A 71,268-nucleotide genomic window follows, 5' to 3' on the forward strand; every position below is an offset into this window, starting at 1 on the left:
GTTTCAGTGTCTTCCATCTTAAATAACCGTTTAAGATTTCATCCCTCATCATATCATGACACTTACTTTTATAAAAATGCATCAAAAAAAGAAAAAATAATTTTATATGCCTATCACTGGAGGGAAGGGAGGAGAACTGATGCAGCTATCTGTTCCAAGCTCTGAATTTAATATCCTTCCCAACACCGCTTAGTTTGGCTGCAAATAAAATAATTTTTGAAATTAAAGTAACATTTGACAATTAAGAAAAGGACAACTATATCCTTTACATTAAGAAATCTATCAAATATAGTTTTTACTGACTTGATAGAATTATGCTGTTCAGCAACTTTCTGAATTTCACGAGGATTTGAATCGGTTATCTATGAAGGCTGAATACTTCTATTAACCAGAAACTGTAACTTCTGCTATAATGAACTTCTCTTTTACAGACCCGAGAATCCCTCAGTGCAGAATTAACTAGGTCGGACATACTAGCAGTTTATACTTTTACGTCAGAGATAAAAGTAGCTCTATATATTGCATTTAGAAAAACAGGTTACTGAAAGATTGCTGCAAGCTTTTAATAACAAAAATCAGGTATACAGTCTAACGACACTTCCTTCAAGTGTTCAAGGCCCCACGAGCCATCAAAAGCAATTCAAACAGTCAGTTAACCTAAGCAGAAAGGTTAGTAATAGAAGAATAAATATCAGAGATGCAGTCAAATATAAGGTTATGTTAAAGAAACCAGTTATGTTAAAAACAAATAAAATTTGCGCTCAGGGTAGAGCTACCTAAGTTGTAATCAAAGATAAACAGTAGCAGCAAAGTTGTTGGAATTTTCTGATAAACTGATGAAGTTTAGCAAATCTATTCACACCATCACTTATCAAATATTGGTGGTGAATGGTGGCATAAATTATCAAATATTGGTGCATCAGTGTATACAGCTGCTTTCCTCTATTCTCGACTTTCTCATCAAGTGTATTGCACAGCTGCATGTTTTTGTACCAGGAAAACCGCATATTTTAATAGTTCCTTCTCCAACAACTATTTTATAAATAAAAACAAGACTTACTCTACAATAACACTCCAGAGCTCTGCAGTTCTTCACAGAACTTTTTTTTTTTTTTTTTTTTTTTTGCATGCAGTAATAAACGTGCTTTCTACCGTTTCCCAGGAGTCTTTCACCCTGACTTTAATACGCAATTCAAGCGCTTAAGACTAAAAATAATAATAATCCTGTCTTTGAACATAACGCTCTAAAGCTTGCGGCAACCAACAGCCCCAAAGGTTTCGCCAGCTTCGCCCCCAGCTCAGCATCCTCCGGGCGAGGGAGGAGGACCCAGCGCGCCCGCTCCCCCGCACAGCTCTCCCGACACGCGCGCTCACCGCTCGCGGGCCACAGCGAAAACCACAACGCTGTTTTCCCCCGAGGCTCGCTGGAAACGTCCGAGTCGCGTAAATCAGGGCACCAGATCGGCGCGCGTTAAACCCTTCTCACGGCAGCGCCCGCCGATGCGCGCAGCGCCTTTAAGCTCATTAGCCCCAAACGCTCCGCACAGAGTGCGCGGCGCTCCAGGAAGACGTTTACCCCAACTTGCCAGGGCGGCAAGGGGGAAGGCGATGCCCCCTCCCCGGCCGCTCCCCAGGCCGAGCAGGGCGCGCACGTACGCGGCAGGGAGCCGCCGCTCTCGGCCCACACGCCCGTCCCGGGCCGCCGCCGGCCCCGCGGCCTCCTCCTCCACCCCGACCCCGCTCCGCTCTCCACACGCCCGCCCCGGGCCGCCACCGCCGCCGCCGCTCACCGCCGCCGCGAGGCTCCCCGGCACGGGCAGGGTCGAGGCGAGCCCCAGCCGCCGCCCGGCCCAGCCGCAGCCCGCCGGCAGGGGAGGAGCCCCCGGGCCCAGCGCCGCCACCGCGCAGGCGCCATGGGCTCCCCCGCCCCGCCCGGCGGGAAAGCGCCGGCAGCGGCACGTGACGCCGGGCGCCATTTCGCGGCGAGGCGAGCCGGGCCGGCGCGGCGTGGCTAAGATGGGCGGGCGGAGGTGCCGCCCCGCTGATCGCTGTGCTGGAGGGCTCCGGTCCCTCACCCTCCGTTGCCTCCTGCTCCCCCCACCATACTTCAAGTGTGTGTGGGGGGGGGCTCTTAGCCCTTATTGCAGGCTCGGTATCATCCACCCTTTTTTTAAAAAAATCCCTTGAATTTTCAGTCATTTCCTGCCTAGGGGCCTCCTCCAGTCTAGAGAGTTGGGGATCCCCTCAGGAGTGGCCAGGGGAGCCAAGCCTGTGCCAAGGAGGCGAGGGGTCATTTAAGCTGCAGCTGGCTGAGGCCAAAAGTCAGCATGAAGCACATTGCTCCATATCTTAGTTTAGCTACACAGTCCTGGACTTGAGCTGCTACTGAGGTCCCTGGAACATTGTCAGGGTGTTACTCTACCCAGATGGGATTTTTTTTTTTCTTCCTTGCTTCTCCCATTCCAGTTGGGATATCTGGGAAACAACATTAATGACACTGCAGAAAAGGAGTTTGGTACTTTCGGCCTGTAGCCCCCAAACCTGTATGACAGCAATCACCACCCTTTGGGTGCCAAACATTTCTGCCTTCCCCCAGCATCTGGCTGTCATTTGGCCTGCTCATTTCCAACTTGAATGAAGATTGAGTATGAACAAGTTTTACCACTGCTTTTCAGCTAGGTATTGCCCCAAAAGGTGCCAAGGTCATGTGTCTAAATTGGAGCTGCCAAAAAATCACACCTCTATTTTGCTACCTAGAAGCATAATAAAAATTTATGCAGACATACTGCATGAAATAGTGTTAACACTGTTTTATACTTCTGTGTGATGGTATTTATATTAAAATAATCCATTTCATTAGTGACTGCTACAAAAGGCACTAGCAACTACAGATTTCCTGGATCTTGCATATATAATTAACCAATAACAAAATTTTAGTGTCCTGTTATAAACAGATAAGACTAAACAGTAAGTGAAACATTTAAGTGGTAGATTGTCTTCTTTTACGAGACTAGCTGCATTTTGCCAGCTTTCTGTATGATGTTAAAATAAGATTTCCTCCATCAGATCTGGGAATTTTAAAAAGCATATTAAAGGGCTAGTAAAATAGAAACTGAAAAGACTATTCATCATAAAATGGCTCTTTTATTCTTTAAAAGATACAAGAATTTCCTCAAACACAGTAACATAACAAAACCACTGTGCATTTAAAAGCCAATTTATCACTAAAAACTTACGAAAAATGCTCTTAGCTATAAAGTCCTTAGCCCATATTATAATCAGAGTCTCAAGAAAGTAGGAGATTAAGTTCTGGATAATTTTCTTCTACCCATTTCATTCCAAGTACATTTTTACAGACTAATTTTTCATTAATTTGTTACCAGAAGCACATTTAGCATTGCAGTAACTCTGCAGAGAGCAATAGGTGGTAGATCATAAACAGATTAATAGGGATTTGTAGCTCGTTTCTAAATCAGCTCATCATAGGTTTATCTTCAGTGCCTTGCCAATAACCTTTGGGCTGTTGTAAAGAAACAGGTTCCTACTTAAGAGTATTCAGCTAGACTGATCTTTCTGAGGCTATGTAGAAAAAGTTTCCTCTGTTGATCTTAATCTTGCAGATATTTGTCTAACCTAAAAGGAAAACATCAGATAGAGCAATCATACCCTGCAAAAACAAGCTAAAATGCTTGCAGGTATATATGAACAAAAAAAAAGATACGATTCTACCGATGATAGGAGAAAATAATCAGAGATACACAAACCAGCAGTTTGTCTTCTACTCATCTTCCATGTATCAGGTCAGTGCCCAGTACAGAGCTGCTGCTTTGTCTCCACATTCTTCATGTTGCACACAAGATGCAGAGAGCTGAAGGCAAACTGCATCACTGAATGCATGCCCTACTCAGCTAAAACTCTTTTCTGCAGACTGCCCATCTCTTGATGGCCATGAGAAGTCAAGCTTAGCCCCTCTACCACTTGCCCTCTGGTTGCGTACCCTGGAAACAAGTTTACAGAAAGGAATATTCAACTTGTTCCTCACGTTTATCATAACACAAATATCACACTAGTTTTATAGTGTAGTTTTGATCAACAGTGATATTCACATTTTATCATTAGGCTTTAAAATAGTAATTAAGAAAAGCAACCAATATGAGTAAACCAGCAAGTTAATCAGTATAGGAAAGCTTTCAGGAAATTGAAATTTTCAGGGGACTGAGGAAGGATGTCTCTCACAGCTTATGAGCAGTACACCATGCATTTCAAATAGACTAAAAACTGTGCAAAGTTAAGGGAGGATTATTGGCTGTTTCTTCACCTAGTTTTAATAAAAGGACTCCAGAAGAAAGAGAATACAATTGGAAAAAAATGAAGGGGAAAAGTCATGGATGCTGGTTGTCAGATCAACTAAATATAAGTGCACTATACTATATAACAATAAACCATACCAATAGTTTTCAGAAGAAACAAACCCCTCCACCAGCACTTTTTAAAAGACAGACTGACCTCAGTAGAATTAATTTTCACAGCAAGACTTACATTTTCATACCATCATTGCCTCATTTTGCCACAAAATTTCAAGGAGACAGTATCATTGCCATACTGAATGACATTCCAAATCAATCTGCTTTTTGAAGGCAGTTGCATTCGTACATTCACTTGTACGTGTTTGTGCTAGGCCAAATAAAGATTACATCCTTACTCCTACTTTTAAAAGCTAGTTTTATAAGGAGCCCTGTATTTCAGAAACTATTGCAAACTCAGTAGCTTACTGTCATTCCTAACGTAAAGCCTGAACACTCGAACTCTACATGATCAAAACTGCAGCCTCAATCATCTAAAACACATGAAGACTAACCTAGCAAATGGCAGTCATGCCCAGAAAGTAGGTTAGTATGTCAAGTTTGCTGGAGACTTGTTAGCTACTGCATTAAACACCAGCTGCTTCACAAGCATGTGACCAGTAACCTGCCTTCAGAATAGAAATCACCCAAGTTCTTTTACAAAAAGTTTCTACAATCCACATTATATTTGCAATTAAAAAAAAAAAGTAAATGATTGCTTATTTACATACCTGTATACAAATGCCTTCCTTTCTTATAAAGTTGTAGGACACAGTTTTGTACAAACAGATCTTTATAAAAACTGCAATGAAGCTTTTAAAAATATACTCTCATTCTAAAATTGTCTTCAAAAATAAAGCAAGTCACCAAAAGTAGTTCCAACTATGTATTTTTCCTCATTTGATGGCTTGTGTAAGATAGTGTATTACAAAATGATTTTTGTATACTACCTAGACATAGTCTTCTGGAATATACTAATAATTGATGAAATTAACACTCTATCAGTTAAGATGCAAAACAAATGAGGAAACTATTGATACAGATGCTGTTTGTCCTTTCCCTCACAACACAGTTTTTAATTTATCTGAAGATACTAAGCGTAGCACAGATTCTCTATCCCATTGGTATGCTATAGGCAGGTTATTAAAAATCCTCCAGGAGCAGTGTGTTTTAATCTCTAAACTAAGTTTTGGGTCATTTCTTCTAACTAGTATAGCTCAATTTTTCAGTCATTAGCATGGGCTGGCTGCTCCCCAAAAGATGGGGAGACAGGGTAGTACCACAGCCAGCAGGGCAGCATCTCACCAGCCAGGGCTCCATCCCATCGCTCCCAAACAAGGCAACTGGAACAGTCCCAGAGATGGTAGGCAGGTTCAACCAGGAGCCCAGATCATCAGGCAAGCTCACAGTGCTGAGACAAGTCTGAGGTCAAGCAGGAAAGTCAGTACATAGGTCAGGGTCCAGATCAACAAGGCCCATGGCCAGGCTTGGCCACAACTGACCTGGGGAGCAGCATTCCTCCAGTGCAGCTTGAGGAGGGAGTGAAAGCCACAGGCTGAGCTTAAATGCTCAGTCCTGGCCCATGGGTAGGTGGGTGGGGGAAGAGGTCCCAGGTGACTCCAGTCAGGACCATTAAGGCCTGTTAGTGCACTCAGGGCCCTGACACTTTTGATAGGCAACTCTGCCCACCAATTATTCATAGAATACATGCTGAACATCCTCAGACTGGACAGTATCCAAGCAGCATTAAAAATAAACCATCAACCCAGTTCAGCTTTTGTTTTCCTCTGGGAAAACAAAGTGTGCTGATACATAGATTTACATTCTTGAAAAGTAGTTATATTCTCTGATTCACAATTTTGAAATCATTTTTTATTAGATAAATACTGTAGTGTGATTGCCTTGAGTACTGGAAACCAGAGAAAAGGCTATTTCCACATACATTCTGATAAATGTGTTTGAACTGAACATGTAATAGTCTATAACAAAGATAAAGCTTATAAAGGAGTTTTCACCAGTTTCCTCCACACTCTGTTGACTTTAGGGCTTAGGATTCTTGCAACAATATTTTTGCTTTAGTAGTTTTATCTTCCTTTCTGATTCATACTTGTGACAGTCTTCCACAGACATAGTCCTGTTAATTCATTTTCTATACTGTGCATAGTTGCTATAAAAGTTTCGAAATAGAGAGTTGTCTAGTGGACACAAAATGTGTAACTAGCCTACTCTCTGCAGTTTGAATAGTTTCTTTGCTCGTCAAAAGTGTAATTTTTTCAAGATGTATTTCTGTGGTTTTGGCATTACTTTAAGGAGTTGCTATAGCTTCACTTGGACACAAGAGGGAACTCGTGTATCTCTTGCTATGATTCAGTTTTTGAAACCAGAGGTCTGTGCAGCCTGGTGGAGACGCTATTGGGATATGTATGTGTATAAGAGAGATACATATGTGTGTATATATAAATATATCTACATTTAAATACATATGTCATCTAGTTAGCAAAGAAGGAAAGTCTTTCATAGAAATAGGAACAATAACCTAGAGGGTAGGACAGCAGATACTGCCCTCACGCTCATGGGTTTGCACGTTTGCATCTTGTCCTTGTTCCCACACTTTAATTCTGTAAATCTCAAAGGTAATATTAGCTTACAGTAGCAGGGCATAGGCTGAGCAGAACACACTGCATCCCAGCAATCCCTGACCAGCAGGGGATACTCTAACCATTAGTTTTGAGCAGCCCAGAGTTTTAACTTTCTGGTTCGAGCCTAGGATTGCCGTTCACCTTTGCAGAGAATCCTTTGCCAGCCAAAACTTGATTCCAGTTGGAATCTGTCCCAGAATTCGTAGGAATAAGTATGCATGCATTTTCTTTGATCCTTGTTAACTGTGTTCATTAAAGGAGAAAACTCAGATATAAATTAGTTACTAATTTCTGCTAAATGTCAGTGGCAGCAACAGGGATTGTATCCAGTCTGCTCACAGTCCTTGTTCTAAAATAAATAAACCTGTAAATCCAGATCTTTCTAACATGAAAACGTCCATTGTGCTCAGAATCTTTTGTCACATATGTTGCCCTGGTGTCCCCCTTCCCAAATGAGTCCCATTTGTCAATCCTGCAGAAAGCCTGCTAATATATGTGCAAGTTCCTTTGTGAACATACGTAATATACATCATTAATCTACACAGTGTGGAAACTTGTATTGAAAACCTAGCTACTGTTTCTGGCCCCTTGCTAGTGAAGACAGGCCATGGACAGCTTGCAGGATACCCCTTAGCAACTTGGTAACTGGTTTTGGATCTGGGTTAGTTATTTAAGTTGTAGCAGTTCAGGATAGCCGGTTTCCCAGGAATCAGTAGCAATCTTCCTGTGTGAGCTACTCTGGCTTGCCCCTGGGGTGAGTCAGATTCCTCATACAGCTTCATTAAGCTCTGTTGTCTCAAGTGCAGCTTCTAGCGGCTCTTCAGATCACCATCTATCTGTGAACTTGTAAGAAACTACTGTGCTGTGCCAGTATGTATTGGGTGATGGAGTAATAGTCGTAGTATGCAGTCCTGATTGGTTTGTCTTTCAGCTGTATCACATCTATTTTTCACTCTTTTTTGCTAGCTAACCTTGTGAGTTTCTGAGTTCCCTTAAGGGTTTCTTCTTTCTGTACAACTGCTACACTTCAAAGATAGCTGGGTTGCATCACGAAGAACATCCCCAACCTATGGTTCATGGTACTGTACAAATACATTAGCAGTCGCCAACATATTGCTAGTATGTTGCAATGAGTTTGGGGCCCTTGAGGAAAGAGAAGGTATCCTGCATCAAAGGGCTGATTCCCAGAAGAACTCTAGTATGGATTTTGCTTGGAAAATGGAAATAGATGTTTGGAGACATATACCAGTTTCAAGAAGCACACTGTGGATTCCGCTAAGTTGATAGTAAAACCATTGTAACAGGAGAAGTCAGCTCTCCTAACTTGAGTTTGCATCCTGAACCACAAATCACATGGATATCTGTCAGTTTTGATATATGGTAAGGCTATGATCTGCATGTCTGATTTATTAAACAATCCAATTCTTAATTTCTTTGCACCACACCTGCATACCGTTGTTCTGTTTGTTTAACCTGATGGGACAAATATGTTTGCACAATCAAACTTTGAAGATCTTAAAAGTCTGGGATTAGTCCAAGAAAACAACAAATAATAAGGTTAGACCTCAAGCCAGGTGTACAGTCATGAGCATGTCTCATGCTGTTAGGACTTACCACACAGTACAGCAATGTGGATGTCAGAATAAACACATTATCAGAGGTGAAGACCCTCTTAAGGCTGTATCTTTTAACTGATATAATTGTTTTGTGTGCTGTTGCTCGTTTGTTACTCAGTTTGTGTCTTGATACACTTTTAGATGGCCTTTACTAGTGTTATTTGCCTTTTTGTAATAAGTATAGCAAAATTATTTTCCCAGAACCATCTGTACAGGGCTGAGTGGTCTTTCTTGGGAAGGAGTATGTGCTAGGGCATTCTCATGGCATGCCTTTTGCTCCTGCATTACCCACAGTGCTCCACACTGCTGGTAGTTTCCCCTCAAGCAAGGGGATTTCTCAGTTTACTCCCTGGGAAACTCTGTTTTGCATTGCCAGCTTGTTCCAAAGCCCAAGTGTTTCCCAGCTGTTGGACCACCTCCTGGAGACAATTAGCAGATAGCAAAATTTTCAGCATTTGTCAAGATCTCCTGATCTCGTAGATCGTTCCAAGGGTTGACCAGAAGCTAAGTTGGTGAAAGGTGGCAAGAACAGCTACAAAGAGCAACGCTATGGCCCCCACTTAACCCAAGAAGTCTACTAGATTCTTACTTTTTTTCCCCACATCTTTGTTCTCGAAGAACCACATTGAGTGCATTATATTGAAGTATGCAGAATCTGTGCTATGTATATGTGTGTGCGTATCTATATAATATATATAATCTTAATTGCATATAGATTAGGAAAGGATTATTGTGCAAGCTGCAGAAAATTATCTTTCTTTGCCTGCCCATCTTGTCCTTCTTGGCACACCAATATCATAAAGCCTGCAAGAAGCAGGACAACTACAATTTAAAATGCCTAATATCCCTCCCTGTTCCCCCAAACAGTTCCACAGCCTTCTGCTGCTTCAGCTGACATCAGATTAAAGGAATGATTAAGTCCTAAATGCCTTTCTTAAAACATTATGAGATGTATCAAAGAACCTAATCCTTTAGGTTTAGGGTGCTTGCCTCTAAATAGGCAATAAAAATCAATTACGCTTTTGCACTTTTCCTTCCCTGTGAACACCATAGCATTTATTTCTAGTTGCCCTATGCTGCCAAAAATACCTTGTGGTTTCCAGGAATATTTAAGTCTTCGTGCTTTTCTCTTCATTGCATTTTCCTTAATAGTATGAAGTCAAAGGTATGGGAGCACAGGAAAATCACAGAGTGAGAAGCTTTTTCTGCCACCGTGGAACATTCTGAAAACAAAGTGGCTGATTTATATCCTGCCTGAAGTCAGACAGAACATCTCTCTTCTCTCCCACAGGCTGCTTGCAAAGTCAGAAATAGACTGATCATTATCTGCTTCTCTTAAGTCATGATTTCCCTGTTATTTTGCTCTTTTACAATTCCAATTTTGTGGGGCAGCAGGGGAAACTCCCCTCACTCCTGGGCTTTTTGTTGACCTATTACTCCTGGAAACTTATTTGTTTAGTCTGAAAGCTATCAAATTAAAAATAACAAATATGAACACAACAGACAGATCTATGATACCTATTTTCTTGTGAAACCTGTTGCTGATGCTTTTTCTGACATGAGTAAAAAGAACTTCATGAATATTTTACATGGGAAAATAGTTTTTAACATAGTTTCCTACTTACTGTCACTTTTTTTAGATTACAGCCTGATATAAACTTAGCATTATTTCATGTGTTTCTACAATACCAGATTTAAGACAGCAGAAACGATGAGATACATTGTTCATTTGTAAGTGGTTTTGGTTCTTACAGCCAGCATATGAACCAGAGAAGAATGCCCTCATGGCAATACAAATGCTGTTTGGTGGTTAGGGAAATAGCTTGCAAGTCAGACATTTTGCCATCTCTTTCCAGCCCTTTCACTGATCTGGTTGCTGAGCTGTGATGATGATGACCTGCATTCCAGTCTGCGGCCCAGCAGGGAGAAGACAACAGTTATCCTTAGAATAGCGCCTTATAACAGTAGTATGAACATTCAGGATTATTGGCAGTAGCTCTGATAAGATGGCAAAGGTTTGTTGTATGAACTGGTGTGTGGTGTACAGGTTACACTGTGGAACTTACACTTGCATGAAAAAACAGCCATTCGGTAATGCATAGATCATCGCTGTGGTTGCCTCCATAAGAAAAAGCCCATAAACGTAATGTAGATTTTCAGTTCTAACTTTTGGAGATTTTTTTTATTTGATTGGATCAAAAGTTGGAGATGAAGAGAGAAGATGGGCTCATCTGGCAGGAGGTAGAGGGTCGTTACTTTGGGTTTAGTCTTCCCAGTAGCACGACATGATATCATAACTGCTGTCATTTATGTCCAGCTGAGTTAAACGCTGGTGTGGGTTGAGATCTGCAAGCAAATCTTACAGTCTTCAGACAAGTGTCAAATGCTGGCTGTTAGGGAGAAATGAGTTCTCCCTCTCCCCAAATTCTTCTTTCCTTACTTTACTGTAAAACTAAAAGCGTGAGGCTTGTCTACATGCCTCGGAAGGGTGTTGTGAGTATTAGTTAGATAAGATCAGCTTTCTTATACAAATATGTAAATCTACTTCTAAATACTGAGTATGATTTATGACAGCGAAGCACTTGAATGGCAGCCCAGTGCCTCTCCTTATAGTACAGCATATACCAGACTTGTTCCTACAGGGGTGCAAGAGGCTCGGAAAAAAACAAGCTGAAAAGCAAAAACCAAGAATATACGAGAGGAAGTAGGGCAATCATAGCCTGTCCAAAAATGCCTTCTGAACCAGTAGTCTCCTATCATTCCCCAGGAGACCGCATCTTTCTTATTAGATCCTTGACACTGTTTACGGCTTGGGCTTGTCCTGCAGCAGGTCATGGAGCTGCGAGGAGCCAAGCCTGCTAGACTGGAGCACAACAGTTTTGGTTCTGCAATCATGTCTCTGCCCTGATGGGTATCGTAGCAGAGATACGAGCATATAAAACTGTCCTGCCCTGTTAGGTTTTTGAAGACAACACTAGAAGTTTTAAGATAACTATGGTCCTAACTGGATGCCTGACCTAAGTTGCAAAAAGCTACTGTGGAACAACAGAGCTTGTTAATGGTTTTCCAGCTGACTACAGTCACCAGTGAAACCTTTCAAAGGAAGGGGTATGCTCTGGCTGATGTAATAGGGTTCAAGAAACTTCCTTTCAAGCGCCTTTGGTTCACTCATAACATACAATTTAGCATCACTTGTTACTAATGTGAAAAAAAAACATATCATTGTGGTGATTTGTATCATGGAATTGGCCAAAAATCTTGTGAGATACATGTTCTAGAAGAAAGCAGGTACTGTTTACCTCTGTGTTTACCACCTACTGAGGTGCACAGTTGGAGGAAGGGCTCTTCCTAAAATTATGGCTGATCGTCAAATCCCTTTTGCAAATCTATTCCACAATATAATGCATGTGTGCAAGCAAGTCATCTTGTATAACAGATATCTGGTCTTCTTTACCTCCTCTGTCCCCCCACCCCATGCCACTTCCTCTCCTTCAGACATAGCATGACACACTGTGCTAAAGAAAGATAATTGAGATAACAGAAAATGGTACTTGTTACAGTAATTAAGTATCTCAATGGATTACTGTCTCCTTTTGTTTTCTTCTGGCAGTTTCACAATACTAGCATGAGCCAAACTAAGAGAGAAAGTGCGCCCAGGCATTAGAAGGGTCCCACATCTGCTCCAGGGCTGGCCCAAGAACCACAGAGGAATGAGTTCAGCCCCCACCTGGACAAATCCAGCCTTTCCCATTGGGCTGCCAAGGGGCTTGAAGAGTATTTGAGTCCCACTGAGCAGGTATGACTGTGCCTGCAGGGAGGCAGAGGGCAAAATCAGAGGAGGGCAAAGGAGTATCGTATTTTCTGGGGTCTAGATTGCTGGGGTCGGAGGAGAGCGTGCAGATATAATTGAACCCCTCATGTCAGCCTTTTCCATAACTTCTACAGTGTTTGAGAATTACTGGAGTAACTACTATTACCCGAAAGTGCCACAGTAGTAATACTTCCCTAATAGTCCTCCTGTCCCCCTTTGCAGTCTTCTTCCTGGCAGCCCCCAGGCTGCAAACCCTATGAGGTTGCAGCATGCAATACACCGTACACAGTTGCGGGGGTGTTTTACATGCATCTGTGTTGGTGTGCATGAGGCTGGGGAGCAGCACAAGTGAATGTGATATGGCACCTCTTTCTCCAAAGCCCCTACACAGCCCAGGAGTGGCAGCGAAGGCTTGGGACACCCAGAGCGGGGGGATTCCACCCAAGGAAAAGCGCTATGCTTGAGCCAGCTGATATTTGCACGTAGCTGTCCCACTGCACAGGCATTTGTAGACTTTCCTCAGCCTTATTTGAAAAACAGATGCAGCAACTATTGAGCCATAGGTCATAATTCTGGGAGAAATGACCACAAATCCTGAACATGATCCAAATTTAAGATGAGATTTGTAACCACGCTGCTGGAAAGCCCAGACTCACAGAGGTGAGGGGCATGTGCACAGGGGCAGAGGGCGGGGGGGGGGACACTTACATCAGATTGTGCAGTTCGGCACTGAATGTTTTAAGCACATGATGATCATTTCTCTCATACATTGCAAACTGAGGTATCAGATGAGCAGATGTTTTGCGGCTGTATCTTCTGCAGTTTAGTAAGTGTGTTTGGCCTCTAGCATTCTGCACAAGAGTTTCATACTGCTGTGTTGCAGAAGTGATTTAACTGGAAGGCGACTACATTTATTTGGTGCCAGTCATGATGGTTAGAACTAAATTGATTTTGTCACTTTTCACAATTATTGTATCTTTCTCTTAGTTTTAATGAAATTCTTTTGGGAGTCAAAGTATTAGATACAGAATTTTCTTTTCTCTTGCAAACTGCTGTAAACATGTTCTAGAATAGCTATCTGCAGCCTTGGGACCTTGGAGCTCTTTTTCTCGTTTATAAAAATGAATCATCATTCTTCAGCTTTTACACTTACTATACCTTGTGTCCAGACACACTGCTGGTGAAATACATGCACAAAGATATGAAAATAAAAGCATCACAGAAATACTAAAATCACTTGGATTTTGCACTTGACAAGACTAATACCATTATTTGCTCAACAGATACTTGGAAATCTGTCTAAAATCAGACACCGTACTGAGCCCCAAATTCATTAAGGTCTGTGGATGTTAATGAGACCTTTTTGCCTGCTTAAGTCAGTAGCATGCCTGAGTATTTTACTGATTTATGAGTCAAATCCTCATAAAAAATGCTGGTGATTTTTTGTTCAGACTAGAATCCAAAGTATACAGTTAGGGGAAACTGTCTGATCTGAATCTGGAATACAACATGTAGGAAGATATGAAAATATGAGAAAGATAAAGCAGTTACTTATTTTCTGGGTTTCATCTATGTAGGGATTAGCATGGAAATGGTCTTTTGTATTTTAATATTTATTATCTTATTTTACCTCAACCAGGTGACAAATAAAGAAATGCATTTGTCTAATATGTATGGTAATTTTAACTGCCTTTATATAATTATATAAAAATGCATTTCCTGTAATCTCAGTCTTGTTTCATCATTATTAAACATGATCTAGATCTCCGGAAGTCCTTTCCAGTCTATATGCTTCTGTCATTACTGGTACGTCTCTCTTTTCCCCCACAACCATATTAATGAAAACCTTAAGAAGAGGAGTGTCATTGATGCCTGTTTCCATGCTTCTTTAGTTCCTAGAGCCATGTCCCTTCCATCAATACCACATTTCATGGTGAAAGAAGAAAGGGTATTACATAACCTATATCTGTCCTTGAAGTCTGAGAATCTAACATACTCCAATGGAGGTGGTGGAGAAATCACCTGCTTGGGTTTTTCCTTTGTGTGAAAAAGTCTAAGAAACTATTAGTAAGGCTGGAATACGTGGCTGATGATACAGTCTTGTCCTCTGACATGTTTTCTCCCCAGCAAGGTTCCCTTTTTGCCTGTTTTGTTTCTGTTGAGATGATCGGAGAGACAATATTGAAGCATACCCAAGCTCATTGCAATATAGAAATATCGCAAAGACAAGATGAAATACGTCCTGAGAAAGAAATGGGAGCCACAAGATGTTCCAAATAAATAAGCCCATTAAGAACTTCTGATTAACCTTGGGTATGTTCTTGTTTTTGTATATTAAGATATTCATGAGCTCTCCACTAATTAAAATTTGGAGGGAGAAGAAGAAAAGTGGCTTGGAGCAGGAAAATCTGCAGCCTTGCAGGAAAGAAGCTAGCAATTTACTAAGGGTGCACAGATTGTCAAAAAGTAAACCTAATGTAGAAAGAAAACACAGAGTTATTGTTTGAATCTGCAGTACACACATCTTTCTGTTATTACCCAGTGGTCAGAGTGAAACAAAAAGATGTTGTGAAAACATTCACATCTGCGAACAGAAGCCTTCTGTATCTTTACCAGCAAAACACTCGCCCACTCTGCTCTTTGAAAGCACATGTGCATTTTGCTGTAACATCTTTCAAGAGGGAAATTCATTGACTGGAGCTTTGCAGACACAGAAATGTTCTCGCGCGCGAATAGAGGATGTGCAAATCTTTCAGAGCGCTTCGATGCTACAGTGTCAGGAGCGTTTACAACCATAACTAATGCCAATGGCTGAATAAGTCCCAGGAGTTGGAAATACAATTTCAGCGCTACTATTTTTACCTTCTCCTTGCCTGGGCTCCTTCCTCCCAAATCTTAGCTGAAAAATCGGTCAAGCTTTGGTTTTGACCAATTTTTAATTATTTTGTACAGCTATGAAATAAGAACGTATATAATGTAAAGCATATACAATAAACTCTTGAATACTGTTGGAGTTCATGTAAATTATTTTTATTGATTTTTAGCAATTGTTAATTCTACCTTTTATATTTCATGTGCATAATAAATACAATAAATAATTTTCCCCTTTCCTGTTCTCATCTCAGAGTTTTGGGTTGGTAAAGCTTTTAGTTTTTCAAGCTGTATTTTTTTTGATCGCTTGATAGGTTTTCAGGATTTCAGTCAAGAACTGCTTCACATTTCCCTTGGTTTTGGACTGGCACTGATTACTGTGTGACAGGTGCTGTGATGGAAGAAAGCAGAAAGTTTGGGTTACTAAACATTTTATAAGGAACAAAGCATAGCACGTAGGGTTTAAAATATACGTTCCTTGGAGGTAATCAAGGATTTCAAATATGATTCCTAAAGAGCTGTTCCTTGAGTGGCAAGCGTGAGAGGGGCTGGCGGATGCGCGCGCTGTGAAACTGGATTGCAGCGCAGTCATAGCTCACGTCGCTTCGACTAGGCTGCTTCACTCAATTACACAACAGTTTTGCTCCGTGTAAAAATAAAAGGTGTTTCACTGCTTCAGAAGAGGCAACAGGGTGTAGAGGAGTTTTTGCCTTCCGAGCAGTGTCGCTAGGCTGAGGATGCTACCGGCGGCAGCGGTGTTTAGTGCCTAGGCATCCTTGAGGAAGCTGGAGCTCACGTGGGTCTAATGCTCTGTGGAAGGACATAAGCTGACTGCAGCCTGTGCCGAGCCCTGCCGCTGCTGCGCGCCTCCCCCGTGGTTTTACAGCAGCATTATTTAGTGTAGCAGCACCTTCTGAAAAAGGAAAATAGCAAAGCAATCTAAATGAAGCTCCTTTCCCAGCGTGCTGCTTGGAGACGGCAAAGGGCGCAGGGTGGGACAAGGCATCTCCCCGTTTCCTCGGGCAAGTTCAATAGCTTTCCACCTCCCCACGTGTGCTCCAATGTCCAGTCTGGCCTCTGCATATAAGAGGCATTAAAACACACCTGAACTTAATCAAACAACTACAAGTATTTAAGCTATGAAAAAGCCTCTCTTTTGTAAAAGATAAATATCTATAGAAAAATAAGAAATTTCTTACACCACAGAACTTTCTGTCCAGCTGGGTCTGGAAGGATTGATGAAGCCACTGAAGGATTTCCTTTGACTTGGTGTTGGTTTTCATCATGCGTTCAGTCCCTTCCACAAAGCATGACAACTCGTGGCCAGCCTGTCAAACAGAGAAGGTGTCAGAGAAAGCTGCCAAGCGGCCAGGATGCGTTTTGTACCCAGCTACCAAGGGAGAAGAAACGCGTATTCCTCAACAAGACAACACATCACAACAGAAGCGTAACATAGCCTGTGCTGTCGGGAGAACCGACGCGAGACCCGGGGGTGGCGTGAAGCGCCAGGGCGTCGCGTCTGCGGGCAGGAGTACCTGTCACAGCTCACGGAAAACCTCCCGCCGTAGGGCACGCTGTGGGCAGCGGCGTTTCTGCTAACGCTGCCTTCCCCCTCCCCGTTTGAGGAGAGGCACGCAGACGGAGCGGCGTGTGGAGGCACGGCGTCCCCGGGCCAGGTTTGCAAAGGGTTTCCTAACGGTGAAGCCAGGTCTCGGGGAGCTTCTCGACGCGTGCACCTGGAGCTGCAGATGTGCACATCAAGCCCACAGAGAGCTTCTGCCTAACTCGGGGCTTGGCTAATTCCACTGCTGGTGGAAGGACTTCCGCTTTTGCCCCTCAGGAGGGAAAACACCCAGCTCTGTTGTCAGTTATTGCTCACATGTGAAAAATCTTCCTCATAAGTGAAAGCAAAACTTACATGAGGAGCAGAATGAACAAGCTTCAGCAGAAGCAGAGACTACTTAACTTCTTTAACACTTACAGTAACTTAGAAAAACAGAGTGTTTACTTACCTCGGGAATAGAAAGACATAAACATGACTGAAAATGAAAAGAGTGAGCATTAAAATTCAGCACTGCTAACACTTAATACACAAATTGCTATTTAGTTTCGTGATATCCTCAAAGCTGATCTACTCACACTGGCAATAGGCTCCTTACATGGGCAATTTACAGAATTTTTATCCTGCACATTTTCAGCTTGCACATTCTGAAAGAATAACGGGATAAATCAGTATTTATTATCACATCATTTACAAGTATGCATTTTTACTGAATTAAGGTGCTAAAGAGCCACTTACAAGCAGATGATTTGTAAAGCGGATAATTTCGCTGACTTGGCAATTGTGCGCTTGCACAGAGAGCAGCAAACAAGAGAAGAGCACGTATGACAGCATGCTGGCATTCACCTGCACCTCGGTCTGATGGGTGACAGAAGAATAGGAGGACACTCCTTTTAATTGAGTCTGCACAAAATTCCCATTCTCATATGGAAAAACCCAATTATAAAACTGATACCAGGTGCCCACTATTTTTTCCCACTAGCTTGGCCAGCATTTTAGAAAAATCAAACGTGGAATTGAGTCACCTACTCTAGTGACTTTTCTTTAGTACTGTGGAAATTCACAAATGCTCCTCAGAAGTGATTAATTTGAACGTTATAATAGCACTCCCCAACAGGAAACAATGGTCAAAAATCTTCTACGAAAGCATTTTTTTTTTCAGTTGTGGGTTTTGTCTCTTGTGTTTGTGTAAATCGTGGTTCCATGAAAGCAAATAGACAATAAAGTTCAGCATTGCCAGAGTTCCTCAGAAGACAAAGTGATGCTTGACAAGCTCGCGCTCCCCTGGATGCAAAGCAAGACCTTTTGCAAAGAACGTTGCTGACGCTGCAGAACTCAGTTTCCCAGACCAAGGGAGACTGCCCAGTCTGGAGAAGTGTCTGGAGAAGCTGCCCGGCTGAATTACAGCTCCTGCACCTGGTGTACAATCCCGTAGTCCTTGATGCTGAGCTCACCAAGGCTGAATGTAAATGCACCAATACAAAGATACAGATCAGCCCTCCAAATGCTACAATGCAATGTGCTATTCCACTCTCTCGCTTTGAAGGAGAAAGAACTAGATGCAAAAATATTCCTAAGTGACCGAAACAATATTGGCTTGGAAATTCTGTCAGGTGAAGTCTCCAAATCAGATTAAACGACTGCTACAGGTTTCTGTGGCCCCAGAAGTTTTCTTTTTTCGAGTGGCAGTCACTGGCAGAATAAATGTTATCCCATCTGATTTCTTTCAGATGACCAGCTTCATCTTTTAACCTTTCCTTTCTTCTACTGTGCCTCAAAGCTCTCCTTTAAAAACTTCGACCTTTTGCTGGTCAGCCTGGCTGAAAGCTGAGTGGGCTCTTTCTGCAAACTGTCCTGCAAAGAGAGAACATCAGTTGCAATCTGCTTTCTTTTCTCTGGCATTTGCCTGTCGGTTGGGTATTTCTCCTCTGCTAGCTGCCTGCACTGAAAGGGGAAAAAAAGCTGCTCTGTCTTTTCTACCCCTGCCAGCACTGCACACCTTCTCCGGGCTGGGGTGGATTCTTCATGCCTGTTCCGTAACGTTCTTCCTTAGGTGGTTTTGCATGGGAAGTGTACATCCCATTAGGCAGATACAGCTCTCAAACAGGCCCAGAGGAACAGCTGGCTAAAGCCAGATGTCCTCCCTTGGCAAGCTAAAGCTGGCAGCAGTGCACTAGTGTTTGACTGGAGCAGGATGCATGCAAGAGCGTATTGCAGGGATGGGTGGTGTTCACGAGCCAGGCAATGGCATCTGTCAAGGCATCTGGCTTTCTGAGAACAGCTAAAATCATTGGTTTGTGATCCAGAGTATGTGATGCCTTGCAATGCAGTAAAGAGGCTTCTCTGACAGGTAGGTATCGCTTGAGGAAAGAGCTTTTGGCTCACACAAAGCAACATTTCCTGTTTCCTAGGCCAGCACAACCCCATGGCAGGAGCTAGAACTGTTGGATTGAAGCATCTATCCCATCACAAAATAAGGGGTGTGTAACACTTGTGGGACAGTTCTCAGATGGCTGAAGAAGCAATTTTACCATGGTTTTAAAGAGCAGAATTCACAAGCATCTTTGATTCAGCCAAGCTTGTGTAAGGGACATTGTAAGAAGCCATGGGGAGAGTGGGGCAGGGCTCCAAGAGTGTCTGGTTCATTCTTGTTTTCAAGGAAAGTGTGTCCATTAGAAGTAAAATTTTGCCTAGTAGCTGGTAGGCTGTATTGTTGCAAGAATTTTACAAAAATGGGATAATACAGTTCACTGATGGACCTCTTCTCTTTAGGAATAAAGTTGCAATATAGTTGCTATGCTCTGTAAGTGAAAATAATTGGTAGCATAAACTACACAAGAGGTACATAGTTAAGCCCTTCCATACATGAGATGTAGTTATATTCCCCAGGCAGCCAATAGACCAGATCTGATATATTAAACATTTCATCACAGAATTAAAAAGGCCAAGCCCAAATCACCAGTCATCTGCGAGTGTATGAGCAAACTTGATTTTGCATCTGTTAACTTCTTCCTGTGCTACAGCCCAAAAGGACAAGAGCTGTATTTTTCTTACCAGTTCAGAATCAAAGTGGTAGAACTTGCAAGGAACGAAAGGAAATGGCCTAGGTGAGTGCTCTTGATCTGGCAGTTGGGAAACCTACAATATTTTGGAAAACAGAGAACTGCTCCTTGCAATGTGAAGCAAAAAAACAAAATTGTTTTTTCCTGTCTTTAGGCTGGAGTGTTAATTTTATTAAGAACGTTTGCTATTAGGCTCAATAACCCCTTCTGCTTGCCATTTCTCTGCGAGTTTGTCCATACACACTTCATTAGACCTAATGCAGTCTCTACTCTTGAAACCTCCACGCAGTGGGGAGGATAAAAGGCAGCATTTTCTTTGAATTTGTTTGTTGCCAGATGAAATTGGGTTCCCAGTTCTCATTGACAAAAAATGCCATAATTAAGAGAAAATGAGCAGTGTGATCGTGAGAAAGATCTGGGATAAGGGTTAAGAGTGGTAATCTCGGCCTGAGAGGAAAACTGTCCTTCCCTTCATCCCATTTAAAGTAAGTAAAGAAGAAATATCATCGTGAGCTGCTAAGCGAGCCTTGTGATTCCACCCTGGAGTCTGCAGCTGCTGGCGGTGCCAGTGCTATCTCCATATCTTTTCATCTCCATTTAATTGCTTAGTGAGATGCTTCTTGCACTGTTGTTCCTCCAAGGTAAATAGGCTCCTAGAGAAGCTGTCTTATATTCACAGTGAATTAGAAATCACCAGCAGTCACACAGGCACAGAAACTAACTTTCCATTTATTGATTACAGCAGTAGTGGATTAGGCACATGACTAAGTGGCACTGGTTGTATGGCCTCTCTTGAGAGTTTAGGCTCTACTGCAGCATTAAAAGGCTGATCAAAGTCCATGGAAATCAGTGCAAGTCTTTTTAATGATTACAATTGATTTTCAGTTACATCCTGAAGAGTTACTACCTTTCTTACTTTTATAAATTGTTTTAATTAATTTTATTTTGAAAGTCTTCGAATTTCTGATGTTAGAATAATGTGGTAGAAACTTGGGCTAAATTAAAGATTTATAATGATAAATGTTTTTCTACTGAATCTTTAAATGGGGCCTTGGGGATGAGTAGTTTATGCTGCTCGAGATTTTTTGCTTGACTGTAGAGAAGAGTTATGGTTTGTTGTTCTATTAAGGACTTTGGGCTGGATTCTGATCTTTCAGCTTTTTATCTTCTTGCATTAATAGAATCTCATCTTAGATGAATCAGCAAGTATCAGCATTAAATGCAGTGACTTAAAATAAAACTACTTTTCCCTTTTATCTGCCACTCCAGCAAAAAAACAAGCTTTTTTATATATAATCTTTAAACAGTTTTGATATTTTAAAAGTCTTAATTTTAATGACCACCTATGACAACATATTTTCATAAATATGTTGCAATTTGTGTGTTAAATAAAAATCAGCAGATTATATTTAGTTGTCATTTTCAGGTACCTGATCTCCCCATGTTTCCTCTCTCTTAATCTCTCTGTGAGCAAACAGAGCAAAGTGTAGAGGTGAAATAGAGGTTTTTGGACTGCCACTCAAAAAGCTAGAACAAATTCATCATAGCTAAAATCCTAACTTCAGACTGCATCAGGTAGGAAGGCGACTGTTTCAACCCACATCCCTCCAAGGCCATAAAACCGCAGACTACGAGCCTCGAAAGGCCTCTTGCCAAAGCGTGCAGCCGCTGAGGTTAAGCCTGACGCTTTCCTTTCTGAAGCTTTTTGTTTTCCTTCAAGCTTTGTGGCTGGGAAAATCTCAAATTCCCCACGTACTCCAGGATGTCATCAGTAAGCAGCCGAAGGCGAGGCCAGGGCAGAGAGCTCCCTACGCTGGCCGGGCTGCCAGAGCCAAGCCATCACCAGCCCGCTGTGCCAGCTTAACCTTCAACTTGCAACTCAATGCCGGACAAAATTGTAAGATTTCAGCCCAGAACAGCTATTCGGAAAAGGTGAACACAGAAAACTCAAGTATATTGCTGTGGTCTTCTACGGGCAGCTCCCTCTGGCTCCTTTGGAAATCCTCATCTAATGTCCCATACGTTTCTGGTTTATATGTAAGTATTTACACATGTATTCTCTTCTAATGCCTGCTGACTGAAAATGCCTCCCAAATTTCATTGCAAGTGAAACTTCCAAGTCAATATTTTAGCCTGTATTGGGGATAGTCAGCATAGATGTCGGTCTCAAGAGAGACTCTGCAGCTCACTGTAGTGTTTCCAAGAAACTCTCTATAATTTCTTTATGTAGAAAAAATGATTCCCTGCAGATGAAAACCAAAGATAATATACAGTTTGGTTTAAGCTTGCTGGGTACACTTACCAAGACGCAACAGCTTGCAAAAATCACACATGAAAAGATGCTCTTAATAGTTTGATTTTCCAGAGATAAGATGGAGGGTTTTTTTTTTTTTTTTTTTTTTTTTTTTTTGTGTGTGTGCTTTCCTTTTAAGTAGAGATGACATATACTACGGTAGAAATAAAGGAAAATAGAGTCATGCTAATTCTTCCACAAAAGCCTGAACAAGCGTAGTAACATTGCCTATGATACAGAGATGTAAAACCCAGATGAGCTCGGGGAAGACTCCAAGCGCTGGCTGTGGCCCATGGAAGGGGGCAGCAGCCCTTCCCGGGAGCCCACGCATGGGCTACAGGACTGGCTGAGGGCTCGCATCAGCGTCTGGAGGCAACAGAGCCCTGTTATTTTTGGGGGGGCTTTAGTCAATTTGAAACCTTTTAAACTAAATAAGCAGAACAATGAGTAGTGCTCAGGAAATAAGTGAAGTAAGGGAAATGGGGTTTTCTGGAGAAATAGTGAAAATAAAAGAAACATTTGCCAGTATTTTCAGCTATCGGGAGAGAGAGCAGAAGCCCCGGGAAGGCGGCTCGGCTGGCTGGTTCTGCTGAGCCGCCCCAAAAGGCGCCCAAGCGAAAACTGATGCTTGTGAGCCGCTGCTGCAGCACACGGGACAGGACTGGGGCCATCGTCCCAGCATTGTCCGTCACGGACACCAAGGGTGAGTGCAAGGGCAAACACAAGTTGACCAACCAGCTCCACAGGGAGCTGCAGAACAGCTTCGCCAGCATGAATTTCCATGCTGGACGCTTTCACCATGCAAAAATAACTTTGAGAAGAAGCTCCAGGGGCACCAATCTTCTGGAGAATTACTCTATTTTGAACTGAGCCCCCTGTGTGGAATTAGCAGGGAAGAAGGATAGACAGCATTTCTTCTGGGAACAGCCCAGAATGATGGCCTTCCAACCTACAGGCGCTGGCTCCCAATCTCTGCAGGACTTCAAAAACTGAAGCATTTGCAATTTACAGCTGCAGCTGGCAGATACTGCAATTTGCTATAGCTGGCAGAGATTGCAATTTGCTGACCTGGCTGCTGCTGTTCCCAGCCTGCAGTGAGATCAGTGGTGGGTAACTGTGAGCCTAGGGAGCAAATACCTTGGAGCACGTCTGAGAGGGACCTTCAGAGCTATGCATTGTCCCTGTTTCATGCAATAGTATGGTCATCGGAGCTTTCTAGGATTTTCTAGCAGGGGAGTAAAGCTTTCCATGCTGCAGTAATGTTTAGCAACAGCTGAGGCATCTAACAGCATGAAGCCCGGAAAACAATATGCCAGCTGTACTAGCTTTGTACATGTTGCAAGTGCACCTCACGCCCAACAGTCTCCAGAAATAAGCAGAGGAAAGCAGGCACTGGCAGCAAAGCTCATCAATTCCCTTATCTTTTCTGACTTTTCCTGATTCCATTTTGAGCATTACTAACATATTCTGTCCTCACTTCAGGATCCCCTTTTGTGGGTCTAACTGCTTTCATACCATGAAAGATAAACATTACTGAATAGCTCTCATAGCAGAAGTCCACTCACCCTTCCTTGTTCCTCCTGCTGAGAGATGACCCAGGGTTCTGGATTTTGCCCTCAGAGCAGCATTCAGCAGAAGGACGAATGCACAGGACAGACAGCACAAAGCACTTACTCCATGGCTGCAGTGGCTGAACCCACTAAGCAGCTTGATTCCACACTGGAACCCTTTAAAAACCTGTTTGATGGAAAGCTGTTTGATGGAAATGCAGCAATCAGAATTAGTAGAGTGAGCACAGATATTACTTCACATCTAGTTGCATGAGTAAGAATAGGCTGGCCTTCTTCCAAAGGAGTTGGCAGGATCTGCAGGTTATGGCTAAAGTAGGCCATGTGAATGATAAAATGCTTTGAAATCTGGGGATGTAGACTATGAACTGGTCCAGTCCATGAAGAGGATCTATTCAAGTCCTGAGGTTCTTGCGCCAGATGAGGTCCTAGTAGGTGCTAGTCTTAAAGCACTGGGTGGTTGTGGCAGGACAATCTCTTAGCCTGTGCTTTTTCAATTGCAAATTCCTTGTTTTCTCAAAACCTTTTTACTGTAGGTAACCTGGGAGTATTCATTGCTTTCTCTATAATTAAAGAGATTTTCATATTCCTGTCAGAGAGTTGGTCATCTACAGTCCAGTAGACCTGGTGTTCCTCCTATACTATCAAAAAATTATGGATTTAGTCAATGCTTTATATCTTGCAGTGTAAACCTCATATAGGAATGCTGAGACCTCCTTAAAAAGATATTCTCCTTCTGCTGTATGTATGGCACTTAACAGGTTGTTTCAGTAATGTCTGCCTGTAGTGCTGTAGTGGAATGGATAGTTTAGTAAAACTGCTTTGGAAATTACTGTAAGTAAGTGCTTAAATTTTCCCTCATTGTATGGCTTAATTACCTTTGCAATCTACCTCCGGAAGGATACTCTGCGTGTTATTCATCCAAGTTGGTAATTATCAGTGAGTGTTGCTATAGCTGTATTTAGAGAAAGAAAATGTCTTTAAAGAAAATAAACTATTCCTATTTAATTTATATTAAATTTAGCTGCTTGAACTTCCTATTTCTCTCCTTGGATGTCACCATTTCTTCTGACTATACACTTTAATTTTTTTTTTTCATGGATACAAGACATGCATTGGCTTTCTTGGCTTACATTAATGTAGGGGTTTAGGAGAGAAATCACCACCATAACATCTTGTTGCTTCCTATACTACAAAATAAAGAACTTTAGACAAACTGAGGACATGCGTTATGTTTAGTGGCTGAAAAGAGTGCCTGCTCCTACGTCACTGATTACAATTAAAAAAAAAGAGAGAAATTCAGATGGGGACTGTGATCTCATCTGCCCCCGCAGTGTGAACACACCACATAGGGCCTAGGAGGGTCTCCCTAGATGTGAGAAAATCTGTCTGGCTCAGAGCCATCCCAGCCAGGGTTTTAGACGTGCTAAAAACTACGGGAGCCACATTCCTATCTGAGCTGTGAGCTGCAGGCCAGGCTTAATCTCTGGCCAGGCTTATCTTTAATACAGGCTTCACATTCAACGATGGTTTCTTTGAATTCAGTTTGCATGGTGCTAGAGAACATGCCACTGGCAGCAGATCAGTGTGGCCACGACGCTTTATGGCCTTTATGCCAAATTACATTGACAGAGGGGACTTTAGTGAAATCCAGGGACAAAAATACCAATACATGAAATTAGTGCCCCATGCAAGGGATTTGGAACAGTTGACTAAGTATGACTGTTTGCCTGCCAGGTAAGGCATTGCTTTAAAATCAAATCAACAGGCCCCTTAAGAGGATTCCTTAGAGACACTAATTTCTATTGATAGAAAATAATAATATCTCTGAAAAATAATGTGTTTGATAGATTGAAAAAAAAGGCATTACAAGACACAGCTGTGTCAAGTTTCTCTGAGCACAAGTTTCAGTTGCCATCCTTCATGTTCTTCCAGCTGTGGGACTGCCCCAGCTGCGGGGTTCATCCTACCCTCTCTTCTGAGCTCCGGTCCCAGGCACCAGCCAGTCAGCACCCTGGGGTGCAGGTATGAGGTCCCAAGGCTCAAGAGGCTCCCAGGAAAGACATGCGCATGAGCTGAGTCTTAGCTAAAACCACCTCTTCTACCATTACCCAATCCCTGACACCACGGACCGACCGCATGCACCCGCCTGCCATTGAATCTCTCTCTCTCAATGGCACTTACTACTTTACCTATTTACAGTTTATAAGCAAGATTAAATTGGGATCTATTAAGATCCATCACAGTGATGGGTTCACCCACACCATAAAGTGCTATTCTGCAAATTCTGCTCCAAGCCTGTCTCAACACTGCTGGTTTGGGGCAAGAGTCAAACCAGACCTCCGTGTGGCTGTCAGGACTTCTGTCACTCAACAAGTCTGAACAGCAAGGCAGAGCAAAACTCCTGCATCAGCCCAGTGTTGCTTTGCCTTATTGGTAGATTCTCTACAGACGTTAGCCTCGTGAGGGAGTCATCAGCTGGCCTGCTGAGAGCTGTGGTTGTGCCAGCCAGGGCATGCCTCCAGCACTTCCAGGGCAAGGAGGTGACAGACAAGGCCAGGTCACTCTGAAATTACTCTGGGTCACATACTCTCGCCTCCGTGTTTGCCCTTAGGGCGCTCTGGTCCACCCCATGATGAGGGCTCTTCCATTAGGAGGGAAACGTGGGTGCATTTGGCAGCAAATCTGGACTTGACAGGTGAATGGAGCAAGAGAGAAAGGTGTTCTGGTAGCTTGAGCAATCAATGCCGGTGTGCTTCACACGGACTTTCTCTCCCTGTCCTTGCTGTGGATGAGGATGCCATCGTGTGGCCAAATCTTTTTACTCACTTTCCATTTTATTTTCCTCTAGTTATATTAAAAGCTTCTCTCCCCTGCTCTCCTTCAACACTAGCTGATGCGTGGCTCTGTCTGAGAGCTCCTTCTAGCAGGCATCCATTACATCAGTTTTGCCTGAATGAATCTTGGGGATCTATCTCAAAATTGGTTTCATTGTACGGAGAAAATCAGAAAAAAATATCATACAACTCTGACATGGGCTGTACACACAGATGGGCACTGAAAACACAGAACCTAAGGGCAGTATAATTCAGCTCATTGCAAACCTCATCATTTTAATTCATTCATAGTCCATTTTACATAAAGTAGTCAGCTGAAGCAGTTTATTTGCACTGAAGAAGCAGTTTTTCCAAGTATTATCCCTGGAGTCATATGATATTACACACCTAGAGAACACATTATGTGTATGTATTAAAATAGGTAACATGGAAAGAATGACTTTTAAAATATGGCCAAAAAAAAATATTTGTGTGAAGGCTCATCAATTTTATACATATTATTTATTAAAAACAGTTTCTCTTGTTCTTGCCAAGCTCAAAGGCACTATGTGAACCTCCTACCCTACAAGTCCTGAGATGAAGCAACACAAACTTTTTTTCTACCACTCTTTAGGTCCTGTTTGGGGGGAAGCAGGGGTTAATCTGGGCCCCAACAGAGAGTTATGCGTACTGTTACAGGAGACCAGGGCACCCATTTCTGAATACTGCTCTAGACCCAACTTTTCAGGCACTGTTTGCTGGGATTTGGGAGTCTTCAAGTCTCTTGTCCACAGTTACTGTTCCTCCATTCCTTGAGGGACAAGGATGTAGGAGTTGCTCTTTCCTTTTCCTCCTTTTACGGAACAGAGCTGAATGGCTACTCCAGATGTCTCCAGAAACTTTTATTGAGGGCATCTACTAAAACTGCCATTGTTGGGCTTCTTTCCCAGAGCTTCTCCAGAGGAAAATGGTGAGATCTGTGTGTTTTCCACAAGACAGCATTGTCCCAAATTCTTCTGCGGTGCACTTCCCTCAGCACCGGAGGCTATTACCTGCGACTTCTCCTGCGAGTGCCACCAGAGACTAGTCCCAGCAGAGCTGGTTCTCCTGCTTTTGGCATCAGAAGCCCCATGCTTAAAAAATAAAGCATGGAGATTTTTAACAGCGTAAACAGAAATAGTCATGATAATGCAAGATCTTGAGAGTAAATGAAAGACTGAGGTAGACCAAAAAAGACCTGGTTCTGCCCCTACGGGTAGTCCTATGGGTAGGACTGCAACAAAGAGCTGCAGGTCTGAAGCTGGCCCATACATTTTGCAGCATATAACGTGAGATAAAATCTGCATCCCTTAAAGAGGCTTCATTAGGCAGTGGCCTTTTAAGGCTGCAAGGTGATGCTTGCAGGATTTGGCTTTTGCCAAGATGGACTATCAGATCAGAGAAATCAGACTGTCTAAAGAGATTCTAGGAAGTCACTGGAAGTCTACAAAGCAAGTTAAGTAAATTAATGGGCTTCTCTCTGTATAAAATACAGACTTGTTTTATTGTTTCCTGAGGAAGAAGGAGCAGCTTAGTCTCCACATTTAACATCCTCTTGTTTTCTCAATTTAATTTGCAGCTTGGATAACAAACTGTAGTTGTTGAAGCCCTCTACATCTTTTAATGTGTTAAGTTGTGCCAAACCGTATGGAGAGTTTTGTGATGTAAAACAAAAGTATTCATTCATAAGGGTAGTCATCCATTTCTTTGATCCTGAAATCAAGCTAGGATTTGGTAGAAATCCAGAGCTTCCTACATGAAAAGTTCCCCTGCCCCCAGCATGCTTCCCCCTTTCCTTTCTAGGGCGGGAGATCCCTGTTTACAAAAGAAGTCAAACACTATATGCACTTCTTCAGTTGATGTCAGGTGGCTTGTTTTTAAATATATATCACCCTTCTGTGTAAAGAAAGCAAGTTTTTCCATTGGCTCAGTGGAAACATTATCATTGGCAAAAAAGCCCAATGCAGTCATAGTAATTATTAAGGTGCTTTTAGAGAATCGAGTGAAAAAGATTTCAAAAGCAAACTGGATTTGGATTTCGCTGGTGCAGGTTTGGAGCTCTCCAGTGGCCAAGTCCACAGCAGAACAGAAAGTGCAGTTCATAAGCTGAAGGTTTCTGTGGCGACAGGATTCTTAGGTCATATCGCGTGCTGGTAGCAGTGAGGCCCTCACCAATACCACACTGCTGATTTGGCCCAGGAAGGTAGCAGCCTGGTCAGGTCTTCTTAGCTACACTTGTGAAATAAGAAAGAAGGAGGTTTATAAAGCCCCACAGAAAACAGCAAAGACTGCCAAGAATAATTTTGAGCATTTAACTTCTAAAAAAGTTTCTGTAATCAAATATCTTTAATGTTACTCCTTTATACAATCCTAGTTTTATGAAGGAAAGAGTTGATAGTCAGGATTCTTTGATTAGGGTTTAATTTCGGGGCTTTGTGGATGGATCTATGAAGGAAAGTATAAAGTGCACAGACTTTAATGAGAACAATATTTCAAAAATTATGAAATGGTAGAGAATATTCTCCTTTCATATTTTCATTTCTGATGCACACTAATCAAGAAAATCACAACAATCAGAATGACTGAAATGAAATTCCAGAAGATATTGAAACCTAGAATTTTGGCAGCTCAGCTATCTACACCAAATCCCACAGATCAAAATTTGAAACGTGTTTGACACTAGAAGTTTAGGTTCCCAGGTATCAGGTTTCCCTCTGACTTTCAGAAGATCTGTACAATTGCAAGGCTTATTTTTCTAATTTTAATAATGCTAGAGGGTCTCTATGCGCTGACCTGGATGTTAAGGATTGGTCTCAGTTTGGTCTCTTTTCATTGCTTTGAGAGAAAGTTCATAGCCAAGAAACATGGCTGAACTCGTTGGAAATCCTCGCACTGCATTGACTGTGATGCCCCTGAAAAAGACCTGTTGGGGATGGAAAATGGTTAGAGCATAGGAATATACTAGCTATTTTAAGAAGAAGAAAACATTGAACTAAATCATGATGGAATTTTGAAGAAAACCGTGGCTTGCTTAGGAGATGCTCTCTCACTGCTAATCTTTGCTGATGCATGCACTGTAGAATGAAACCATGATGGTTTGATATCCGTATGCTCCATGTTCCCTACAGACCACCCTCTAAACCTGCCAGCAAGGGCTAGAAAAGGTAGAGGGTAACAAATGGTAGCATGCCACTGGTGGAGAACAGAAAATGGGAAATAAAAAATTTCTTCCTGTGCAGCCCTACCTCCTATCAGTCCCTCCGTCAGTCCCTCCACCCCTTTTCATGCACACACATGGATCGTGCTGACAAACCTCCATTTACAACAAGAAGGCGGCTGTGCTTTCACATAGCAACTGCTCCAACTTCTCGGGTTGAGTCTACAGGTGGAAAAGACACTTTGGAACCAGAGAAGGAGCAGAAAAGCTATTAGAAGCAGGGATCTGTGCCTGGTTCAAGCAGAATAAGTCACAGGGAGCTTCTTCAGTGCCTTCCGCAGTCAGCAGCAAGAAGCAGCTCCCATCAAAAGATATTCAGAGGTCAGATGCTCCATACTACCCTTAGAGGTGTCTGTTTCTCCTCTTTGACCACAGAAGAGGGGCAGGGAAGAGTAACACCAGCATCTGGCTTAGCTCCCTGCAGCACCAACCCTCGCATATGAGCACCACTGCACAGTATGTGCAAGGGTGTGCACAGGACCACCCCACATGGGCCTCCAGGAGTGCTTATTTACAAAATGATGGTTGTGAGGATTGTCTCTGCTGGCTCGTTTCTCACAAAATCACTCCATTAATCAGCCAAGCTAATCATGAATCTAAACACCAGGATTTCAGAATTGATGTGAACAGGAACATCAGCAAAACCAACCCCCCCTCCATGTCTTACAAAGGCAGAATTCCCACAGCTACCTTAAGAACGGATTGCAGATCTTGGCTTCAAGACGGGAAGTCTTTAAAGCATCTAACCAGCATTTCCTCTGAAATACTGAGCTCACTAACCACCATATCTTGTATTCAATGCGCATAAGGTGTGTTGCTGACATGTGTGCAAGAGAATCAATGCATGTTGCTTATGATTGAATTTGCAATATGAAGCTGAGATGTTATTTACTTGATTTACTAGGGGTGTGTTACTTTGTTTGAAGAGACAACATTTTCTGGGAGGAGATTCAAGGTTTTCTGGTATCCATAAAGTAACGTATGTCAAAGCCAACTTAAATAATAATGAAGATTTATGAGGAAGAGCCCAGAAGCACATATTTTTCTCATCAAAACGAACAAGAGAGCCACATTTACATTTTTTTGTGCACGCCAGACAATTATTTTCACCACTGAGAATGCTGCTCATTAATTCCCGAATATAAACAGCCAGACCTGGGTTTGCCATTTCTCAGCAACTCTCCATCAGTTCTGCATCTCCTAACATGCAGAAAGATTTTTGCTTACGAGAGAAGGGCCTGGTCATCTTACTCAGCTATCCCTCAACCCTCCTGCAGGCTTCCAGGTGCCAAGAAGAGAAGAAAAACTGCAAGCAGCTCCAACCCCAAGCAAGAGAACTACGTGCCTGAAATAATTTAATATTCAGGCAGAACAAGGAGGGCAGAGGGCGAGGATGAGGATGGAGAGAGAAGGGAAAATGCATGGAAATGCCCTTTTCAGCCACTTGAAGTCTTACAGTGAGACTGCACGCTAAACTGAACGCCCCCCAGCAGGGAGCCTACGTCGAGCCCGAGGCACCCTCACCCTGCTCTGACCATCCAAGGGCCATCTTTAGGGTCGCTGGAGGAACATTTCTCCATGTGCCTGTGCTTCATACGAATGTGACTTTTTTGCCACTGCGCATCAAAAAAGGAACCAGACTGCAAGTTTCCATGACAGCTGGCATAATTTAATGGCATGTTGCCAAATATTAAAATCACTGACTTGTGACTTTGCAGGTTATCTTTCCTTTTATAACTTGTTACTTTTCCCTCAGAATGTGAAAATTGGCACTTTTGAGCTAAGAGCCGACACAGTGTTTTGATGATAACTTCAATACCCGTTTAATTCAACAGCAGATGCCACAGTTCTCAGTCATCACGCCTTTGCAGCGTTGTAAAGCTGCAAACCTGCAAACCCTGCTTTTGCACCGTTCACGTTTCCCTGAGGCAAGTTTTTCAGGCAGATCAAACATCTTTCGTTAGATCAATAGGTATGGCTGAAAAAAGCAGACACAGCCCTTCTTTGCGCTTGAAACCGAAGCAATTCTGATTTAGGAGCATTTGCCAGCTACCCTGTTTTGGTGTAAAACGCTGCTAGGCAGTGCAAGTCGCAGCTCAGCTCCACCAAAGCACAGCCCGCAGCGACCAAACACTCCTTGGGTGCAACGGCGGTCCCTGAAATCAGTTCACGTTGACTTTGGTGTGGCCAGGCCTTTTACCTCTGCATTTATAGAAACAGTCGCAGAAGCGAGATGTTTTCACCGCTAAATTATGACAACTCAGATTATACCTACAATTAAACACACTGACATAAAGTGCTGCTTTAAGTTAATAACACCAGCAGACTATGACCCCAGGTCATTCACTTTTTCATGCACCTTATTATTCTCACTGTTATGATTTAGAAAGAATCTGCACTGTAGTTAATGACTGTCATTATTCTAATTTAGAAGTAACTGGCTTTAGTCATCTCATCTGCCTGCAGTTGGGTTTATAACAGCCATTGTGTTTCCCAATTAGAAATTAAACTGTAATACCCAGATTTTACTTCTAATACCACTTACTTTTAAGCCTTCGCTCTGGTAGCTCTGCAAGATACAGTCAAGGATCCCTTTGTACTTGTTGACATAAACTCCGTCGGCCTGAAGTCGACTTTTCACGACATCCATCGGAGTAGCAGTCCCCCAGGAAATTGCTCCTAGAAAAAGGCAGACGAGAATTCCCTCCTTATCCTGACACAGATCCTCAGGCTTTGATCACGTCTGGAGGTATCTCAATAACTTCCTCTCTTATATTTTCTTGTTTGAAGCTCAGTGAACTCAGAAATTCACCTCTCACCTATCACATCCTACTAATGAGATTTTCTTATCAGGGCATTCACCCCGCTCAGGCACAGAAAGGTATCTCCGGGAGCAAAGCTCGCTGCTTCTGGAAGAAGCATTGAGACTTTTGAGGTTACACCAAAGCAAACTGCAGGCAGCCCAGATGTGCTCCCCCAGAGGAAACACTGCTGTCACAGAGCTTCTTGGGGATGAGGGACACACAGCAAGAAGGGCTCAAACTATTTCTTGGGGCAACTTCCAAAGAACTGGAAATCCTGCAATAATATTATTGAAGAGCAAATTCTGAGCTGAGAATGCCAAAGAGAAGCTGTTGCATTAGCATTAGGCTCCACTCAGCTGATCCACATTGTCACTTCTGTATGGAAACTGTTTGCATTGGTTAGCCTGCAGCTGGATGGGGCACCTTGCCTATCTGGAAAAGTAGCCGTGCTTCTCATCTGCCTGAGATCTCTTACTTAATCTCAATCTTGCACACATGTAGCAAATACCATTTTCTGTTGTTCCCTCTTCCCCAGGCACGTCACGTTGTTTCCATTTGGAGAATTTTATGGGCTTGTGAAATTTCCCTGGATGTGGCTGCAATGCACAGCAGCGCCAGCTTGACAAGCGCTTGCTTGGACCTATGTCAGTGTTGGGACATGCTAGCAAAGCTGTTCGGATGAGCCAAGGCTCTGTTTATTTGCAGGAGAATTACAGTGTTTTATAATCACTACTTGAGCCAAGTAATGGCATGCATTTGGGATCCTGCGATTTAGAAAAGGCAGATAGATGGGCAGCGAGCATAACGATGAGTTTATACACCTAAGCTTGCTGGGCTGAGGCACATGGAAATCTGGCTGGCAGGTGTCAACAGAAAAAGCAGTTTGGAGCCCGCAGCGTGGAAGGAAGATGAGTACTGTCAGACTGTTGAGGCACGGCTTCTCCTGCTGCGTGCGGCTAGGACGCACGTCCTCCCGGGACCCGCTTAACAGCTTAACGCGTTGTTCTGGGGCGTATTGGCTGCCGTGCATCACTTACAACACGATGCAGAGACTGCCGTGAAATATCCAGGGGACTTAACGCACCAGCCGTTTCCCATCTTGCTGGCTGATAAAGATCTGCTAACGCAACTTCCATGAAGTCTGTCAAATCATAAAGCACAGGCACGAGGCCAGGGGATCTGGCCCCGGGTGAGGAAGGTGGTTCAGCCCCACACCTTCTCCTCGGGGCCGGTAACACGGGGCAGCCCCTGAGCCACCTCCATAGGGCAGCCCTGTTAAAATTCCTATTGCTGTTTTGCCATTATTGGGGAGGGGAATGAAGGGTGAGGAGTGAGCTTACCTGCAACACCGCCTGCTAGCCACACAGAGGAGGGATTAGGGGAGATGGATCCGTCCGGCGTAATCCATCCGCAGAAAAACGCGTAGGGGATGAAATACAGACAATACCCAGGAACATCTCTCAGAAGCATCGCTCCCGCGCCTCGGTATAGTCCCGCTATCCCCTCTTTCTGCAAGACTGTCCTGAAACAGTGAATTGGGCCTCTGTATACAGGAAATCCGGGAACCATGGGCTTTAATTTAACGTTTGCTGGGAGAAAAAGAAGAACAAAATAAAAGGAGAGGGAGGTACACAACTGTTATTATAACTATATACACTTTAAAAATAAACAAACTCCCCACCAAAGAGCAGACAGAAATCTCTGCCGTTGTTTCTTTAACTGCAATCAATAGCCAGCGTGGGGGGAAAAAAAAGGAGATATGCAAGGAGACTTTGTCCCATTTTTAAAAGAGCTTAGACACCTCAGGACAGATTTTCTAAGACACATCACAGGTAGGCACATGCCTAGTGAGCTTTCCAAACCAGCCCACGTGCCCGGTTCCCGTGGGTTTTAACTTCACCCAGCTGCCCCTCTGAAGGCACCTCGACACCTTTCGGGGTCCGACCCCTCAGCCTTAGCGGACGGCGTCGCTCAGAGGCTTTTAGCAGCGGACACGATAGCACTCCGTCAAAGCGACACCTGAGCGTCCCCGCTGCGCACGCTGCTCCTGCGTAGATACCGCAGCCGTGAGAGCAGGAGCGGAAGCGCCGCAGGCGCAGCTGCCCGGCTCCGGAGCGGCGCGGGCCCCTGCCGCGGCCGGGCTCCTGCCTCAGGAGGCCCCGCTTCGCCCTGCAACCGCGGCCCGAAGCGAAACGGAACCGGCCTGGCCAAGACGGGAGGGAGGGAGGAGGCCGACGAGGGGCCGCGGCCACTTCTTGCTGTGCTTCTCCTACGCACGTTGCAGGATCTGGAGAAAACTCGGCTCCGAGGGGCTGCCGCAGCCGCCGACGGCTCGCAGCGGGAGGGGGGAGACGCTCGTCCCATTCCTTCCCGTGCCGGGCGGCAGGTTTTGCCGGCGTCTCGCAGGATCTGCCCCCGGGAAGGCGGCGAGCTGGGCTCGCCAGGAAGGGGCTCGAACCGAGTTCGGCTTCGGCAGCTTCCTTCAAAGGCGCTTCCGCCGGCAGCGCCGGGCAGACGAGCCCTCGTAGCCGCGGGGCAGAGCCCGAGCCCGGCTCCAGGCGCCAACCCCGGCCCGGCGCGGGGGGCAGAGCCCGCCGGTCGTTCGCCCCGCAGCCCGGCCGAGCAAACAGCCCGCGGCCGGCAGCCCTCGCCCCCGCGGCGGGGCCCGCGCGAGGCCCCCCGCCGCTTCCACCTCGCTCACCCAAACGGGAACGGCGGCAAGAGCCGCCCCGTCGGGGCCGTGGCGTCCTCAGCACCACCGGCGAGACGCGGGACCGCGGGAGAAGGGTGGGGGGGGGGGGGACCAAACCCTCCTCTCGCCTTCCTACCTTGGAGGAGCGGCTGTGTTTGCATTTGTAGCCTTATCTTGATCAGGTCCACGGGAGTGCCGATGCCGACGGACACGAAGCCCGCCACGGCGCTGGCCAGGGCCATGTCGGAGAGCGCGGGCGCCCGGGCGGCGTCCCCGTAGCGGAGCTGGCTCAGCAGCCGCTGCGTGTTGCTGAAGACGCCGAACACCACCGAGTTGTAGACGGCGATGCTGGCCAGCGGGAAAGCCATGCCCTTGAAGAAGCCGGCCACCTGGCAGCGGAGCAGAGCGAGGGTTAGAGCGGGAATCGGGGAGGAAACTGCTTGGTTTTTTTTCTTTCTTTTTTTTTTTTTTTTTTTGGCTCGGCCGATGGGCTGCAGCGAGTGCTGCCGTCCCCGGGCCGTGTCACTCCGTGCATCCCCTTCACTCGTCTCCCCAAGGAACTAGGAACCAGCTTTTGTGCAATATGAGCCATCGAGCAATGGATCTTTCCCTCATCCCCGTTTTCACATTTCAATTATTTTGATCCCCTGCCAGAGCTAATCGGCTGCGAACTTCAGCCTCCCAGCGAAAGTCCCGGGAACGCTGCCTGCGGAGCAGCACGGAGCGACGCGAAGCCCGGCTTGTCCACGGGGCCAGCAGCACGAATCTGAACCACAGATGTTTCTTGGAGCCAGCTCTCTGCACGTGTTTAAGTCAAAGCTTCTAATGACTTGTAAAGATGAGGCAGAATACAAGAACTTTTCCAGAGCATCAGAAAATATCTAAAAGGCCTTCTTCTGGCCAACTTCTCTCCTGGAATCACCAAAGTCAGCAAAATGCCTCCAGTGAAGAGCTTGGCCAGCAGGTATTTTAGGAAGGGGCCGCAGGCTGCTAACCAATAACAGATGCCTAGAGGAAAATTTAAGATGAGGAAAAGCATTTCTCTGGCCTCCTGTGATGTGAGGCTGGGACTGCCTGAGCTAGGGCTGGTATTCCCGCGTTTACAAGCCCTTGATGGATTTTTCTGTTCTGAGTTTCTCTAATTGCCCATGTAAACCTTCAGCATCCGTGACATGCTGAGCCAAGGTGGATGTAACACCCCACCTCCGGGGCAGACTTGGTAAGTGGCGTTTCTCACTCCGTGCCAGGGATCTGTCTTTTCTCTGCATCCTTGCTTCAAGTTAGCAAGAGAAAAAGCCATGGGTGTTTGCCGGCTCTGTCCTGCACTGGGCTTTGGATGCAGTTGCACCAATTGCACTGCTCTCTGCGCAGCTCCCGCTGCCGACACCAATTTGGTATAATTTCTACGTATATTGATTTTCATTTTTCACCAGCATATTTTAAGTAAAACAAAGTACTTACAGATTCATTTCTGTACACAGTGAGAACACAGTTTAGTGTATTTCCATATCCTTGTCCAGCTTGCAAACGAGTCTGTAAAATACATTGATGAAACACAATTAAAATCACATGCTTCCAGCCCGGGGAAAGCTCACACTATGTAAACAACGTGTACTTTGCTTAGACAGTGAATCCTCGCTTTGTCGTGAAGAAAACAGAGCAATAAAATAAGACATATATGTATCCGCCCTCCTCGAACTTTGCCAGAAGCTGGGCCAAGCAGAGCCTCGGCAGTCCGAAGCCTCCAGCAACATCTGGACTCCACAGCTGGCAAGCGGCAGCGAATCTCTACGGCAGCCGCGAGAAGTGGCCTGCAAATCGTGACAAAGCCCCTGTTATTCCGCACACCTTCCCCTTCCTGCACTCGCCTGCACCTCCTGTCATTCAAGCCGCTTACAAGCGGGCCAAAAACAAACAAATATTTGTTTATTCACAGCCTCCTGCTGCTTTCCCACCCGCTGGGAAATGCCCCAGGCTCCGCATCTCTGCCCTCGCTCCCGGCCCCACCATGTGCACCCCTCTCACCTCCACTGGCCTTGTTTTTTTTTCCTTTTACACAGTAACCAGGTACTTAGAGTTCAAGTTAATATGTCTTTTTGGGTAACCAAAGGCAGCAGAGCGGCCTCCCGGACTGCTCCTTGCAGACTTGCTCTTTAGCCGAGCAGTTGGTGTTAACATGCAGTGCTCGATTCCCTGCTCATGGTACTATCAAAGCTGACTCCAGTAGGGATTTCCATCAGGAAAATTGTCGTTTATATACATATACATATATATATATGTGCGTGTGTGTGTGTTATATATTTAAATATATAAGGTGACAATTTTCCCAATGGAAAAATATATATATTTCAATTAGTGCAATAGGGCTGTCAGGCTGCCGTGGCTGCTGTCCCCACCAGCCAAGGTGCCAGCCTGCCTGGCTGTACCTCAGCCTCCCTGCAAAGCCACTTCCACCAGCTGCTCCTTACAGGGAGGGTGCGAGAGCAGCCACTGCAGTGCAGAGTTGGGACAGGGCATACGGAGACTTGTTTCTAGGACAGAAGGGAAAAGAAAAAGCTACTCGTCTGCTAGGGAAAGCTAAGGCGCTTGCCCACCCGCTGCCTCAGTTTCTCTGCAAGGGAGGCAGGGGCATCGCACCTGAGCAGCAAGCACAGCCTGCCCTTCGGAGGAGGCATTTCTCATGCTTTAGTATCACCTCCTGCATTTGCTGGAAGAAACGGAAGGATCGGGACAGTCGCTGCAGCTTCTCAGCCAGCAGAAAAGGGTGAAAAGTAATCGAGACAAGCAAATACTGCCAGCACTTAAAGCAGGTCCTAGGTGATGTGGGGTGCACCCAGCCTGGGCGGTCCGTGCCCCATCCCTGCGTCGCTGGCTGCTGCCCATGCCCAGCCCCAGTGTTGGCGTTGGAGCATCCTTTCCCTCTCACCAGCAGGAAAGGGCCTTAGGTACCCAGAGCAGCCAGGCGTTTAAGAAAGCTTGACCTGTTCCCCACAAATAGAAATGATCGACAGCAAATTGAGAGTTTTCACACACTCTAGTGGCTTTTCTAATATGGTATTTTGGCACCTTCATTGCTCCCTGGGCTGTTGCCCTCAGCAGCTGTGCAGAAAGCCACCGAGGAACATTATCTGTATGTACATCGATCGTGCTCTCTCCCACCCCATGGTATGATGATCAGCTCTTGGGTCTACCACCTCTGGACACCAGCCTGGGGCTAGCAGCAAGGCTTGGCCTCTAGCTCAGAGTCCATGGGTGCAGCAGGGCACCCAAGGCCAGGAAAGATGGACAGAGATGCATATCACATCCTACGAAAGGGGAAAGGAAGAAGACGAGGATCTTCCTTTGCACCTCTGTATCAGTAGAGACTGTCAATGTGTCAATGTCTACACTTGGAACCAGCTGGCAAATATCTTCTAGATCTGTCTGTAAATCCTTCCTTCTGAGGCACATTTCTCTTGTAGAAATAGCAATATTGCCTCTCGTAGCCCTGGGATAACAATTTCTGCACTCCGCCCTTACAGCATTGCCAACATAAGGAAAACACTTAAAAATACACCTGCAGCAAAAGCAAATAGTTTTCCCCCTCTGCCCTTTGCATGCTCGCTTGTGGCAAAGTTCAGTACGATTCTGGCAGAACTTTTCAGTAAATTGAACACGACATGCAGGCTGGTTTGCATCTTCAGCGCTCATCCTCACCAGAGGAACTCATATGGATCGGACAGGCCTTTTGGATGCCACTTTGCAACCGGCGCCAGAGAGAGAGACGGACTGCGGTGTACGGAAGCGTTTCTAGCAAGGCGAAATCCGCCCCGCTGACAGCAAGGGCCGCGAAGCGCCCGGACAGAGGCGACCTCCCCACCTGCACGTTTTTGAACGCTGCCTCGAGGCGGTGTGCCAAGCGTTTTACCTTAACCGTGTCCAGGGGGTGGCCCACAACGACGCTCGCCACTCCTGGCGGGGGAAAAGCATGGTATTACACAAAACACTGAAGCAGCCCAAATCTGAGCCCTTTCTCCAAAAATTTATGTTATATATAATGTTATATGTATGTTATGTGTATTAAGTGTTATATTTCTTGCCCATGAGCAACTCCCATTTCCCTTGAGCTCGCATGAACTCACGCCAACTTTCACCCTCCCAGGTGGTGAAATCCGGGTTAGACGCGGGACTGGTGGAAACTGCCGCTGGCAGTTTGCTCGCCCAGACACGCCGTCCCACTGCCACGGGCGCATGTGGCGAAGCGGAGGGGTGGACAGGGCAGATGGGGCGATTCCACCCCCCCACAGCCACTGCAAGTTGCAAAAGTCAAAAAAAATCGGCTCCTCGCGTAACTTTTTGGCAGAGGCTCTGGGTTTTCTTAGACTAAGTGAGCACATTAACCTTGCCCGCACGGGTCAGGGTCTGTAGGCTGCCTCACACCTCCCTGCCGCTTCCCGGCGCGCCGGGCGCATTGGCACCCTGCGTGCTGCTGCAGGGGCCCCGCTAGCACCATCCGCAATTTCCCACCTCTGCAGCACTGGCTGCATTTTAGCACTTTACGGGTTGTTAAACGCAACTTGAATTTCTGTCCGTGCAAGATGTACCACATTACCAGGGTCTCTTTGCTTCCCCCCCCCTTTTTTCTCCCCACCTCGATACTAATTCTACCTATTTTCCCGGTGCTTGCAGCAAACTGCCCGGCCGAGAGCCCCCGCTGCGGGGCCGCGTAGCGCAGCGGTCTCGCACCCGCGCACGTCGGGCGCGGAGCAGAGCGATGCGACGCCGAGACGCTGCTTAAACTCAACGCGCCGCCCAAGCGGGATGCAGCCCCGCTTGCGAGCGCAACAGAAGCAAACGCCCGCGCAGCGGCGGCCGCCTCCGCCGCCCCGAGCCGCGGCCGCGCAGCGGTTTAATTCCCCTCGGCTCCTCTCCTTGCACCTTGCCCGGCGCGGCGCTCCCCGCCGGCCGCCGCAGCGGTACTCACCGCCTACCCAGCCGGCGACGAAGTCCTGGAGCTGCACGCTGCTGCCCATGCCGGCGCGGCGCGGCCCGGGGGCGGCGGCCCGAGGGGGCGGCCCGGCCCGGCCCGGCCCGGCTCGGCACGGCCCGGGAGGGGGGCGGCCCGGCCCCCGGCCCGCACCCCGCGCCGGCGCTTAAAGGCGCAGCGCGGCGGCGCCGCCGCCGGGAATTTCCCTCGGGAAGGGACGGGACGGGACGGGACGGGACCGGACCGGACCGGACCGGGGCGTTGCAGGCCGGCGAGCACAGGCGTCTGTGCAAATAGCAATTCTCAGTCGTCTAGCCTGGGAAAAGCCCTCTGGCAAAACAATTATTAAAATTAAAACTATTTAAAAGAGCGACATCTCGGATCCTGGGTTTGGTCATGCAACTTTTAGCGATACTCGTTATTCGGGCCGGTCACACGTGAATAAGAGACTCACAATCAGCAGCGGGGGAACCAGCGCCTGCATGCATGGGGGGGGACTTCTGGCTGAGCCTGCCTCCGGCTGCAGGTGGGGAGCAGAGCAAATATTTCTGCTGAGCCAATATTTCTGCTGAGCCTGATGCTGCAATCGCTCGTCCTGGCGACTCTCTGATAAGGCTCCTATTTACTCTGGAGCCGTTCGTACAGAGGAACTGGAAAAGCAGAGCCTCCTCCTCTCTGTGTGCAACAGGACTTGCTTTTATGAAAGGAAGAGCCGGGATTTGCTGGTTATAAACTCTCAAAGTTGTAAATCCGGAGATAAAGAGCGCCTTGCAAAGCTTCACCCTGCTGCAGGAGAACTCTGCTCGCGTTGCTGAAATCCCGCTGCCTCATCATTTCGGAGATAGCAGCAGTTTTATGTATTTTGGCAAGGAATCAATATTCCTTATTCCCCTTCTCCGTAACATTCATGGATTTCTTATGCCTCTATCACCTGCTCTCCCTCAGTCTTCACTTTCTAAAAAGCAGGAGTGCAGCTCTGTTTAGTTTCTCTTTTTATGCAACTTGCTCCTTTCACCTTCCTCTTTTTTTTTAATTCTTTGAACTGATGAGGCAGAACCGCAAGTGAGAGGAATACATCAGGCACTCAGAAATTTTCTGTTTTGATCTCAAACCCTTTTCTAGCAATTCCTGACATGCCTTTCCGATCACCATCAGAGCCTACGCTCTTTCCCGAATGGCAAACACCTGATCACTAGCCCTGCCTGGCTATTTTGCCTCCTGTGTGATGCTTTCTGTCAATAAAATTTAATGTCTCATGTCTGAATAGCATCCAGCCACTCAATAGCACAAGTCTCCTGCAGCATCTTACCCAGGTCTCCGAAATCTTCGTGCTCGCTGACTCCTGCCCGGTGACTTCGGGGGCACGGCTGGGCTCCGCGAAAGCTCTGCTGGCCTCTCCCCGCAGGACTTCGTGCGTCTGTCTCGGCATTCGGTTGGTTACTAGGGTTCGAAATGAGGTTTGGCCCATGGACGTCAGATTTGTTTAGTTCCTTGGATCAGTTTTGGATGCTTTCTGAAAAGACTGCCATCAGATTTGCCACATTACCTCCTGGAGTACCACCTTGTTTCTTGTCAAAATGTATTTTGTGTAAATACAAAATATTCTGCTGCCTAGGGAAAAATGTTGGTATTTTATAAGCAAGAACTCCTGAAAGAGAAAATACTAGCTGGAAATATAAATATTTCATTTTTCATCTTAGATAATTAGTATCTGAATTTCTATTGAAAGATTAATATTTTCCACAAAAAGAAACAGAAAGGAAACAGAATTACTCAAGCAGGCCTTAAAATAACATCTCCTTATGTGCATATATATATATATATACACACACACATATATGCACATATACACAGGAAACCATATCACTGAGCTGGCTGAAAGGGAGCATTTGTCCAGAAAGTGCCTATAGAAATTTGGTATTAGGTGTGCGGTTATCAGCTTAGATGATCTACAACTGAAACTCTGGGTTTTTCAATGTATATAGCAATACATGTTCTCTCAGTACATTCCTCAACCACTAGGTTTGTAAAGGCACAGTACAGATTTCAGGGGGGCTGGGCTGGGCTCTTGGATAAGCGTTGGAGACTGTGTACACACAAGCACTGTGCAAACGGTTATTTAGTGTCTGAAATAAATGTTTTCTTCCTTTTAGAAGAAATGTGATTCCATAGCTGTGATACTACAAAAATGGGAGAAGATTAGGAGAAATAGGAGAAAACAGGGAGACTGTGTCATCCCAGGTCTGCGCTTCCCATGCTTATTTTCTTGCGAAGTCAGACAAAAAGCTGGCTGAATGAGGTAATTATTCAGACAGCAGCATTAATCATTAATCATAGGGATTCTCTTTAACCAGGAGTTGCACATTTCCACACCAAATGCAGAACATCTGCTAACTCGTGAGAAGTTTGCAAACAGGCTTTGTGCTGCGCTGAACCAAGAGCTGAAGCCAAGTGTCACGGCGACGTTATTGTACGGGGCTCCTGGCCTAGGAGAGAAAGCTGGAAAAGCTCGAGCAGAAAGGGCCTGCGGTGCTCCTGAAGCTGCGCCTGGGCGCGCGCTCGCACCGACCGCTTGCAGGGCACAGGATACGTCCAGCTCTTGCACGCAGCAGCTGCTGACAGTACCTAGAAAGCTGCAAATCAGCCCTGGAAAGGGCAGACGCGTGTGCGAAAGCTAGAGGTGCTTAATACTCGTTAGGACCCTTGTTTTCCTGCGCTGCTGTGGGTTTGCCGGCATGCGTTTGCCCCCTGAGCAAACCAGGGGCACCGGTGCGCAGGATGGAGCGTACCTGTGTGCTGGCACTTGCCATCGCTGGTCACTGCCTCTCCTGCTACACCGTCTGGAGCAAAAACCCTGAGAAGACTTTAGATTTAGCAAAATTTAGAGGTTGCAATGTCTGTGGGCTGGGACGTAACGGCTGTAGTTCAAAGAGAGAGATTTTCCCAACCACCAGCCATGCATTACAGATGGACAAGCCACTCATGCAGACTGCAGAACCTGCCAGCAGTTGCACGTAAGGGGGCTTGTGCCACTGCTGATCTATCTGCAAGTATTTTGCCAAACTCCCATCTTACTGGGGTGACCTGGGATCCATTAAAGGAAGGTAAAACCTTCCTTCCTTGGGCTGGGGCACTACTTGGAGTATCTTTGCACTCAAAACCATATCCAGCTGAAAAGCGGAGCCCTCCAGGTGGGCTGAGGATAGCTCTTACCTTCAACAGGACAGCGTCAAGTCTACTGCTATGTGCCGAGACGCATGCGTACTCTGCCATCTCACTGCTATGGAGGGTCTCCCTTCCCTTATGTATGGCGGCAATGCCTTATGGAGCAGGAGCACGGGAATAGGATCCTTCCTGCTGGTCTGAATCGCAGAGCTGGTAGCTGCTCACAGCAAGCACCGGCTGAGGGGGAATGAACAGGTGCCCGACCACAGCTGGACACTGGTCGGCTTCGGTTAATAAGGATTCCTCTTCATCCTGCTAAGAGAGGGGACATCCTGCGTCTCTAAACTCTGCTTGTCACAGCGCTTACCGCCGCCCCAACCGCAAAGAAACTGCTTTTTGCAGTGCTGCACGCCTTTGTGCAGCTTGCTTTCCTTCCACAGCAGGTTTTTAAGGCTGCTGATAAGGGAGAGGATCCCCATTAAAGGAAACATTTAGCCCTAAGTTGACTGTTCTTCCTAGGTAGTTGGACATGAAAAGGGATTATACATTTATTGTCCAACTGTAAAAGATTTCTGGACTACAGTGCATTTCACTGGAAATACTGCTGGGTATAGGGACAAGTCGTCTTTAAATATTAACCTTTTTGTAAGGTATAATGGCTTAAACTGTTGGGCAAGATAGAAGTAAAACAACATTAAACCTTGCTGCTGCGGGGAGAGCCCCTGGTCATCTTCCCAGCATCTCCAGCCTGGGGTCTGTTTGCAAGGCCAGGTCCCATGAGCAGAAGCCACTAAATTAAAAGCAAATGTACAAACATGCCCTCAAGCAATGTGCAAGTAGCGATAAGAGGACAGCCTCATGGGCTACATCTGGCAGATAAGGCCAGACAGCACTAAGACATACCAGGGGCCACATAGCAGAAATAGTTTTCTCCTCCAGGAGAAATGAAGCAAGTTTGTGTCTGTGGGCAGCGAAAGAGGAGTTTTTTCATCCCGGAAAAGCACCATGCCTGTCTACGTGTAAGAGGGACTAGGGACTGCCAAAAGCTAACGATCTAGTACATGTGGGCATGGGACTTTCTCACGCAAGTCCTGCACAGATCTTGCTGGAGAAATACTTTCCCAGGAGGAATTAGGAGATGAAACCCTCCAGGGGAATCCCCCTAGTCATTCCATCACCCATTTGCTTGTTCTCTTATATAAAAACCATCTCTGAAAAATGCCTAGGGTAACTGATGTCTCCCGAGAAGATAAGGTCTCTGGACCCACAGGCAATATTTCTGCTGGGGCTACTGATTTCTGCCATGACATTCCACCATCACATCCCTGCATTCAGCAACCCTTCTCCTCATGCATCCTACCACTTTGTCTGCTTGTTTGAATGCTGCACCCTGTACAGAGCTTGCAATAGCTTCCCGCTCCTTCCCCCAATACCAGCAGCTGGCATGCCACAACGTGCCTACGTGGCCGGCAGCTTCCCAGGGAGCTGGAGCAGCCCAAGCTGTTAGTCCATATAAAGCTCACTTCCATAGTCTCCTAAAGCAATGGCCAGAGGGATACATGCAGCAGGGATCTTGGTACATACGCTGCTCATAAGGTGAGGTTCCTACTTGCAACTCTGGCTCATAAACATTATATTTTAAAATTTTTATTAGGAGAGGGAAAATTGCTCTTTTCAGCATCATAAAGACTGTATTAGCTGAGTAACTGACTGAGTAAGACTGAGTAACACAAAGGAAACAACAGCACAAGACCCTTCACAATTCCATTGCCTAAAGGGCACTTCACCAGCATAAAGACAGTGATAATTATTACAACAGACAGCAATGAACAGTGAATTTTCCCAAAAGCATTTTTGCACCTTCTGAGACAAAGTCTACTCTCAGCCTCAAGAGACCAGATTTCAGTTACATCCAAAGTATTGCCCCAAATCAAAGCACAGCCAAGCATCTACCCAGCAATCCGAGAAGCATCCCATGAGAAGCTCCCAAGCAACATCCAACAGCCTGAGAGATATCAACACCTCTCCAGCATGCCAAGGTCTTCATCTGCAATGGTTTCTGGAGAGCAGGAGACAAAGTAATATCATCTTGAGCCCAGCAAGCTGCAGCCATACTCACAAGTAAGGAAGGTCAACCCTTCCCAGCAAGCCAGGAAGGTTTTGGCTAAGATGAAGCAGCTCGGTAGGAACATGCTTGAATCAGGGAGCAGAGCAATACTGTCACAGGCGGTTACAGTATGGCTGAAAAGGCACTTTTCATGGTCCTGTCAAGACAAGACAGCCAGCTGTGAGTCACACTCTTCTCCCATCCCCCAAGTTCATTTGCCACACAGCGGCTATTGATAAGGTTTTGAAAGAGCAGGAAGTTTCTCTGGCAGAGGCAGCTGCACAGGCATGGAGGGAATCGTGTGGTTACACTACTAATGAGCCTAAGCGGAGCACTTTGCCCAAAGGCATTAACAAGTTTCCAAGCTTTGACTTCGACAGCAACATCAACAGCTCAGAGCGGCGCTCATCTCGGCCACTACAACTCTTCGTATTAAAAGGTACGTTTTCACTGTTGTAGGTGGGGAAGACTGAAAGCTGCTTAAGAGGAGACCAAGGGATGGGCTGGTGTTCAACCAATGCAGAAATTTAGCAGCGCAGGCTCTGCTGCCTGCAGTAGCAATGTGGTAGTTGTGGGAAAAATACTTTCCCAGATCTCTCTAGCAAATGTTGACTCACACAACCTGCTGTCCTACACATTTAGATCACCCACGCTCTCACAGAAGGGATGCAAGCACGTAGAAAGAGCAGCTGAGCAGAGGAGGGGTACATGGGCTGGGGACAGGAGTGTCGCTGCAGGCTACAAGCAAGGGGGAAGCTCTGGGAGCAGTTCAGGAGCTCAGGCTAGCATAGCGAAGGAAGAGCAGCAGCTTACACTGCCTAGGTGCCCTGCCGATTGCCATCCCACCAAAAGACATGAAACAGCTGCCACGTTATCACCCTGACAGTGACCTCCTGATGGACAAGAGCCCTTGTAAAACGTCCTTGGAATTTTAAATAACTTTTGAAAACTTCTCAAGGAGTTTTAATATGACAGCATAGACAGGAGCTGCATCAGATCACACCAGCAGGTCTCTGTCATGTAGCTGCAACCGAAGGTGAAGGACAACAGGAGTAAAGGCCAGCAGACGTGGTGGTAAAGGTAGGAGGAAGGCACAGGTCTTTAGGGCCAAGAGATTAGAAGATCCAGGGGAAAGAGATAGTGGCAGAGAGGTGTGTTCTCAACATTTGGGACAGCATTCATCCACTCAAATTTTACATTTTCCTTGTGCAGATGTGTACATCTGAGCTGGTCATCTCAGTAGCCTTCGTAGTCAAAGCACAAAACATTCCTACGGTGTGGTTTGTCTTTCTTGTTTTAGGTATCTGCCCTAAGATGAGGTGTGACTTGTGGCCCCTAGTCTATCCATCCCTAGTGGAAGCCTAAGCGGAGAGGTAAACACTTTCACTACAGAAATCCACCGTTAGATCAGAAACACCCACTGCAGGCTTTCAGGTTGTGTGTCAACCCAGCCACCAGGCAAAGACTCACCGGGGTGAGGAGCTCCGTGCTTCATGTGATCACACCACTCCTGCCTACAGAAAGACGTGGCATTTAGCACACAGAGTTGCAGCACACAACTGCACAATTTCCTACACAGACCCCCACTAGCAGCGGAAAATGAGAATAAACTATTCTTTTCAACTTACAGAAGCTGGACAGCCAGCTCTCTGGAAAACGAAACGGTAATTTGGAGCATGGCTTTTGTAAATTGCCTTGAAAAAATCTCAGCAATTGTGAGTGATTAAAGTATTTAGTTCTAAAATTCAGTTTGCACGTGTGATTGTCTTCAGCTAAATATAGTGTCCTCCATGTTTCCCCCTCCAAGCATTCTTCCACCCTTCTGGTTGCATTATTCTCTGGTAGGGAAGGGATTTTGTTCCATTGCCAAGCCCAGCTGGACTGCAATAGAAGCTCATCATGGAGGAAGGAGGAGCAGGCTAATTTTAAAAGGTAAATGCTCCTATTTGCATGGAAACAGCTCTGCAATCAATAATGTCCAGAAGGAGAACAGCAGACAGGATAGTTAAACTGAGATTTCTGAAGTTGCAGATACTAACCAGAGTGCCTGAACACTGCAGAAAAACTTGTGTGAGAGAAGCAAACACCATATTTTTTTTGTGGGCAACAGTTTGACTGAACAAGCACAGTGACACAGTTTCTCATTTACGTTGTTGGAGAAACAGCCTTTGTTCTTGTTCCGTCCCACCGACTCCCTGCTCACAATGCTCCGTTTGAGCCCCATTAATTTACTTTGGTGCCTATAGGAAGATTTTGTGCTCATCCTTGCTGGAACAACTTGCAGCATCACTGTTAATGAAAGGAGAGATAGGAGAGGGGAATTGCATTTCCCTCCCCCCCTTTCTCCTGCAAAGCAATGCCTTATTCCTTGTGCTCTTGATCAGCTGGTGTACTTTTTTTTTCCTCCAAAGCTGACACTACTAACAGGAAAAAAAATAGAGTATTTTGCCCAAATCCATAGAGTAGCCACTAACACAGCTGGGACTTTTGCTCTGGGCCCCACTTAACATGCTGAGCCCAGCTCTGCTTGTGCCCTGGCACAGCAGCTGCAGCCTTCGCAGTCCAACCTCCGCCGCAGCGGACGCGGGACCGGACCCGAGCCCGGACCTGCAGGGCAGTTTTTGCATGTGAGGCACTTTACATCAAGTTCACACCCCTACTCAAAGCCTCTCAAGTTACCCGGGAACAAACACTCTCGATTTAACCCATGGAAGTGGGTTAAACGACTCACCGATGCCGAGCCCGTTGCACTGGATTTTCTTCTGGCCGCACGACTGCAGAGGGTGCTATTAAACAGAGCACAGCAACACCGAAAAATGGGAACTCGCCGAGAAGAGCGCTCCCAAACCACGTTTTTACAGATGGCGCGTAGATTCGAGGGGAACATTGAAGGTTTTCCCTGCTAAGATACCAGTCCAGGCGCTGCAGAAGCCCCTCTTGCAGGCAGCCCACAGTCATCACCTCGCAGTCACACCTGAAGCTTTGAATTCAGCCTGACAGATACAGGCTGCGTGCTGCTGGCACATCCCAGCCAGCTGCCTTGAGTTTGTCCCGAGTCTTGAAAAAAGAAAAGAAAAACAAACAAGCAATAATTAAAAAAAAAAAATCCCCTTTTGATGTTAAAAGTAGCGGCTCCTGCAGAGGCGCGGGAATCCCGCGGTCCCACCCAGCCCCGACTCGGACCTGGCCGTTGAGGTCCGGGAGGAATTAAGCTTCCCTGCCTCTGACCTGAAGGGCAATGCAGTTTCTAATCTTATCAGTGCTTTGCTAGAAATACAGGTTGCGCTCCACAGGAAAAAGCAGCTATAAAACTTTCACTGGATTTTGGAGGCGGCAGCAGCTGGACCCCGGGAAACACCAGGGCCGGAGGCTGCCGGGGCTCAAAGCCCAAAAAGGGGGAAAGTGTGCTGCAGCGAGCAAAAAAGCAGGTAAAAAGGAATCCCGGAGAGGGAACAGGCCAGGGCCCTGCTCTCTCTCTTATCTCTATATATCACCAGGCAGCGATAGCTCTCCCTTATCGTTACAATGCAAATACTAAAAGTAACCGAACACGAGATACAGCCGCGTCCCAGGAACAAGCCAGGGTTGCACGGCCAGATCGGCCCGTCTCCGCCGGTGCCCTCTCCAAGGGGAGGATCTGCTCCAGCAGATCTCACAGCTGTGCCGGCCGGGGTGACAAATCCGACCCGCAAAGAGCAAACGGCGGATAGACTGGGAAGAGAGCGGGTTTGGGGAGGAGAAAACCAGCAAAGAGGGTTCAGTGAAATCAGGCTGGTTACTTGGAGCAGAGAGGATCCACCAGCTCCATATAAATGGCATTTTCTTTGCTGGTAGAGGAAGGCTGTATACCCATATTTCTCTTTAACCTGATGAGGAAACCACAGCTCCCCCAAAACACACGCTGCTGAAGAAAAAAAAATAATCCTGTATCTTGCCAAGGATCCTTGTTCCTTCCCAAGCTCTAAATTTCATTAGAAATAATGAGTCAGAGCACATGGGCTGCTTGCAAAGAGCCCAGCACCCAGCAGCTCCCACTGTGTCCCGCAACATCTAGAACATGCAGAAAAGGAAACTCCGAGTAAAAGCTCTCACTCTGATGCCACGAGCTTTCCCGTCCTCGTGGTAACTTTTGCAGGACTCAGCATCATTTTTGGGGTAGCTTTTAAATCCATTTTATTCTAGTGTGTTCCTTTCTCATCCTAAGCTATGCAATGGGTTTAAAAGCTGTTTTCTTTCCTTAAAAGTCCTGCGTGGTTTTGCTCCTAGTTGCTTTTGCACTTACTCTAATCCTGCAGATCTACCAAACGCTGCCACGGCACTCTCTTGCCTTTAGGACTGCGATTTTCAGCATTTGGCTGGCTACAGGTGCAATTATTTTCTGTTCAGTGAGTACTTTCAGGTGCCAGCTAGCAAATGCAGCTGACAGACTGGTCTGAAACAGCCACGGCTGGCATGCACCATTTTTGTTTTGGGTTGTAACATTTTTATATAAGAAACTGCGTTACTTTTCCAGTATATACATATATATGTGTATATATATATATATATTTAAGTTATAATTTCAGCATCATTTCTCAGGTTGGCCTGATCAGGAAGAGGAATGTCAGAGAAGTAAAGCCAAAGCTTAGTTATTTTTAAATAAGTAAATTTTAGTTATTGCTGCTCCAGGAGGATTTGGACATCCCCAGGCTCGGTCCCTCCACCACCGGGCAGGGAGTGCGTTCAGGCGCTGCACCCATCTCCTCCAGCCAAATCAGCAATTCTTGCCTGTGGAATCAAAGGCACTTTGATTGCAAAAAAGCAGAAAAAAAAAGACAAGAGGGAGAAAAATATTCCCAGTGGGAGGCTGTCCCAGGCTCCTTCCCCTTCGTCCACAACTGCTACCTGCTTAGTGAAAAAGCTGTGAAAAACGTGACGAAGGCTGCAGGTGCTGGACGTGGAGGCAAACAGAAACACCCTCAGCTTGCTTTACTGCCCTTTGCTACAGCTTCTTTTCCTGGTCTGCAGGGACTCAGATCTGAAAACTGCTCCTCCAAGCGCCTCGTGCGGATGCGCTTTGGTTTCACCCGTCTCCATCGTTCGCTTCCCAGCCCCATCGTCAGGATGCTCCGGGCAGTGACGGTCCAAGGGAGCCCGATGGCAAATAGCTGCAGCTACTCGCCGCTGGCAGCAGGCTGCTGTGGCCACAGTCAGTGCAGACAGTAGACGTACGGGGGGTCCAAGAGCGGCACGCAGCCCACCCCAGCCCTCGCGAGCTGCTTACCCTGGCAGTCCATCTCCGGCCAGAAACCCTGCCTGTATTGCTTTTTTCCCCTTATTTTGTATTTGTTTTTATGGTTTATTAAATTTTAGAGTTCCTTGATTGCCTTCAAGCAGTATCACCCTAAGGCTGCCCCTTCTTTCCCCCGCGAGGCAGCAGCCGTGGTTGTTGGAAAAAGGCCATTTGTGTTTTTCTGCCTAGCTATTTCCTTGCTAGCGATTCAAGCGCATAGAGTTTTCCTGCAGTTCCTTTTGGAGTTTTCAGTAGTTTCTTCTCCTGTCCATTTTCCACCATAACTGAGCTTGAGAAACATCTGCACCCCATTAGGAGGAGCTTTGGGTACATAAAACCGAATACAAAGAGTGAAAAAATGTTTGATGGCCGAGTCAGGCTCTCATCCAGGAAGCAATCTGGCAATCAGCACGGCATCCCTGGAGGATCCAAGCTGAAAAACAGGCTCGACTCTCATTTCTAGCACATCAGTGAAGCTACTTATTCTGTGGAATAACTAAAGCTGCTATGAATCATACCTAGAGAATGAAGAAGCTGATGTCTTCAGTGTCACCTCACTGGGTGGACTTCCTTCCTAGCAAAAATTACCCAGTGAGGCACCATCATCATGCTACCACCCAGCAAGAGGGGCTTCATTCAGCTAGGGCAGAGCAAGACGGGGCTCACCAAATTGTCTGCTATCCGGCTGCTGCAGCCACCACCTTTGCTGAATGCTTTCTCAGGAACTGGGGGAAAAAAGCTAGAAGATGCTGGAAATCTGACTCATTATAAAGAGGTTTTAGGTAGATCTGATTTCGGTAAATTGTGGGCTACTCGGCTAATTGCTCATTGGACGGCAGTGACTGGTCAGTTGTTATGATTCATAGTTTATCTTGGCCACACGTGACTGGTCACCACTGGTCAAGGCTGACGTAAAAACCCCTGTGGGACCTTCAGTTCCCTTTATGTAGCTAATTATTAGTTTCTGAATAAGTCAGAATATGATCCAAGGTGCAACTGGAAATCACGTCCTTAGCAAAAGCAGCAGACAGTTAACACAGCTGTATGAAATCAGTGAAGAGTAAAGGCTGCTTTTAAGTTAAAGGATTGCATTTTCTTGATGAAAAGGTCCAAACTCCCTTTGCAGTGTTACTTCTGCAGAGTGGCCTGCTTTTCTGCAGCTACCAAATGCATTGGGAGCGTCAAGAGTAACGGCTGAGCCTCCCCCGGCCGGGTGTCTGCATTGCCACCAGAGGGTCCAGAAAGGAGGGGAGAACGCGCAGCATTAAACAGTGTCTGCCGAAAGAGGCGACTTTCCCGGCAGTTACGGCCACGCGGGCGCTGCGGGCACTCCGCGTTGTCGCGGTGCTCCTCCCGGTCCGAGCAGCCTGTCTGCTGTAAACGCGGTTACCAGGAAGCTGCTGGTCCAACCGTCATGCCCAGGCAGGCATGCTTTCACACCCCATCTGGCCAACATGATGCTTTAAACACACCCTCTATCGTCTTTTGCCATGAAATCCGGAGAGATTGCCAGGGGCTGAGCGGGCAACAAGGTGTACTTTTCTGTAAGCCACTACCCTCAGTGTGATTGAGAAGATCGCTTTTAGCCAGAAAGCACATTACAAAAGCGTGTTAGCTCCCTGACCTTGCCAGATGTTGGCGAATGCCATCACACTCAAAGCATATGTGTTGAGTGTTAACACAGTCTAATAATAACATGGTTTCACCTTGGAGGAAGCAACACACAAGGCTGTGCACGCTCTTTGCCCAGTTTTCTGTTTCCAAGAACAGTGGTAAAGTTGTCAGGACACTGTCCTTAAATGAGTGCTGGCCATGGTAAGAGTTCAGCCTCTCGTGGTCCATACCCTCTCGTGGTGCAGCTCCTGCGAAGGAACACGGCACTTTGCTTCGCGAGTGGAGGACTGTCTTTCCAGCTGTGCTAGAAACGGCAAGCGGGTAGGCATTTGGGAAGTTGTACCGGAAAGGCTGGTTAGCATCAATCGTATGGATGAAAACTCCTTTAATATTGCTTCAATAGCATCAGGTTGTATGGAGCTGTGTAGGGCAGTTTTGTAGATGCCGTGGCTTGGATCCCATGACAGAGGTGACTTCACCCCCGCAAGGACCCATCCATCCCTCCGAAGCTCCCAATGCCCACCAGCAGCTGCGCAAAGGGGGTTTCCTTTCCCAGTCCATCTTGCAGAGCATCGCAACCACACGAACAAGAGAGCTGGTCTGCAGTCTGGTTTGGAGGCCAGGACCTGTTTCTGCAGGCTCGCCATCTCGTTTCTCTTTCCTTCATTTTCTCTTTCCATTTAGTGGCCTTCATTTTTTTAGTGTTCCCTCCTAAAGCTCTGTTTCTTCTCCAGATTATTGGCAGTCTTTTCCCAAGAGCTCTGTTTACCTCTTGTGTTCCCTTAATGGATTTCTGATTTTCCTCCTCTTTCTGAGACCAAGGATAGATAAAGTTGTTTACTGTCTTAATTGTTTAATGGTTTAATTTGAATATTTTTCTATTTATAATCTTCTCATTTTACACTAGCTTTACTTTTTTAAACTAAGCCGTGAAGCTACTTCCATGCCCATGGCTGTCTACAGCAGACTTTTTATTGACCACAGTGAGCACTGCAGCAGGCACCATTTGCTGATGGAATTAGGCGTCTTTTTCATTTGAGATGACATTTGGCTGGCAGGACATGGTTAGCACATTTGCACAAAGAAGCTTCCAATGGCATTTGCATAAATCACAGAAGAAAATTCAGAATTGTGCTCTCAGATATTTTTTTGCACTCATTCTGTTGGTGCTTCCTCTGTATCCATATGATTTAACAACCTATTTTTGGAAATCTGACTCTATAGCTGAAGTCTTTGCAGGTTAAGGGATGCTTCATGCACAAAGGCCAGACCATATTTTACATCCTAATCTGCTGATTTTCTTAATCTTTAAGCGAATACAATTGCAAGATTCATGTTCCTACATTTGAATGATAGCACAGTCAAAAAATATATCCAGCCAGCCAGAGTTCAGACATGGCTGGGTAGGGTAATATAATATTTTAAAAAATGGAAAATGCTTTTCATGTTTCCTATTGCTCTAGCTGACAGCATTGCTGAGAGCTGTGAGAAGACACCTCCAAATGTCATGCGCAGGACTTAGATGGATAGCTAGAAATAAATTAAGATGATCATAGACCAGAGCCAAATGGTTTGCTACAGTATGTAGCTAGAGGATCATGGTTTTGCAAGCACAGTGATTGATTTGTTTTCACAGAGTAATTACCAATTAATTATTTGCCTAAAGATGCTGTGTTATGAATTAGTTATAAACAGACTTCAATCCAATTCTAAGGACTCGACTAGATCATTTAATTGAATGTTTGTTCTTCCAAAAGTGCCGCACAAGACTTTTTCTCCCCCAGCAGCTGAATACATATGTTTAACTGGGAAATGGCACAAATTTAAAATCACTGGCTGCAAAAGATGCTTTAAATTACATCCTCTCGTAATTAGGAGGCTCAGTATCCATAGCTGAGCTTGACCTCTGTGATAATGCCAATTGTTTAAGCATTTAATCTTTCTTTTACATCAGATCCTTTTCTCCTCAAAAATGTTGATATTTAGGCTTTTCTCTTTTTTTTTTTCAATCCATCAGTGGGCCTAAAATAAACATTCTTTTCTAAGCAGCCATGTGGCAATATTAACAATGAGTTGAAAATAAAAATTGCACAGAATATGTTCTTTAGAAGAATGTCCTCAAAGTTGCTGCATAAAATACCAGCTGTACATAGCAGACTAATACTGAGCAATTCAAGCTCCCCCATGGGGGTACATCTGCCAGATATAAATATTAATGAGAGGGAATTGTGACAGAAAGATTAAGATTCATTAATCATTATTATTATCCAGCATCAGGTGCTAACAGGGCAGCTGCTTGGACCGAGACACCGGCACCTTGACCTATCGCACAACTTAACGAGGACGCTGGGAGAAAATGAGGTCTTCAAAGGAAGCAATGAGCACAGTTATGCAAAATGAGATGGACTTAGGGACCAATCCAAGTTCAGGGGAAAGCGGGTTTTTCCTCACCTTGCCAAAGGGCTGGCGTCGGGCACTGCTCACCTCTGCAGAGGATGGCCAACGCTCCTCGCTGGAGTATTAGAAGGCCGTAACTCATCTGCCTGACCCAGGCTACAGCCCGGGATGCCCAAGATCCCTGGGGGGGGAGGGGGCAGGACCCCAGGGAGACCCTCCTGCTCAGCAAGCAGCACCGGGGCAGCCACAGAGTAGAGCCAATACAGCTTGGGAAAGCAGGAAAAGCCAAAATGCTCATGCTCTGGTGGGATAGAGAAGGTTTCACCAGCTTTCCCATATGACTCTGTGTTCAAACCACCTGCAGCTGCCAAGCCCTTGTTGGTCAGGCTCTGTGGTGCTTCTGTTCGATGTCTTGGCCACCACCAAGCTTTGGAGAGGGGCGGGAGGTCCAGTGCAACCTTGGAGTTGAGCCTTCCTTCCCGGCCAGGCAGGGGCCCATTTTCATGGCCTCTGTTCAGCCAAGAGAACTTAATTCCTTGCTCTTCACCGTGATCCCTCCACTGTGCCCATATCGCCAGCAGAAAAAAGCTTGCTCCAGCCAGAGTTTCCAGTTTAATCGCTCACATTTGGTTATATCACTCAGTACCGGCCATCGAGGAACCTGCCTGCTCCTTGGGCAAATTGCAAAGGAGGTGGCTCATGCCTCTCCCACCTTTCACGCACCGCTTTCCTTAGCTACATGTCACCTCCACGCAGGTGCTGTGCTCCGAGCAAGAGCTGATGCACAAGGATGAGCTGAGGAAAGCAGAATTAGCAACACAATCATACACCACCCAGTATATATATATTTTTCTAAAAATCAGCCCTCAGGAGTCCTGCAGGTCAGGCAATCCTCTCTGAAGCCTACCAGTGGGATTTGAGTCTCCATTTAAATTTGCTGGTAGCAGAAACTAGCCTAAGGACACCAGCAGGAATAAAATGCTGCTAACTGAACAAAGAGCTTACTCTTTTTTCCATGTGTGAGACTCTGATGGTTGCTGCAGAAGTCAAAATAAAGACTAAGTAACTTGTTTCAGGTGCTAGCATTTATGCCTTATCCCCACCTGCAAATGTCATCAGCTTGCATTCCTGGAAGAGGACAAAGCACTCAAAGCAGCCTGGGAATCTGGGCAGAATAAATGAGAACTGGTAGCACTGGGGTATGGACAGACAGATTTATGGGGGATTACGTAGGTCAGTGGGATTTTTGCTCCTTATTTATCTCTTCCCACCTGTATCATTAACTAAGACAGGATCAGAGACAAGCCTGGTCTTTACCCTCATCCCAACCCGGCCTTCCTCTTCGTATTTTGGGGGATGACTGATTTGGGTAGATATCTCACCTGGACTCTACACACATTTGCTCTGGTGACATATATATGTTCATATATATATACATGTATATGTATGTATGCATGTTATGATAGACTAATCAAATGTGTTTAAGGATCCAGGTGTGACTGGGAGCACAGCTGCTTGCTGTCTTAACACACCAGCTTGCATTTGAATCACCAGAGTCTGGATCTCTTGCTTCTTTACTCACTTTTATTTCTATTTCTTCCTGGCAGTTATCAGCACGCAGCATAGCCCTCATGCACATAAAGGAGTTAAATCCGTCTCTGGTCAGCAAACCACTGTTTCTAATAGCTGATATGATTCCTAAATTGCACTAGTATAACAAAGATTAGGATAAGGATCTCAGCAGGCACATCTCTATTGCTCCCACAGCAAGTGGGTTTACCCATCCGTGTGCTGGTATTTGTACGGGATGTATGTATTTCTTTACCAGTTCAAGGGTTTTTTAAATCATTCCCTCTAAATAAGGATCTTAATGGAAGCCAAGTGATTTCATATTCATGAATCACTTCCTTTTCTCTGTATTACGGCGTTGAGAAGGAACCTGCTTAAGCTTCTCTGTTTAATGCTGGGTTCTGTTCCTCTGCGATAAGTGCTGCTTGCCAAAAGCTTAGTTTCTAGCAGAGTTCAAAGTAAAATTATTAAGTCATACAAGTAGACATAATCGGGATTTCGGAGAGGGAAGAGAACTCAGCGAATGCAGGTGCTTGGGGCCGCATGTCCCACCAGGGCAGCAAACGGCTCTGAGCGAGTTGGCTCCTGGAGACCACGTCTGGTGGAGGTCACGTTTGCAGAGAGCAGTGGCTTCAGTGTGCTGCTTTTCACCGAACGGGGAAACCGGGGGCCTGAGCCAAAACCCGCCGAAGCTGGGGAGTTTTCTTCTGGGTGAGGCTTTAAAGGCCTGCAGCTTTAATAAAAAGGATCTCTTTCAACAGGTTTCAGAGACATATTCCATGCCCAGTGAAGTCTATGTAGACCTTTTTATTGACTTTGAAATAGGCTTTTCCCTAGGGGTATGCAAATTAACAAATATTGTGACAATGCCCTTTCCCCCTCTTTCCAAATGAAGTCTAACATCAGCCACTGAGAAAGAAGAACCTGCATGATAATAAATCCCCAGAGATGGTTGTGGTCATCACTACTGTTGTTATTAAAGGGCATTTTTTTGTAGTGATTTGTTTGGTTTGCTTTATGAATTAACTTTGTGGATTCATGAGATTAAAAGCTTAAATGGGATCAATGAAGACTACACAGTGGGCATCAAAGTAATTGCAGATTGTTCTTCAAACTCCAGGGGATGAGTAATACTGAAATACTGAGGGTTTAGAGCAATAATTATGAATTTTCCAAATAGAGAGATGAAAGGAGATACATTATCAGTTCACTCAGCTGAAAGGACACGTTTGTTATTTCCAGCTGAATAGGATCTTTCTTGGCATAAAGAGCACGATGTCCTCTCTAAGGTAGCAATCTGACCCATGGAACTGTTTGAGAAAGATCATTTGCTGTCTGTGTACAGGATGTTAACTATGTGGAAAAGTAATAAAACGACATAAGCCTTAGAGAGAAACACGAAAACTTCCAGCGCCGCCCTCCCTCCTTTCCTTTCTACCTCTGAGCAAAGCTGTACGGAAAATACATTAAATTCATGAGCTTAGTTAAGCTCCAGTTTCCAGATGGCAACATGTGATATGCTATTTGGTGGCTTTTGCTTAAAATTAGGCTTTTCTGATCCAGAAGAGTAAAGCTTGTAATATTCTAATCTCCCAAATCCTTGATTTCTTATGTTCATTGTTCCCATAAATTATATAGTGTCTCCAATATAAGGCAGCTAATTTTGAATCTATCTAGTGGAAGGAAGGCAGATTTACAGAGCTGCTATTATATAGTTTAAACTTTTCTAATATGCAGAATTTATCAAAATATTGAATTTAATATTCTCAGAACAAATCATACCTGATTTTCTGGCAGAATTCCCTGCCTCCTCTGCCTGATCCCTGGAACTCAGATAATCCCATGACATTTTGCGTGGCTTTCTTTCCAAGTACCCAAGGTGCAGGCCTTAGCACTTAATTTCATTAAGCCTGACTCAGTTCGATGAGAATCGGTTCTTCTTGATTTTTTAGTGAGATGGTGACTAAGACAACGCTGTAGAAGGATGTTGTTGTGACTGCAGTGGCCAAATTTTGCTTGTCCCAGGCACACATTTTCCTAGATCTGGCTGATCCCAGGTTTCCTTAAACGGAACCCAACACCCATTTGCGGTGGGACATACACAGCCACTGCCAGGGTGGCTGCGTCACTTTATACCGAGTAATTCAGGGCAGAAAGGGGATCGAAGTCCACGATGGGCTGGTGCACAACACGTCCTACCGGGGTTCCCCACCGGCATCCAGCTGAAAGCCCTTCAGTGCCTGCCAAAAACACTTAGATGTGGGGCGGGCAGGAAAATATTTTCCAAAGCACCAGCTGACGGAGTGAGGTCTTCCTGATCTCGGTGCCACACTTACCCAATCTACAGGAAAAACTGGTCCAGCTGTGGAGGTGCGAAAAAAGCAAAAATGATATAGTTTGCCTCCCTGATTACTAAGGGAGAACAAGTAACACGGCTACATTCGGCTGCAGGCTGCTTTCTAAAGAGTGGAGGATATCATTATTTATTATTGATATTTGAGGATATTAATTAATAATGATTAAAGAAGCACTGAAAAAAATGCACGAGTTTGGAATAAATGCATCTATTTTCAACAGAAAGTGACTACTCACATAGCACTAATGGGAAAAAGACACGATTCATCAGCTTGTGTGGTGTCTCGAAGAGGTGATACATTTAGCGGAAAGGAGAGAATGCCGCAACATTTCGCAACTGCAAAGAAAACTCTGAGCTGACCTTTTTGGTCTGGTGTAAATCAGTGAAGCTTCACCAAAGTCAGGTTGCTCTTGGATGCTGTTGTCTTTTAGAGTCAAAACTGATGTTTTACAGAAGTCCATAGTTACACATGTTAAACTAATCACGAGTGCTTTCGTAACTGACTGTACAAGTGAAAAGAAGACAGAAGTAATGAAACGTGTTGAAAAAAGGTTTTTTTTTTTTACAAAGATTTTAACTTTTTTTCCCTCCTCTGTATGACTTTTGTGCAAGAGAACAAGATCTAACAGATGCCATTAATACAATGGAAGGATTGTAGTGGTGGGGAGAGGAAATGTATTTCCCAATCATTACTGGAAATTATGTCTCTGCTTAATTCCTCTGAGCAGCTAAGATTCAAACAATTCTCATTTTTCCCGTTGGCCATCTCCCTTGTGTACTGCCACTGTCATTTCATTCTTGTCATCAGTTGTCAAGCGCTCCCACGAACACATCTCCACCAGCCCTGGCAAAGGTAAACTCCGCACTGATGAAAGGCTCTCTTCAAGGGGAAGCTAAAAGTATAAGTTTCTGGTCACAAAAAAGATAAAAAGAACATCTTCCATTTGCTGATGATTTTGATGACTTGTCGGTGGATTCACTTTCTTTCGTCTTTGTAAACACAGGAATTTGTTCTTCATCACTTGCTGCCAGGTCCTGTGATCTACCCTGTCAGCCAGTCTGCAGTGCTTTTCTGCAAAATGTATCTTTGTATCCCCATCTGCTTCTCAGGAGCTGGGTGCTTCCAGGAGAGTAGGGAATGCAATGCGCAACACCAGCAATAACGTGCTAAGTGGATGGCCAACCCTGATATAAAACACACCCAGATCTTTGATTGTGGGTCTGGTCTTAGTAGGGAGGAAATTCTGAAGTGAGTTTCTACTCTTTGGAATTAGCTGCAGAAAAAAAAAAATAGACCTGATCTTCACTCTCCTCCTTCTGGATGTTTTCTAGACCAAGTTGATCTGCATTCCCCCAAATGATGTATTTGTCTGTCCGCTTTGCACTTGTTGCTTTGTTTGAAGGGGGAAGTATTTTTATTCCATATTCATGCAGATTTCCATGTCATTTCTGTAGTTTTCAAGACTTTCTTATTCACTCCTGTGTTGAATTAATCTGTGCTTTGCTGACAAACTTCCTGCGTCATTCTCAGCACGCTGAGCAGCTGGCACTCAAATTCCAAACACTTGTTTCTCCTTCTCCTCTTCCTTCTTCATCCCCCAAAATTTCTATCCTGGTGAAGAACCTATCACAAGGAGCTGGGCTGATGCAGAGGTCTCCATGTGTCCTGTAATAAGGAAAGTAGCCAGTGGAAAAAAAGGGGTGACTGAGGCTTGGCAATTTGTTGAGGAAGGTGGTCTTGGAAGCGCAGTTTTCAGAGATGCTCTCCAGTAACAGCGGGTGAGCAGGTGGCTCAGCACTGGGGCAAACTGTCCTCTTGTCTGGCTCCACACTTGGTGGAATGATCTGAAAGAAACATGTACAGGAAAGAGCTAAGGTCTCAAACACGCAAAAGTCCAAGGTGCCATGGAAAGTCCTGGATGGATTTTTCAGGACTGCCAAGGAGGAAGGCGCAGGGGGTGCCGCACTGCCTTTGGTGCCCACACAGAGCAAATACTGCCAACGCAGAGAGGGAGCCCATGGGGTTCATGGGTTTGCTGAGACAGAGGCCTTGCCAGGATTGCCTCCAGGAGCTTCTTCTTTTCAGACAGTTGCACTCCTGCAATATGCTTTCAGAGCACAGTTCATCATTTTGTTTGAAAGCAGAGCCTAATTTGGGAGAACGGTATGGTCTGAGGTGTGTCCAGTTCTCTTCTTCCCTTCCAGAAAATATCAAAAGTAGGCTTCCCCTCACCTATCTCATAGTACAGGTATTTATACCCTATTCAGCTGCTTAGACTTTTTAATAGTCTCTGAAGAGTAATAAGCAACTCATGTGACTATTTACCTGCAGATGATCTCATGATCATCCTTAGAATGACCCCAGCATGGCCCCTGCCTGCCCACGGAGGACAGGGAGCCAAGGGTGCCTTGCTGGGAGCAGGACATCTGCACTGCGCACACCAAAGGCAGCTGCAATGGCACCTACCCTCACCATTGGTTTATTTTGTTTTTTGTTTTTTTTTCCACAGCTTTCTCTCTTCGTGCCCTGCAAGTACATGTTTGTGCATAAACACTAGCTGCACATGCTCTACGTATGCATGGCCTTGACTAAAGAAAGTGCAACAGCAATACTCAGGCAAAGCACATCTCCAAGGCGAACTCAGCTGTAAAGCCGAATCCGTCGGAAAGGCCAGCAAGGGCCCTTGGGAAGCAGAGATACCCCATGGTCCTCAAGGTTGGGGTTCGCTGCTGGTGTTCCCCGTGTGCTCCTCCTGCCAATGATTGCCAGGAGACACCTTAGTCCCATGCTGCTCTGGAGAGTCCCAGCCGAAACCCTGAGCCTGTGACACTTCGGGAAGCAGTTTCCCTTGCAACTTACTTTCTCAACGTTTCTAGCAGCCTGGGCACATCCATCTTGCCTTCTCTCTTTCCTGATGGTGCTAGGCTCTTTTCCCTCCACGTTCACATTTAAGTTACATGCAGGTGGCTTGCCAAGGGGCTCTTCATATGATCTGTAATATGGAAAATAGCCCGTGGAGAGAGCTGAGTCGTTCAAGTTCTCATCTTGCTTAGTGTTAACTTGGTGATCATCAGAGCTTTCTTCTGTTTCTGTGCTGACATGCAGTGCAACGAGGGACTGAGGGCTGATAAAGACTTCAGACGTCCTGTAGAATGGGATATATTGAAGAGAAGACACCAGGTAATTTGGGACTGGCTGCTCGTTAAAAAGCAAGAGTTCAGTATTAAAGTCTTCAGCACCATCCTCAGTCAGCAGAAGGACAGAGTCAAAGACACCAGGGCTGGACTGTGGTGGAACAGTTTCTGCCCTTGCTTCCAAATCTCCTGGAATAGCCTGAAAGAAATTTGTATTTGATCAATAAGAGAAAAATCTACTACCGATGGGAAGAGCCGCTTGAAAATCTGTCACCCATGTTTATCAGTTAAGGTATCCACCCAGAGCATTGCATGCACTGCAAGGAGATAAAAGCTAATTGTAAGACTGGCAAAACTAGAATTGTGGATTGTCAGGATTCGGCTCATTATCTGAAACCTCTGGCAGCTGCTCCAGCTGCTCTCACCTCTCTGCTCCAGTCAGCAACAGAGAGATGGTCAAAAAATTGCCACCAAAACTACTTTATACTACTTTATACTACTACCAAATAAGCTTCTACACTCTCAAGCAGTGTTTAATATTTCAGACAGACAAGTTATGAAATCTCTGCTTTTCCCTTGTTGATGAAGAGCAGCCAAGCAACAGCCGCATTTCAGCTCTAAAAACCCAGTCTCCATCTGATGTTGCCTGACTTTCGCAGACTACCGTTGGCATTTCACAAAACGTGGCCTGATCCAGAGTTAAACTTACGTCCGATCTCATGAGTTTCCTTGTTAGACTCCAAAGTAAAGGAACGAGACTCCCACAAGCTGAGGCTATTTAGTGTGATTTATGACCTCCTGAAAACCTTGATAAATCAGTGACGCTCGTGAGAATTCTGGAAATGGAAGAATTTAGTGGCCGAGGTTCCAGGGCAGCATCACAAAGACGTTCCCTTTGCCTGCGGCCACCTCCCCGGCGGGTGACAGAGCCAGTGGGCTTCACTGCAGGCAAAACAACCCTCCCTTTCCCCCTCACCCTGGTCAATGCTCATTCGTCCCTCCAGAGCAGATCGATGTCCCCCAGGGAAATGCCAGGACCGCAGTCCTGCCTGAAGCCCTGCCGCCTTGGCAGCCGTCCACCACGCAGACCGTTCAGGGCGGTCACCCACGGTATGCTTTTATTTTTTTTCATCTGGTGGCTCATATATATGTAGATAAAGCTCAAATATATATATCAAAGTGTGAAGCTGTTCTTTCCCTGGCAGCTTTGAATTTGTTGGCATATACTTGCCGCAGGGTTGGAGGCATGGGAGAATTTCTGACTGTATTATTTCTATCATGCAGAGAAATACTTGATTTTAGAAGCAAGTCTGTTCTTCTTGGGATTATCCAGTGGCTGCTGGTTTTGATGAGTGGCTGTTACATATCTCTTAATTGTACAGGCCTCCTAATTTTACCAGTTAGAACACCCTCATAAGGCATAACCTGCTCCGAAAAACTCTTTAAACTTTTCCATTAACAGCATTGGAGATCCTTAGGAGAGTAGTTGGAGTTCCCAGGATGTTTTTTTCATAACTAACCTGATATCTAAAACAAGAAAAATAGGGAAGAAGTCTATTTGAAGCTTCCCAGCTAACCACACATTTTAATGCACTGTTAATTGTGACAGTCCAGACAACTTTCCTTATGCAGGACGAGGATCAAATGTCTTGGTGGATGTCATCAGTTTTTATCTAACATTTGTCTGTGTTTGGGCTGGGGAAAAAGGGGAATTCTTGTCCCTTCCTGGCTAGATTTCTCCGCTTTCTCAACAAATTCACCCAAAACCAGAAAGAGATGTCTTTTCCCAGGGTTCCACTAGGGGGAATAATGACTCAGGGCTAGTTCATCAGCAAAGAGCATAGAAGTGTTACCTTTAATTTAGTAGGATTTTTTCATTATGAAAATACAAGCTGTTTTCCCACAAGTAAAGTTGTATGGACTTTATCCAGAGAAAACTCCCATTTTCCCAAGAAGAGAGATTTCAGAAAATTGCATTCTGTCATTTTAAATTCCTCCCAGAAAAGTAAATTGTCCTCTCCATCCCTTCGGCGACTACGGCTCCAGGATTTGGGGCATAGGGAATGCAGCGGGAGGAAGACACATTTGTAACGCTTGCGCACACACGATCACACCAGGGTTGACGCTGCAACGCGGCGCAAGGACCACAAAATGTGGTGGCATCAAGGCAGCGCTGAGGGAATGCAGGAGTTGATTTTTCTTTTGCAGTTCATTCAACGCTTAAGGCATGCCAGAAACACCACTTTTCTTGCTGGTTACGTTTTGCAGTCCTTACTTGGCACAGACTGAACTCAGTAAGGAATTTGCCTCTGTGAAGATCAGATAGGAACCGAGCGTAAACTTCTACCTCTGAAATGGAGGAAGCTCTAAAAGGTAGTGGGAAGCAGCCCAGCTGCCATGGACAGCGGTGAGCCCCCACCCTGGTGCGCAGCAGATGGAGTCCAGACCCGCCGGATCGTCAGAGCCCGTGTAGCAGCCTCGCCACAGCCAAGGGCTGTCCATGAGCCTGCGAGCACAGCCGGGAGCGCTGGGGCCAAGCTGCAGCACTTCTGGGGCAGAAGGCGGCCAAGGAGGGATGCGATGGTCAAGATGGGAGTGTTGGTGGTTGCTCTTTTCGCTTGTGCGAGCTGGGAGGAGCTCCAAAAGTGCTGGAAACACCAAGGACAGCCTTGGTGCCAGATCAGAAAACCAGAGGCCTGATAAGCTCAGCCAGTCCTTAGGACCTATTTCAAGGGACAACTTCTCCAAAGCGAAGTCCCCATCCTGGAGGCCACGCTCTCCGAATCGAGGCTGCGGTTGCGGGGGCACGGGGAGAGCCCGGAGGTGATGCAAGAGCATCCCCCCCCCGGGAGGGGCCGGCCGCAAGCCATCCCGCCCCGGGAAGCGCTGTGCTCAGCATCGCCTGGCCCAGGCGTGCGGAAAGCGGTCGGGCGCGAGCTGGGTTTCCAGCAGAGAGGCCACCGATGCTCTCCCATGCTGGAGAGCCGGTTTCACCGAGTCCTGCACAAGATACAGGGAGCCAAAGTGACACACTTGAAAGATAGGCTCAATTTCAACAGAAAGAGCATCAGATAAATACATTTTTATACTAATCGCTGTGAAGGCAGTGACTAGTATGAATTTCTTTCTACCAAGACAAAAATAATGCTATTTTCTTTATCTTAAAAAGCAGAAGAAAGCATGGGAATGTATCAGTTGTGCCTTTTAAGATGTTTTCAAAAGCCGTGTATTTCTCTACCTAAAAAAAAAAAAAAAGAAAAAAAAGATTTATCCTGTAAATATGTGGGAATTACAGAACAAGATTATCCTCCTGATTTTTCACATTAAAATAGTAACAACCTATTTTCCTATATTCAGGTTTAAAATATTATTTTTGCTAAATTATAGATTATTTTTCATATTACTGTATCAACACATTCGTTTAGTTTTTAATTGGCAAATGTAATCAAGTAGAGCAGATCCTTTGACTGTATATTAAGAACATCCACAAATGCCTGAGTAACAGAGAAGTTCAGAGTGAGATTCATTCCCATACAGGATTTGATCTATCTACTAAAATTCCAGAGCTCTAAAGTACCAAAAAGATTTTGAACAGACTATGTTATTATTCATCCTATTTATTATCCTGGTTGCTGCCTGAAATAAAGTGTGATTTGTTATAATGTGATTTCTCCACTGCATCAGCGTGCTACACCAACAGTTAACGCAGCATTTGGGCACCAAAATCTCCAGCCTCGTTGAGATTCATTAACCGCAAAGATTCTGCCAGAACTAATTGCTGTCGAGGTTGCTCATGCATATGTCTTAGTTTAACTTCACTGAACGACAGAGCTAATTCTCCTACGAGTAAATGTAAAAGAAATCATTAACGGGGAAAAAGAGCAGTCTTTCGGCCCTCCTCCCTGCCGTTGCAGCGCTCCCGGCTCGCGCACGTGCACGGCGCGGCCGGAGGACGTGCTCTCCTGCGCGCGGGCCCTGCGAGCGCCCCGTGCCTCCCGCCGGGAAAGGACACGAGCGAATTACCGCAGGTTTCTCTGGTGAACTGACACTTCTGCGTTGCCAAGAATAGCTGGAGGATTTGAACAGCTTTTTTTTTTTTTTTTTTTTTTTAATTGAAATATGACATTCATATGCACAGGAAATTAAGAAATGAGCATGGGAAGGTCTTAAGGAAAAGACAGTGATCCTCAAAGCCTTTGAGTCCATTAAAGGAGGAGTGAGTGATTGCCTGCTCTGCTGTCTCCAGCCTGCCCAAAATTGCTGGGGGTTTGGGCAAGGCTCTGAGCGAAGGACCTGAAGGACCTGAAGCTGGGAGCAGACAGCGATGAGCACTAGCCCCTGCCCTCCGAGTTGTCTCAGGTCACTCCTTGCCCCAGCGCCTGCACCAGCACCCCTGGGCTCCCAGGGAGCCCCAGCCGAGGCTCTCCCGACAGCCCTCAGCAGGACAAGGCGCAGATCCCTGCTCCTTCCCATGCCCCCAATTCCCATCCACACCGTTTCAGATCAGGGACAACCTTTTGAGTCACCAATGCTCTTTTGCAAGAAGAGCTTTGCTTTAAAAACACTTTTGTGGTGAAATGCAACTCATCCGATCTACCAGGAGGGAAAGGGGAGGAAACTGTGAGCGGAGTTTAGCTTTGTGAACCTGGGGACTGCATGAAGGCATTTGTCGAATGACTCAATTTACGCGATGCTTGTGCGTTCCTGTTGCAAAAGTCAGCCTACGTAGATTGCTCCAGATGCGACGTGCCAAAATACTTGTGTCTGACCCAAAGGCTTGATCCTGACTGCTGCAGGTGGGTTATAGCTCCACTGAGAGCGCCCTGAGGTGTAAGCGAGGTCGGTAATTAAGACCTCATTACAACATTCAGAGGAAGGATGCTCTCAGCGCGGCAAGCCCCAGCACTGGAAGTGGGAGAGAGCTTCCTTTTCAGACACCTCTCGGTGCTGGCAAGGCAAGCAGTCTGCCCTGCATGCCCAGAACCAGCTGCGCTTGCTCCTCTCAACCTCCCCCCAAAGACACATTTTGCCCCCGAGATCAACGGGAAGGAAGCGTGGCCTTTCGCGTAGCCTTTCAGCATTCGCGGTAGCGATTTCCCCCAGACCTCTGTGACTTGGCCAGTAAATTCAACAAAGACGACTTTTATTATCTTACTGAAAAGCCTGGATGCGCGGGTATGTTGTGCTTGCTGCATACACGTTTTTAAGCATTAGTCATGCAAAAACATCTGCTTTTTATTGGTAATTACCCTATCCGCATTTTAATAAGAGGTAATTCTTAAATTTCTCATAAAATATATATGGCTCAAGGGAAAGAAGGTGAAAGGTTTTGCAAGCCTCTCACAGCCACAAGACCAAAATGAGTGGAAATAAATCCTTTCTGAGCAGAAATGCTACAGCCACTCATGAAAGCTCATACCGGGATGTACGTGCGACTTGCAGTCAGCATTTGTCCTAATTGCTCACGCTCTGCAGAGCAGACATGCAAAGTCTGCGCGCTGCAGCCCTTCTGGGTGCTATTAAAGTCCTCAAAACTAGGGAGCTGCTCCTAAAACCGTGCTCCCGTGGATATCCCCTCCTGTGGGTAACTCAGCTGGAATTAGCATGAAGGAGGTTCTGCAAGATTGGGTCCGAACTGGGGAACAGTAAAAGTTTGCAAACTGTTTGCAAGTGTTTTAGCCTCTTCAGAATTGCAAATAGCTGTCCAGCTTAATGGACCATAACTGGTTTTCATTCTTACTTATTGTAGCCTCGGTATAAACTGATTCAAAATGGTATGCCTGAAAAAAGAAGCACATCTCAAGTGGAAGAGTAGCAGTCAGAGAATACATCATGAAAAAAACTTTCAGAGTTCCATTAAAAGCTTTCAGTTTATTAGTTTCCAGTGTCTCTATGTAGATAAATGTTACTGCTCTGGTTTTGCAATGCTAGAGTTTGGTTCTGTAACTCCACAGCACACTCCCCGAGTTTTTTTCCAGCAGTTTCAGACAAGGCAGTGACAAATGACACCTTTACAAGGTCATCCCTGAATCTTTGAAAGATAGGACACTTTTTCAGTTGCTCCTGCCGTTTGCTGAACGCCAGGACCCAAGCCCATATGGAGCATTGTGTGCGGAGCTCATTGTCGATGCAAATGCACACAACTAGTTTTGATTAAGAACAAAACACAGAATTGACTCAAACTGCCTTTTTGCTTGAAAAGCTTCAAGCCTCTCATTATCATCAGGGTTTCTTTCAGGGCAGGAAATCAGAATTTCCATAAAATAACGCTGAAAGGCACAGGGCAAAGTCAAAGAACGTTAACGTTCAAAACAAATGGAAGGATAAACATGCAAAACAAATTTGGGGACACTCAGCTAAACATCTGGGGGCATGTAACGCCGTGTGGGCTGTTTAATGCTTCAACGTCTATTAAGAGAGGCCTCTGGGATTCATATGCACAATAACTTATAGTTATCTGGTGCGAGATCATTGCACTGATGAGCCAGGACGGGTTTGTACTCCATGCCTGGATGGCACAGTTTTCCCGTGATAAAGGAGCTGCTGCTATTTTCAGTGCAGCTGGCCAGCAAAGGCGGCCTGACGGCAGCATTTGGGGGCCCAGGCTCACTGCAGCAGAGCCACGAAGACTTTATGCCACCGTGGGGCTGCCCTGAAGTGTTTGGGAGGGTTTGTGCTTCCGAGGGCCTCTGCCAGCCCCGGGCGCAGCCAGCACGCAGGCGGCCCGCACCAGAATCCCCTTCCCAGGGATGTTCGAGCTTGCTTGGAAAATCCTTGTGCCAAGGGAAACTGGAAAATGGCAGCTACTTTCTCTGCTCTTTTGACACCAGGAGAAATCTGGTTAGAGTCAAATATCCGTTTTTATGAGGTTCGATTACAGCCAGGGCTGGCAGTGCTCCTTACAAATGAGTTTGTTTGGTATTTCCCCACGCGGGAGTGTGCTCCTCTGCTGTATGATGCCATGGGACAGTCTCTGTTTTCTAGGAGGAGAGGAAAAGAAAAGATAAAAGATAAAAAATAAAAGGAAAGATGTTTTTGCCAAGGATAATGTTAAAAAGATGTATTCCAGTTACAAAGATAAGGTCTCAGAAATTAGAAAACTAAGGAGTTGAAGTTACTTCATCCCTATTCCTGTGCGTGCTTTATAATCCAGGTTTTAATAAAATGACCAGCTCCTATTTCCATGCGTTTCCCGCATGCCTTCCCTTGCCTTCCATGCTCTGGAAAGGGACCATGGAGCTCTGCGTTCTCCTTCATGTGATGCAGCTGGAGCAAAGCGGGACTGCTTTTAAGATACCCTTTTGCAGAGGATTAGCTACCTGTGAGCAGATGAGAGTCTGATAAGTAGGTTGTACTCGCTTTCTTCTGCTCTCAGGTGATACTATCTGGAAAGCAGTTATCTTTGAGACAGGTGCTTACGAGTGCTGCTTTTGTTTCCGAATATCTTGGAAATAACCACATGAAAAACATAACCAGGAGTAACTATGTGAGAGAGGTTAAACATCCAGGCAGATGGCTGCAGGATCAGAGTGGTGTCTCCTAATGCAAAGAAATAAAAAGCCTTCTGCTTCCACCTTCAGACGTCGCCCTCTCATCCTCCTCCTCCAAGGAGTGAACGAGTTTCGCGGATCCACCGCTCTGTAGGAGCAAGTCTTTTCTTAAGCTATAAAGAAAAAGTCTGATCAGAACGGGAGCTTAGCCATCCCGCGGGTGTCGGTGGCTTATCCCCAGCCTCGTTACAGCTAACGACCGTTGTAGGTGCCGCACGGGGGCTTGGGCTGATTATTCCTTGGGCTCATCCATCAGCCCCTTCCCCGCAGCAAGCCCTTCGCTCTTCCCACCGATTAATCCGCAACGCCCCTCGCAGGCACGCAAGTAAGTGACCCAGAGCGCAGGCACACACCGTGCCTCGCAAATCACCGCGCTTCATTAGCTTCAATTTGCCATACGACAGTGACAAGGGGGAGAAGTAGCCGGAGAAGGCTGCAGAAGATTGAGGCCATTTTGGTGAGAGCAGCAGAGACACCCGGGCAGCCTCCGAGGACTGGCGTCGGCAAGGGACCATGCGCCGTCTTCATAACTTAGCTTCGTAGCCTGGTATCTTTGCCTACATCACCTCAAACAACCCAGTGAAGCCATCATCCTAAACAACACACAAGCTGCTCCTTCTTGGAGGGTTAATGAGTCAAACATCAGCTCCCAGCCTCACGAACTCCTGATTCTGAGAGTACCAGCAGCAGTCAGGAAAAGCGAGGGCAGTGCTGGAGATGTGGGGAGCCACATGGAGGAGTGAGTTTTCCTGTTGGGGAAACTACCACCACCTGGGAGTTGGAGACATGGTGCTGGGCAGAGTAAAGCCTTGCAGAAGGAAGAGGGGGAGAACAGACAGGAAAAAATATGTGAACTTTCATGGTGAATTGTGGTGCATTGGAAAAATACTGGAAAACATATATTCCTTTTAATGGTTCCACCTCAAATGAAACATCACCATATCTATGCAGAACAACACTGAATGGAGGTTAAGTGTTACAGCTGACAACACCCAAAACCAGAAGTCTGAAGCAGAGAGCAGATTGCTGAGGACTGACACTACAAGGCTTCCTTAAAACAAATCTAATTCTGCCTTCACACTGGTAGGTGGCAGAGAAAAGAGAGCTCAGTGTGTGCCTGTGTGCTTGAAAAACAGGTCGTCTTCAAGACACATCATGGAAACCTTGGGTAGACATGAGCAAACAGCCCCAAGGGAGTCATTTGTCTTTGCTGTCAAGAGGAAAATTAAGACTCCAGGGGACACAGAAGCTGAGTTTGATGTATGCTTGCAGCAGGAGGCAGATGGGTCAGCATTCCTGTCTGCTGCGAAATCATGTGCTTTCCCAGGGGGAAAGGGACTGTGTGAAGCGTACACCTGTAGGGAGGAGTGAGGGCGAGGGAAGATGAACGGTGGAAAGTTCCTAAAACTGAAAAAGTGTCTCTTCGTGTTTTGGTATTGCCAAGAATGACCTCCCTCTGGAAAGGCTGACTGGACCAGAGGGAGCTGGGGTCTCTTCACTGCTCTGCGAGCGTATTTGTGGACAAGCATGCGTAGCGGCTCCATCTGCATTAGCCTGTAACAAGCAGATTGGAGATCCGAGTCTCCATCCTGTATGTGTTTGGGGCCCTGGACTGGGCGCTCATTAGCAAACGGAGCATATTAGGGGAGCTTGAGCCCATCGTCTGGTTTAGTCTCCTCCAAAAGCAATCCAGCTCACGTGCTGCAGGACCACTCTGTGGTGGAAACCAAATTGCCGTTAAGCGGAAATGACTGAGACGTTTGCTTCAAAAGCCCTTCCCTGATCCTAACGACAGCCAGCCCTTA

The 71,268-nt window shown here is 45.8% G+C and overlaps 2 protein-coding genes across 21 annotated transcripts in view; both read right to left on the bottom strand.

Annotated features, from left to right (window-relative positions):
* The window catches only part of LOC134146955 (F-box/LRR-repeat protein 21-like), a 14,971-nt gene extending 13,094 nt beyond the window's left edge, over window positions 1-1,877 (bottom strand). For 4 of the 6 annotated variants that reach the window (XM_062587629.1, XM_062587626.1, XM_062587625.1 and 1 more), the window contains exon 1: window positions 1,791-1,875. The gene's annotated coding sequence lies outside the window, so the exon portion shown is untranslated. Of the gene's footprint in view, window positions 1-1,790 lie in introns of all 6 variants that reach the window. The other 2 variants (XM_062587624.1, XM_062587627.1) reach the window with 2 other exon arrangements.
* Window positions 1,878-15,427: 13,550 nt separating this feature from the next.
* On the bottom strand, window positions 15,428-45,764 carry SLC25A48 (solute carrier family 25 member 48). 15 transcript variants are annotated; one of them, XM_062587764.1, is made up of 12 exons: window positions 45,583-45,764; window positions 43,512-43,775; window positions 41,608-41,820; window positions 36,794-36,865; window positions 35,469-35,721; window positions 33,981-34,229; window positions 32,382-32,515; window positions 17,580-17,699; window positions 17,420-17,488; window positions 17,293-17,319; window positions 16,480-16,608; window positions 15,428-15,671 (listed from the first exon to the last, which is right to left on the bottom strand). In XM_062587764.1, the coding sequence occupies exons 3-12, from the start codon at window positions 41,764-41,766 to the stop codon at window positions 15,564-15,566; spliced, it is 1,320 nt and encodes a 439-aa protein (XP_062443748.1). In that variant the 5' UTR covers window positions 41,767-41,820; window positions 43,512-43,775; window positions 45,583-45,764; the 3' UTR covers window positions 15,428-15,563. The 15 variants fall into 15 exon arrangements, with proteins under 15 accessions (XP_062443748.1, XP_062443747.1, XP_062443751.1 ...); XM_062587763.1 differs by having other exon boundaries at window positions 43,512-43,778; XM_062587767.1 differs by having other exon boundaries at window positions 41,608-41,909; window positions 43,512-43,778.
* Window positions 45,765-71,268: the final 25,504 nt, after the last annotated feature.

This window comes from Rhea pennata, chromosome 14 (genome assembly GCF_028389875.1).
Source record: "Rhea pennata isolate bPtePen1 chromosome 14, bPtePen1.pri, whole genome shotgun sequence".
In the NCBI taxonomy this organism is placed as follows: domain Eukaryota; kingdom Metazoa; phylum Chordata; class Aves; order Rheiformes; family Rheidae; genus Rhea; species Rhea pennata.

Coding starts and splice junctions, on each gene's coding strand:
- SLC25A48 (XM_062587764.1), bottom strand. CDS start 41,766: ATGGGCCAAACCTCATTTCGAACCCTAGTAACCAACCGAATGCCGAGA. Junction 35,722..36,793: donor CTGTGTACAGAAATGAATCT/GTAAGTACTTTG, acceptor CTCCGCTGCCAG/GTGGCCGGCTTCTTCAAGGG. Junction 34,230..35,468: donor AACACAGCCGCTCCTCCAAG/GTAGGAAGGCGA, acceptor TTTTTCTCCCAG/CAAACGTTAAATTAAAGCCC.